The 72,089-nt window shown below is 42.8% G+C and overlaps 1 pseudogene; it reads left to right on the forward strand.

Annotated features, from left to right (window-relative positions):
* The first annotated feature begins 5,699 nt into the window (after positions 1-5,699).
* On the forward strand, positions 5,700-36,298 carry LOC148478191 (uncharacterized; annotated as a pseudogene).
* The last annotated feature ends 35,791 nt before the right edge of the window (positions 36,299-72,089 follow it).

Consider the following 72,089-nt stretch of genomic DNA (forward strand, 5'->3'; position numbering starts at 1 on the left):
TAGTGCACTTTGTGGGTTACACCACCCTTTAATAAATGAGCCAGCCGGCTCTTTACTTATGGGACACAGGCGCACGCTTGGCGCTGCTCCTTTGTTGATGCACGTGCAGCCACAGTGCATGCAATTCACAAACACAGAAAATAATTTTTTTTTTGGTTTGGACTGGAGTGTACTTTGGGGGTTACAGCACCCTTTAACGGTCAAGCCAGCTGGCCCTTTACTTATGACACAGGCGCACGCTTGGCACTACTTTGTTGATGCACGTGTGGCTACTGCACACACAATTCACAAACACAGAAAATTAATTTTTTTTTGGTTTGGACTGGAGTGTATTTTGGGGGTTACAGCACCCTTTAACGGTCAAGCCAGCCGGCCCTTTACTTATGACACAGGCGCACACTTGGCACTACTTTGTTGATGCACGTGCGGCTACTGCGCACACAATTCACAAACATAGAAAATAATTTTTTTTTGGATTGGACTGGAGTGTACTTTGGGGGTTACAGCACCCTTTAACGGTCAAGCCAGCCGGCCCTTTACTTATGACACAGGCGCACGCTTGGCACTACTTTGTTGATGCACGTGCGGCTACTGCGCACACAATTCACAAACACAGAAAATATATATTTTTTTGGTTTGGAGTGTACTTTGGGGGTTACAGCACCCTTTAACGGTCAAGCCAGCCGGCCCTTTACTTATGACACAGGAGCACACTTGGCACTACTTTGTTGATGCATGTGCGGCTACTGCGCACACAATTCACAAACACAGAAAATATTTTTTTTTTTGGTTTGGACTGGAGTGTACTTTGGGGGTTACAGCACCCTTTAATGGTCAAGCCAGCCGGCCCTTTACTTATGACACAGGCGCACGCTTGGCACTACTTTGTTGATGCACGTGCGGCTACTGCGCACACAATTCACAAACACACAAAAAATATTATTTTTTTAGCACTTGGGGGTAGCACCCCTGATGGACAGAGCACCCCCTGGACAACACTACAGCACCCCTTTAGGACTGGGACACTGCACAGGCCTTTGGAGTGGACTGATGGAGAACTGACTGCACAACACAGTCCAGCCAGCCCCTATGGACTTTGAAGTAGTGGACACAGCCCCTATTAACAACAGCAGCACAGCACAACACAGCAAGCCCCTATGGACTTTGAAGTAATGGACAACAGCAGCACAGCACAACACTACTCTGCACTACACTACACTACACTACACAGCCCAGCCAGCTCTAACTCCCACCCTCCCTCTTCACTGTCCACAGCCGAGTGAGAAAATGGCGCTGACGCGGGTACCTTATATAGGATCCAAAACCCGCGAGACTCGGAAGGCGGGATGATGACGTTTTGCCTCGATTTCAGATCCGAGTCAGGCGGGAAAAGTCGAGCCTGACTCGGATCTGCCTCGGATCGGGGGGGCTCGGGGGGGTTCGGATTTCAGAAATCCGAACCCGCTCACCCCTAATAGGTGTGTGTGTATGTGTCCAAAGTCCGCCGACACTCTTCAAAAAACACAAATGGCCCTGGTGCCTGATGACAATTTCTATACAAACTCCAACCACTGTAATAAACGGCTCTCAGGGACTTTAAAATTGCAAAAAAAGTTCTGTGTATTGGCAAATCTTCATTTCAGGGATTACGCCCTTTCTTCAGGATCACAGATAATATGTATACAAAAAGGCCTAAAAACGTACCCCCCATATATATGATCCCAGAATAGCGTGCACATACACGTCACCAATGACGGACTTTGGGTTGCCGCCTACTGGATGTAGCCCGCTATGCAACTTCCAGGCTAAAGTTCCAGCATCACCACAGCAACAGGCAGCTAGCGCTCCATGGAGCTGGGTGGGCTCACAACAGACATCCACAGGGGAATCACCAGCAGCACAGTGTGGATAAAAACACAACTAACATGATGATATGGGAGAATATCAGTAGTATTTGGCCCTGTTTGATGGTCTCTACTTTGCACAATGTTTTACACTTCTGGTGCCTTTGCTAAAATTTTCTTCACACAGATCCCTATCCACTTCTGCCAAAATTCTACCCCATACACCTTCCCTCCTCTCCATTATCTGCACACCCCAGCAACTTGCTTGTCACTTCCAGGAAGGACCATCACCTCCCTCATTTTTATAGAGAGAGGAGTACTCCATAGCTCAGTTCTCCTGTCCAATGTGTGTGACTCCCCTCAACCGCATGTCATTGGAGCTCAGTGTCGGCTGCCACCAATAATATGGCCGCCTGCCCAGTCTCTGTGTCACATTTTAGGTTTGGCTTACTTCAGCACTTTGCAGGAGGACAGCAAAGTTTCACTTCTATTCGCCCACTGTACTAAGCCTTGGAGAGAGATAAAGTACCAACCAATCAGCTCCCATCACTTTACAGGCTGTGTTTGAAAAATATACAGGTTGTGTTTTTGTGTGCTTATGCGTTCAGGATCTTCCACTCTTGCGACAGGAGCAGCTTTGGGTAAGAGAGGTAACCACCTTCAATGCCAACCCTATTTCAACAACAACCCTTGATAAAGGCTGTACAAAGCCTAAACGCGTTGGGATTGAACAACACACTAGTCCAGCTACACCAGCAACTATACCAAAGATTACTTTCAGGACTCCAGGCCATCTTCTGCTAAGTATTTATACGGAGGCATCAGAATCACAGGCAGCTGGGATAAGCTGCACGCCCAGTACAAGCCGGAAGCCGCTGAGGACCTGGGTACAAGAGAATCTACAGGGTAAGTACTGATGGGTCTGCGCAGCCTGTTCTTGCTACCACCGCAGCCATTCTCCTGCTTACCACCATGGGAGTACCGGCACCCAGCAGCATATTAGGAGCTCCTTTAAGTGTTACAGTGACAGCTGCCCATTATACCTTATCACCGGAAGGTTATATAGGACAAGCAGGACAACCAGACTGTAGCAGCGAAGCATCAGCTACTAACATTATGCTCAATAAGTCCCTCTGCAGGATTTCATTTGGACAGTTTCCCCATTCCCATTTACACTTTCCTCCCTCATCACTATACACATTTGTCCATGTACTTTACATATTCCCGACACAAACTCACACCCCCTCCCCTCCCCACTCCCAGTCTGTCCTATGTCTGTGGTGATATAAATTACACATCATGACAGCCGGCGGATTGTTAAGGAATCTACATTGTATTTGATATATATCTTATCACTAAGTCTGACATTGTGATATGTATGTTGAGAACTAGAGCACTTAGTACTGCTACGTTTAAGATTTGAGATAATTAAATAAATCAAATTTTTTACATTAACACCAAGTGTAGTGTTCTCTGTCATTTGATACTTGGTCCTCTGAATAGGACACACACCGACTAGATGTCACAATCACACACTAAGGATGAGAGCTGGGTATTCTTCATTTAGGACACATTGGCCCTCATTCAGAGCCGTTCGCTATTTGCGTTCGTTCGTTCAAAAACAAGGGGTGGCTATGCAAATGATCCGTTCGCACATTGCAGTCTGTTCACACCTCTAAGTCTGAACGAGCGAGCAAAACATACGCTCTTTTATTTCTTAAAAACGCTCCCGGGCCGCTCGCACCATACGTCATGTCCGCTATTTATTAGATTAATCGAGTACATCGTACAGCGTATGAACTGCTCGCTATTCTTGTGGTTGGTTTTTTCAACCGCTATTTTGCGAGCAGTTCTGAGTTAAAAAAAACCAAGTGACGTGGTCATTGACGCTGCTATATTAATTATGCACACCCATAAAATGCCCGTTTTGACCTTTAAGCACGCCTGCGATCGGATCTCCACTCCCCGTTTTCAAGCACCTTCCCCTGTTACCACCCACATACGCCTCATTCTGTCACTCAAAATAGCAGGCACTCGCTATATTGCGTACAAATGATTTTTGGCCGCACTGACTGGTTCGCGCATGCGTACTAAAAACCGTACGCATGCGCAGATGTGCGAACATCGCTAGGAACGAGCGTACTGCCGATAGCGAGTGGCTCTGAATGAGGGCCATTGTGTTTGAAAAATGACATTTGGTAGTTGATTGGTTGGTAATTTATCTCTCCCAACTTTATCTCTCTCCAAGGCTTAGTATATCTATTGTTTTTGTGATTTTTTTTTTTTTCATCAAAATGTGAACAGTTTTATTTCCAATTCTGTAATTTATTGCTGATTGAAGTCTGTCACAAAAGAATCACATTAATATCGTAATTAGTCTTTTCAAAGGGACTAAGAATTATTATATATATATAGGATTAGAAAACTCCTATCAAGACCTTGGTCTGTATTTAAAAGAAAAGACAAGTGCAAATATTTGTTTATAAGTACCTTGCACCAATAAAATTTAAGAGACATGTTTGAACAACCAATAAAATTTAAGAGACATGTTTGAGACATGGTATATACACATATAAATGTAATCATAAAATGTAATTATGTGTGGCCACGGGGATATAAAAAATAAATTATATATCAAGCATAAAGAGTATAAAAAAATTAGATGTAATAAACAGTTGTTGGCCTAGCTTCAATGTTTGTTCAAATTCATCAGGAAATAATTAACCCAATAATTGTTAGAGAGTGGTGTGCTCTGGCACTGCCTTCTCCCTGTACTATATATGTAGGGTACTAGGACCCAGAGTCAGAAGGAAGCAAGACCTCAGTTCTGATTATGTCACAGCTGGACTACTACTCATGTGCAGCTGGCACCACTTTTACTGTGTAGAGTGTCACTTAGCTCTTGAGGTGAGACATCTAAATGCTACGGTTAAACGATACAATACCGCCAATCTGCTTACCGTTGATACCACTGTGTTACCACTGTTCCTTGTTACCCTGTTGATATCAATAAACCCAGCATTCTGGTTAAGGACTATAAAACAATAATAATGGCTCATAAACATTTGAAAAAGATACATAAACCAAGTAGAGATGTGCGCAGACCCATGTGTTTTGGCTCTTAATGTCACAGTGTGCCGGGCCCTGGAGGTCACACACCGGGTCTGGTGGCACTGGTCTCCCCGGGCTGCGGTGCCCCTATTGCGAGCAGGTGTGTGGCACCGCCTGCCATGGTGACATGAGAGTGGCCAGAGCTTCCTTCCTGCTGGTCTGTCACTGCTGTGTATGTGTACAGGCAGCCGCAGCTCCCATAGGGGCGCATGTGAGGACCTTTGAAATTTAAAGGGGAATCTCCTACATATAAAGGGAGTCTCTGAGCACTGACAAGTGCCACAGTATTAGGCTCAAAACCTTGCTCCAGCGTTTGTGTGCTCCCTGTGCTAGTACATTCTATTAACCTGTTCCTGACCACAGCTAATAGTTGTGACCTGATTCTGCTCTATTCCTGGTGCTGCACTTAGTGAATTCTGGTTCGACCTTGGCTATCCCGTGAGCTGTTATTGCCAGACCCCTGGTACCATGTTTGCCCTCCTAGTTTTGACACATTCTGATGACTACACTCCTGCCCGCCCTCCAGTGTCTATTTCTGTTCCCAGCTCCAGTATTTGGGTACCCAGACAGAGGGCCCATACGTGCATGTCAGGCTCAGCGAAGCCCAAACTTCCTTGTGGGGGGCCCTGGTGAAATCCACCAACATGTTAGACTCTGTTCTGGGTGCCAGCCAATCCTATAGTGTGGGTCAGTATCCACATTATTTCTCCATGAATTGTGACAGTATACTCTGGCCATAACGACATGGATGCCACTGGTAAATCTTTGCCTAAAGAACTTCTGGGACATGACCAGACCCAGGTAATACAGTGCCTGCAGACTCTTGTGCAGTGGGTCAATGCATTACAGCCTCTTCTGTCACAGCCTGCACCACTTGCTGCAGCATCTATTCAAGCTGCAGGAGTCTCATTACCACTACAGATTCCTATTCCTGCAGAAATTGATGGAGACTCCAAAATTTCTCGGGTTTCCTAAATCGGTGCTCAATACAGTTCGAGATATCGGCTGTCAATTTCCCCACTGAAAGAACCAACGTCGTTTGTAATCTCCTTGCTAACTGGTAAGCACTTGGCGTGGAAAGCAGAACCTTAAATGTGGGTTCATCAGGGAGTCCAAGTCACAGGCAGGAGCTGGGCTCTTTTTTGTTAAAAAGAAAGCGAGGGTCTAAGACCTTGCAAAGACTTCCGGGGTCTGAACACCATCACCATTAAGGACCGATACCCTTTGCCCATAATCTTTGAACTCTTCAACAGAATTAAGGGAGCATAAATTTTTACTGAACTTGACCTGCGTGGCCTCAACATACTGGTTTACAAGCAATTAAAAGCAATATAGCATTTCCTGGGGTTCTGCAACTTCTATAGACAATTCATTACAAACTACTCATCTATAGCAACCCCATTATCATATTCAATAAGAAAGGGCAATATACCAGGGTTTGGCCTCCTAAAGCTGAACAAGTGTTTCTTCCGGCTACTGCAGTGTTTCACTTCAACTGTGATCAGCCTTTCTTCCGAGAAATAGATAACTCTACGTTCAGGGTCAGGGCAGTGCTTTCATAAAGAGATGCAGCAAGGAAGTGGTACTCTTTCAGCTGGGAAAAAAAATTATGCTGTAGGGGTGAAGAAACTACTATCCATCAAACTGGCCCTGGATGAGTGGTGATACTTGCTGGAGGGGGTGAAGTTTCCATTAACAGTCTTCACAGATCATAAGAATTTATTGTACCTCAAGACAGCTCATTGCTTAAACTACCGACCATTTCAGCCTGGTTATCACTTTCCATCCAGGAATTAGGAACACTAGGGAAGATGTATTGTCCCAGAAAAAAAGGAGGCAGAGTTTCTTGAGGATAAGCCAATCTTAAATCCTTCTTGCTTTGTAGTTGTTACTAGCAAAGTCAAAAATTTTCATTTGGAAAAACATTAGCTACAGTACAGAACAAAGGTAAGCTGGGCGTTGGGACCTCTTAGACACGGTAGGGGGGGCTAGGTTTAGGGACTCCCGGGGGGACTTAGAGTCAGACACCCCCCCAGGAGGGTTAGGGTTAGGCTAGGGGAAGGAGGAATTAGGGTTAGGCACCCCCAGGGGTAGGTTAGGCACTCCTCTAGGAGGGTTAGGTTTATGGTGCAGGGAGGGAGGGTTAGGTTTAGGCACCCATGAGGGGAGGTTAGGGTTAGGCAAGAGGGGGGGAGGTTAGGGTTAGGCACCCCTAAGGGAGGGTTAGAGGGGGGAAAGGGATAGCCTACTTACCTCCGCTGTCGGGATCTTCACCCATCGGGCTGCTGGCGTCGGGATTTCAACCGCTGGCCTCATGTCCGGCGGTCATACATACCGATTCCGTCTGTACCTACGCATGAAGAAACATAACCTAAACATACCCTGCCCATTTTATAACATCACTGATTCTGAATGTGGCCCACAGTAAAAAATATAATGGAATCAGTAAAATAATATTATATGTGAGCTGCTGTATACAGTATACTGTACAAAGCTGTATAATAAACAGAAAGCAGTCTGTCCCCAATTCCTCTACTGTTATTTTACTGCTGTGTTTAGTAGCGTTTTGTACACTATGATGATTATGTAGAGTTGGATGTAAGCGTATTTTGATGCCAATTGTATTTTTTTGTACTGTGTACTGTATGTGCACAAAGAATTCTTAAGCTTCCATTCGTATGTAGACAGTGTAACATTTTGCACTTATACTTGTTTATGATCAGAGATGGAGGAATGGGAAATGAAGTGGTCGTACAAGCATTAGCCAATAAGAGTAAGGGCATTTTCATATCAATTTGTCTAATGCATCCCACATAGACACATACTGTATACACCTATCAGGATGTGTATAAGTTGAGCGTGCTCAACCACTGATGCAAAATATGCATCTATAAGGAAACCAGCAGCGGCATCCCGATCTTCAAAATCCCGACAGAGGCCGGTAAGTACCCTAACCCTCCTCCTCTCCACCCCTAACCCTCCTTCAGTGGTGCCTAACCCTAACCTCCCCCGTTGGTGCCTAACTCTACCTCCTCCCGGGGGTGCCTAACCCTTCCCTCACCCTAACCTAACCCTCCTGGGAGGTGCCTAACCTTAACCTCTCCCCAGTGGTGCCTAACCCTAACCCACTCTCCCAGCAGCCTAAACCTCCCGTAACCCACCCCGGGGGGTCCCTAATCCTTACCCCCAAATCCCCAGGCTAACCTTCAGAATGCCAGCGTTCGGGATCGTGGTGTCGGCTTCCTGTTGGGCATTGGGATTTCGGCGTTGGTATACCCACTTCCAGAATCCTGTCTGCTGGCATCTTAACCACATCCCATCTATAATGATGATGATCAGCAGCAGCTACTTTTGATTAGCTGAGTGCTCCTTGATCCTGCCTGTTACTATTAGTATTATTAGTGTTGCTGCTGCAATCAATTTGCATTATCTATTTAATATGCAAATTCAATCCATGGCAGGAAAGTAAATTCAGATTTGATTTTTATAGGGAAGAAAACAGGAGTTTTATATTGCATTTGTGTTTTGGTTTTGGATCTGGATTTATCTTCGTGTTTTGGTTTCGGCTTTGCAAAACTTTCCTCAAGTGTTTTAGGTTTGGATCTGGATTTTTTTTTTAAAATGATAAAAAGTTTTTAAAAACAGCTAAAATCATGTAATTTTTTAAATCCAGAACCCGAAATTTGGATTTAAAATCTGAATTCCAAACAGATGGAAGATCAGAACCATGACGGATTTATCCAGATCTCCTCAGTATATTATAACCGCGACTTGATCTGTCTGGATTCACGAAATTCGGGTGGATTCGGATTTCTGGAGAACCAAACAGCACATCTCTAATAATAAATGTGTCCAGGCACAGACTGTATATTATATATATGATACTTCATTAAAGCACTATAATATATATACAAACTAAGTCCTGTTACTTTAGTATTTAGTCAGTTTTGGAATATGAAATACAAAACATGGGAAACTTTCTAGAGAATAAAAAATATTTTATTTTTATTTTAGAATGAAAAATCTAGGATTGATCACAACTGAGAATACAATCATTGTTTTCCAAACATAAACTATGTGTATCTTCCGGAAGCTGGGGATATGGAGGCCGCAATACAAACTACTGTACATCGAGATGGAGAGTAACAGATATCGTTATCTAGGCTCCATGTGGGTCTCAGACTACTTATAGTTAATGCCCTGAAATATCCCATGAACTGGTGAAGAGCCAGGGCGATGGCGCCAGGGGTGTGATTTCACAATGTCCCTTCATAGACATGTGGTTGAGAGTGCACAAAGAAACGATGATACAACAGCAATGTCCAGACTTTCACTGCAAAAACCACAAACAGATGTTCCAAGAAAACAGGTCAAGACAGTGTGGAAACCCTTCGTTTGCTGGCTGTTTACTAAAATAGTTGGTTTTCTTTACAACAAGCTGACATCTAACACATGTCTGCAAATGTAAATTAGATTACTAAATCAGATTGGAACCATGTACATAGTCACCTGTGGTTAATGTGGATCTAAACTAAACATGTCTAATTCAGGGCTTATTGTGGAAATGTATTGATAAATACAAAATTAAGAAAGTGTTTCTTAAATATCATTACCTTTCATAAGATCCTGACACAAATACATATTTATTTGTGAAATATTATTAGTAGCTCATGCAAATTATACAGTATAAGAGAACTTGTATTTTAGGAGTACTGGTCCTTTAACCTTTCTTTTACTACTATAGGCATCCAACAATAGCATTACTAAACCTAGATATTGTTAAATAATTACTAGTTGTTCAGATCACATGCACCCGCTCTCCTCAAACCTATTTATTCTTTTTTTCTAATTTAGCTTATTCCGTAGCATTTTGTCTACAGACTATAATCCGTCTCAAACTCAGGGGGAAATTCAATTAGGCCCGATAACTTTTTGCATATGAAAATTGCGACTTGTTTGCAATTTTTTTTTTTTTTTAGCAAATCAATTACAGCCCATTTTTCCATGAGAAAAATTATCTTTCATCGCAAAAAAATACATAGAATCTATGATAAGTTCATGGACCTATGTGTTTTTGTTGCTGCGATTGCGAAAACAAGCTATTTATTGTGTATTTTTATCTGAGCCAGCTGAGGTTCCAAAAAAAAAATCCCTGATAACTGCTGCGTCCAGACTGTCTTTGAGCCTAATTGGTTAGCTCGGGGGATCAATTAGCACACGGTAAATTACCTTGGCTAATTAAATTCCCCCCAAAATCTATGTGTATCAGATGCTGTCTTGGTCACACGGCCAGTCTTCATAACCCTTGTTTAGTTACAGTATGGTTTCCATGTGGCCCAGTTTTTCTCGGAGAATCCCTGCAAATATGTAACATCAAACCTAATTTCCAATATTAAAACTCCTGCTTAACCTAAACTAGCTGCATTCCAAGTTGTTTGGGATGGGATTTTGTAACTGTTTGCATTATTTGGGACCTAAAAGGAAGCATGGGTTGCACTTTGTGGCCTGAGGTGGCCTGGTTTTTAATTTCAAAATTACGGGAGCTCTATAAATGCCAAACCACAGCAACGGATTCCACATTCACCATTTCTCAAAGAAAATGTATACTTTTATATGCCTATCTTCTGTACATATAATATAAACACACAAATATACATAGTAATTTTGTGGTGTATACTCATCTTGCCCTAAAATAAACTACAACTCAATATAAATATCTTTACCAGTTTGATAAAGAGACACCAGAGGTTTTAGCTCTGTATCTCCTCCTGTTAATAATAAATGAAACTGCAGCAGATGTACTATTTTATTTCTTTAACATCCCAAACAGTATTTGCCACTTTAATGTGATTCCAGGCATTTCAAATGCTACCATCCTTGTCCTAACTTCAGTTTGTCATTTTACCTCTCTTTCATCTGCTATCTGCATTAATAATGGCCACACACAGCCGATCATTGGTGTTGACATGTAGTTAAATGGTTAAATGCTACAAGCTGCCTTTTACAGTTAGTGTGTGTTATTGACTGTGTATGACTCATCAGTCACAATCATATCATGTCTATAGTGTATGACTTGTCACTTGTCTGAATCACCAAACTTAAAGGTCGAGCCAATTAGGCTGCAGGTGCAAGATTTTTTTACTTGGCGCTATAAAAGGGTCTGAATGAAACCAAGCCTGTCTCTGTGTTATTGGAGCCTTACAATGCTGTATGGTAGTACAGTACTTTGGGGTTTATGTATCAAGCAGCGAAAAAGTGGAGAAAAGGGCCAGTGGAGAAGTTGCCCATAGCAATAAATTAGCTCCTACCTATTATTTTATAGACTGTACTTGATAAATGCTTCTTAAAAGATGATTGGTTGCTATGGGCAACTTCTCCACTGTTCCACTTCTACATGCTTCTGACTGCTTGATACATAGACCTCTTAGCCCAAGAGAGATTACTACCTTATCATATTGACAGCTGCTTTTCTTCTATCACCTGTATCCTGTTATTTTCAATAAAATCCTACTCTGGTTTGGAATCGACTTGTGGACTAACCTCCTTGTTCAATTCCACTACTCATCTCCTAACGTGTAAGCATTTGTCAATAATTGCACAAACGTGGGTACAGGCAAGTGCCTAAATTGACACACAGGTAGGTGTGGCCATATTTAATGACATCCAGTCTTTCAGCACTGCAGGCAGAGTGGATGGATAATTTTTAGTGTAATGGAGGCAGGAACAAAACTGTGCATTGTCAGGCCACATAGCAAGACTTGGGTAAGAATTTAATGATATCACTCTAGCATCTTGGACTCCTATTCTGCTCTCATAATTCCACCACTAAAAAAAAAATTGCTGGTTATTTTCAAATAATTGGGTGAAACTTACAAATGGATAGGAAAAGCACCGGAAATAAAAGTGTTTGTGAATCTAAATATTGGAAACATTTAACAAGACATTTTAGTAGACCTATTTTTCAGTCTATAATTTTGCAATATTTTCAGACAATATTTTAAAACAGTTTTAAAAATATCCACTTATGTATCAAATTTGCAAAACGCTGCAAAAATGATAAAGGATAGCTTAAAAAATATGTTCACATAAGACCTACGCTGTGAACTAGATAATAAGTTCTTTCACACATTCCAATAAAAATTCCTGTTCACATTCCTTTTACATTATTTTCCAATTTCTCTGAAACTCTTAAATGCAGCCATAAATAATGGTCCTTCTTTCCAATTCAGAACATGAAATAAAAAACAGTTATGTAAGGTGATATATCAATAGGGACTTGTCCTGTACTGTAAGGAAATCTCAAATTTGTTATCTCGAGCTTCACGTGAATTAGATTGATTTGCTCAATAGTACAATTTGGTCTGGTGGGTGCTCATTTGAAGATTAAAGGCCTACTTCTCACTTTACCCTTTAGAATTTGTATCTCCTAATTTGAAATTGTAAAATATTTATAGATTCATCTATCAAATACATTAATCTGGAAAATACTCCTGGCATACAAAAAAAGCATATAATGGCTGTGGCTTTTCACAAACATGGGTGTGGTTTTTGTGCCTTGGGTTACGGTTTGGGTTTACTGTGTTGTGGTTTTAGTGGATTGGGATGGGGGTTGGGTGAATTGGGTGTTGTTTGGTTGGATTGGGGTGTGATTTAGGCAGAATAGGGCATGGTTTGAGGTCCATTTGGGAATATTGGCAAGTATGGTGACTGATAAGACATGAAAACCGAAATTAGCATGTTAGAACAAGTACAGTATGTGTTGGTTTTGTGGAAGTGTTGTGTCCCTGTTTAATACAGAATGTGAGTTTATGTCTTTAATGTGCAAAATTGTACTATAAATTGTAATTATATTTGGTATTATATATGGTAATTAAGAACATATAGTGCCTGTTTTAGTGTTTTAAGTAGCACCAATATAAAATGATGTAGTAATTTTACTTTCAAGCAAGGATATGCAACCTATTGCTGGGCTTTGTAGTCTTTCTATGAAAAATATCTAGCAACTGCATCACAGCCGCATTACGCTTGCATTGTGAATGAACTGCGATCGCGCACGCTGTGAGGATTCACTCGCAATTGATTGACAGGAAAACACCATTTTGTGGATGGTTATGGGGAGTTCTGGCCAAAATGTTGGCGAGTTGGGGAGTTTCCCGGGTGTGTACTAGCCAGTGTCTGCAGTCGCGCACGCAGAAAGCAAAGCTCCAGCGTCTCAATTACCACATCCATTCTGAGTGACCATAGACTCACTCGAGGAGTCGATGTTTTGAGGATCTGCGTCCAATGCTGCATCTGTATACGCAGTTTTGGGCAGCTACAAGGGCTCCAGTTGGCGTCTCAATACAAATTCTGCTGGCTGATGCATTAGCATGTTTTAGCAATTGCTAAGTGGCAAAATTCGCAAATGCTTTTGCATTAGCGTACGAGACTGAATCAAGCCCAATATCAGTTATTTTGAATCTACGAATGTGTTAATATGAGATCATGGACTTAAAGTAATATTAGGGTTAGTATTTATAAGAAATAAATGCTTCAGTAAATTTGCTATCTGAAATTGTATCACTGAACAGAAAAAATGCTGACACTGATTTTTCATGTTTGGAGCCTAATCAGATTGGCAGCAAGATGAAGAGCCTAAAATAAGCATTTCTTTCCTGGAAAAGGTGCTTAACACTTGTGTTTGCCAAGCACCTTCTTTAAAGATCCAGGAAACAGAGACTGTAAACTGGTTATGGGACAATAAAATGCTCAATTTACAGGATATTTTCCTTCAATAAAGTCATTTACTGGGGGACCTCATCTGCATGCATAGCAATTGTACATAAACTGTATATATAATTTAAGTTACAAGTAGGTTTACATGTGGGCATTAAGACTGGTGTTCTGCGGGTGTTAATACTTTACACCTTTGGAGATTATAAAGACTATCGAAAAGCTTGCCGCTCGGATACAGTACGTCCATGTGGCATCAGACATATGTGCCATCATTCAGCATAGAGATGTCATTCCAACTATGGTTTAAAAGTGAGGATTTTTGGTTGTCAGTTAAAAACTGTAGCTAAACAAGAACAAGTGAAAGTTGCGGGGTGAAATGTTATTCCCATAAACCAGAGGTTCCCAAAGTCCGCCATTATTGTTTTAGGGATATCCAAGCTTGAGTCGAGATGGTTAAATCAAATGGATTGAGGTACTAATTAAGTCACCTGTGCTCAAGCATGGATATCCCTAAAACGTGGACTGTAATGGCTGACTTTGGGAACCTCTGCCATAAACTAAAACCTAAATTTTACCCATTTCTTTACTTTTTTAATCTTTAATAAATTCTTCTGTGGTTGTAATAGTAAAGGCTCATACACACTAGACCACAGGTTCTCAAACTCGATCCTCAGGACCCCAAACATTGCATGTTTTCCAGGTCTCCTCACAGAATCACAAGTGAAATAATTAGCTCCACCCGTGAATCTTTTAAAAGGTGTCAGTGAGTAATGAATACACCTGTGCACCTTCTGGGTGACCTGTAAAATGTGACCTATGTGGGGTGCTGAGGACTGAGTTTGAGAACCACTGCACTAGACGATGTGCTGTATGAATGATATTGGTGAAAGATTTCCCTTGATCTTTCTGTAGTGTAGGATAAACAATTTTGGGTGTTCACACTGAAAGATATCTTTAAAGATAACTTTCAGTGAAGTCATCCTGCCACATCTCTGAACAGGCAATTCTTGACAATATCGGCAGATTGGCCTGCATGCAAGGATGACAAAAGACATTGTTAATGACCCGCAGGAGCGTGCATCGTTGGTCATTCACTGCATATACACAGAATGATATATCATTGAACTATATCATTATTGTCCATATCATTCATAAAAATCATCTAGTGTGTATGCGGCTTAACAGTGTCAGCATCTGCAGCGATAGGGGTTGAGTGTATGTAAGGGTGGGTGCTGAGAAGAATGTGGGGAAGTGGAATTCTTTTTAAAATGTGTTTTGTTTTGTGTGTATGGGCATGTGGGATAGGGCTAGTCATTTAACAGTGTCTGTGAGATAATCATTTATTAGTAGGGTGAGGGCAATTTATTTGATGGTAAAGGCTATTTTATGTAATTGGGGGTTCATTATGGTGGTTATTAATATAATGTGTCGTTTGGACTATTTAATGGTAAGGTAGTTTTGGAGTTTATAATTGAATGTAGATCAGAACTTGTGGAGAAGGAGGTCTATTTATTAAATGTGAATACTAAGGGTTCGATTCATGAAAACTAAATTATGCAGTGTTAATTAGGTTTAGAACTCGCATTCAGTTCTACCTAATTAACGGAGCAATTCATCATTCTTCCTGTACATAAGTATCTCTTCCGAAAAACTGTAATTTCTGTGAAAACAGTTTTTTGGAAAAGAGATACATACCTCCTGCAGCCCTGGGCTCCCCGTACAGCTGACCGCTGGCCCCCTCTTCTCTGGGCCCCCTTCACAGCTGACTGCTGCCTATTCCCTGACTCCCCAAACCGCTGGCTGCTGTTCTTTCTCCCATTCCCCGCACAGCTGACTGCACCTCGCGGACCACAACCCCCCTGGCGGGTCTGCACGGCTGTCATAGAGATGCTGCTGTCACTGATCTGCCGGTGGTGGTTCCTGCCCCTCTTGCAGCCTGTGTCCCGGCTCCTCACAGACACCTTCTGGGATGGGTCTGCCCAGCTGTCATAGAGGATGCTGCAGCCGCTGATCTGCCGGCGATGGTTCCTGCCCCCCCTGCATCATGTGTCTCCGCTCTCCTCACAGAAACCTTCCTGGCCACTTCTACCCGGTTGTCATAGAGGATGCTGTCGCCGCTGATCTGCCCAGCTGGAATGTAGCAGCCGTGGGATCTGTCCTCCGGCTCCCCCCGCTGCTCACTCCATCCAATGTGCCACCCGCATCCTCTGTCACAAGCACACCATGGACCCCCCCCACCTCCCTTTGCCCTGTTGTCATATACATGTTGCAAGATGGAGGCTGCTGGCTGGCGGACTGTGGGCAGGAACTGTGTAAAGGGGGCTGCAGACTCTGGCCCCTGTGCTGGGGGCAGCGGAGAGACAGCAAAAAGGGATCTGAAAAGATCCCTTTCCCACACAAGCTGCAGTGTGAAAACCAGCTTGTGATGCTAATCGGTAGCTATACGCCATCTGAGAATGACGTATAGTTACTAGAGATGTGCACAGACACCCGTGTTTTGGTTTTGGATCTGTATCTCCTCTGGTTTGGGATCTGGATTGGTTTTGACAAAACCGCACTTCCGTGTTTTGTTTTTGGTTTTGAATCTGGATTTTTTCTAAAAAAAAATCATAAAAACAGCTAAATCACATAAAATGGGCCTGTTTTTGTTCCTACAGTATTTTTAACCTCAATAACATTTATCATTTCCAGTCAATTTTGACCACCTCACAGCTCACAATATTGATTTTTTTCATCTAGTTAATGGTCAAAAGGTTGCATCCAGCTAGCTGGCTGTCACGATTCGTGGGCAGAATGAAAACTGAGTGATAAATAGAGTTGAGCACTGTGCAAAGATGATGGTTGGGGTTCCCCATGAGGATTGAAGAATTGATAGTTGATAATTGATACAGTCCCTGACTGAAGGAGGAATTGAAAGTTGATAATTGGTGCAGCCACTGGCTGAAGTAAGAATTGATAGTTGGCGCAGCCACTAGCTGAAGTAAGAATTGATAGTTGATAGTTAATTGTTGATGCAGCCTCCGGGCTGAGTAGTAGTGGAACACAGAGCTAGACATCCCCGGCATCAACATCCTCATCATCCTTGTTGTTATCACCAACTACATAAATATCCTCCTCATCCTCTAGGTGCAATATCATAGAAGCATCCTCGATTTCTATGTCAGCATGTTGACTTGTGCTGCTCATCCCCACATTTGCAGAGGGCACACAAATGGTGGAAGGATGATCCTCTTCAAGTACAGTATTAGAAAGGTCAGGCTCAAATATGGCAATCGTAGACACACTTGGACTCTCCTCTGGGATTTGTGACTTTTCGGAGCACACAGTTGGTTTCGGTGTCTTACTCGTCTTAACAATTAAAACTTTTTTAAACCTCTCCTACAAGCAGAAGGGCTTAAATTATCACTACTTGAACCACCAGTCATAAATAAAGGCTAACGTCTTATCCTTTCCTTGCCACTTCGTGTAGTGAATGGCATATTGCCAATTTTTTGTTTCTCTAAAGCTAACTTAGCTTTAGATTTTTTTTTCTTTAACAGGTTAAAAGTTGATTTTACATAGCCTGACTTAAGCCCTGGGGCATCGGCCTTCATACATGACGTTGACGGCATTTCATCGTCATCATGACTGCTGCCAGAAGCTACAAGACTTGTATGTGGATCCTGCTCTCCTGTCATGTGACTGTCCTCAATACTCACTGCGGTCTTGCAGTAGTGTCACCAAGCAATTATAGCGCAGCTAAAGCACACAACCACACAAAAAAATATATGGTGGAAGAGACACAAAGAATAAAAGACACTTTAATTTATTTTATTTTTTTTACACTGGGGGGAGAGCACCCCTGAACGATGCAGCAGCCCCTTGATAAATGACACAGGCAGCACCTCTGCACAGCTACGTTGTTGATAAGTGCGGCTAACGCGCGCACACACACAGAAAAAAAACACTTTTATTATATATTTATTTTTTCACACTGGGAGTGAAGAGCACCCCTGATGGACAGAGCAACCCCTGTACAACACAGCAGCACCCCTTTGTGGACTGCAGTGACACAGGAGCCACTGAAGCCCCCCTATTCCGTCTGCAGCACAGCTCCTATAGAGTATAGACAACAACACAGTCCTTATGGAGAACAGCACAGCACAGCCCAACCAGCCCCTATGGACAACAGCCAGCCCCTATGGACAACAGCCAGCCAGCCCCTATGGACAACAGCCAGCCAGCCACTATGGACAACAGCCAGCCCCTATAGACATTAAGCAGCCAGCCCCTATGCACAGCAACAGCATAACCGCTATGACAACAAGAGCACAGCCCCTTTCTTGCTTCCTCTTCACTCTTCGCAGCTGGAATGAAAATGGCAGCGAGCATGGGGAACCTTTTATACAATCCAAAACCTGCGAGAATCCAAAAGCGGGATGATGATATTTTGCCTCGCTTTGAGTCAGGCAGGAAAACCCGAGCCGGTCTTGGATCCAACTCGGATCTGCAAAATTTGGGTGGGTTCAATTCTCTGAGAACCGAACCCGCTCATCTCTAATAGTTACACAGTCAATTTCTGAAAATATATGATTTTCGAAAGTTGATGAATAGCTTAATTTCTACATCCCCATACTAAAGTATGGGGAGTGTGGAAATTATCGTGTCAGGACTGTAACCAGGACATATCTGTGATATCTCCTGCGTTACAAGATTGATGAATAGGGCTGACTACATATATATTTATAAACTGTGTTAAAACTGTTATTTGTAGGATGAAGAATAGACCCCTAATTGTTTAATGTTGGGGCCATGAGGGGGTACTGTATATTTATTTATTGAATGTGAATACTTTTAATTGAATTTCACTATGGGTTAGTAGAAAATAGGTCTATTTATTTAATGTGATTGTAAATAATGTACTGTTGGAGCTAGTTGCAACTAGTGAGATCTATTAGTTAAACGTATGTGCTATTGATTTAACAACAGTGCCTAGAGCAGTGGCATCACTAGGGTCGGAGACACCAAGTGCGACCAATATAACCCCAGCGTGTGCCAAAAAGCATGCATGGCCTCTGTTTCAACACTCTGGGGGTGTAGCCAGCACTCCCAGAGATTTCACACTGCCCCATAGACTCTACCCGCACTACCGGCTCTTCAGGGACTGAGTGCTTGGTGCTGGACAATAACATCACAGTAAAGAGCTCGGGTTCTGGTCACTGAGGTGGAACCAGCATTTTGGTGTCACCCCTTAAGAGGGTGATACCCCTTGTGGTGCGCACCCCCAGCACTCCCCTAGTGATGCCACTGGCCTAGAGTGTTCTCTCATTGCTGGGCTTTCCATATTTCATGTATCCTTTTTCCAAATAGAGAACCACCATTCCAGTATCCAGACAAGCATCAACTGAGCAGGATGAGCAGCAGCAGGTAGAAAAAGCAGCAAAATCAGTTAGAGGAGAGTGGGACAGACTGATAACTGTATTGATTCTGGTGGTGCAATCACAATTTTAGGTGATGCTCCCACTCAGTACTCACTGCATAGTGTGTCTAAGGTTGATGCCTACCCAAGGCTTCATGTGAATTAACTAATTGCAATGCTGATAATACAGTAGTATGGTACTTAAGCACTTTAGACTTAACCAGAGGCTGCTGACAAGACAGCTTTAAATGGGGCACCCACTACCTTTCACAGGATGATGGATAAAATTCTAAGGCCCCATAGACAGTATGCTGCTGCTTATCTTGATGATGTAATCATCTATAGTCCTGAATGGTAGTCTCACTTACTCAGGGTACAGGCAGTATTGGACTGTATCCATGAGACTGAGGATTGACAGCCAACCCAAAAAAGTGTAGCTTAGGGATGGAATAGGTGAAGTATTTTGGATACAATGTAGACAGAGGTTTGATAAAGCACCAACTTGATAAAATTGAGGCAAAACAAAAGTGGACGCAACCCGTAAATAAGAAGCAGGTGAGAGCTTTCTTAGGATGCACAGGATATTATAGAAGATTTACACCCAATTTTGCCACCATTGCTGTTCATTTGACTGACCTAACAAAAAGTTATGTTTAAGTGGAAGCCTGAGGGTTTTCAGGCATTACAGGTATATGACACAACCGGTTTTGAAGACACCTGACTTTAAAAATTCTGTGTTTATTATCTGTTCTACTACAGATGTTCTGCCATACAGGTTGAAAATGGAGGGTGGATTTGTGATAAAGGCACTGGTGAAGTTATTGATAGGAGATAAATAAGTCCAAGCAGGGCTATTTTTCTGGAAAAATAGGTTCAGGACTTGCGGCTGGAGCTACTGGGAGTATATACAGTACAGTGGGTAAAATAAGTATTGAACACATAAACATTTTTCTCAGTAAATATATTTATAATAGGGCTTGTAATTAAATTTTCACCAAATGTCAGCAACAACTCATGCATTCCACACATGGAAAGAAATCAAACCATAGATGTCCATAAATTAAGTTATGTGTAATAATATGAAATGACACAGGGAAAAAGTATTGAACACATGAAGAAAGAGAGGTGCAAAAAGGCATGGCAAGCCAAGACACCATCTGAAATTTATCAGTAATTAGAAAGCAATCCTGCCCCTTGTCAGTGCAAATTAATATAAGCTTGTTCAGTCCCAACTGATGGCCTATAAAAAGGTGTCTCATTACCAAGGTGTCACACAAGAAACATCTCATCATGGGTAAAGGCAAAGAGCTCTCTCAAGACCTTCGCAACCTTATTGTTGCAAAACATACTGATGACATTGGTTACTGAAGATTTCTAAACTTCTGAATGTTCCAGTGAGCACTGTTGGGGCCATAATCCAGAAGTGGTAAGAACATAATTTCACCATAAACCGGCCATGACCAGGTGCTCCTCACAAGATTTCTGTCAGAGGAGTGAAAATAATTGTCAGAAGAGCTGTCCAAGAGCCAAGGACCACTTGTAGAGAGCTTCAGAAAGACCTGGAATTAGCAGGTAATGCACTCAACCACCATGGCCTGTATGCACGCTCACCATGCAAGACTCCATTGCTGAAGAAAAAGCATGTTGAAGCTATTTTAAAGTTTGCTGCACAACATTTGGACAAGCCTTTGAAATACCGGGAAAATATAGTCTGGTCAGATGAGACCAAAATTGAACTCTTTGGATGCCATAATACACACCATGTTTGGAGGAGAAATGGCACTGCATATCACTCCAAAAACACCATACCTGTACCAACAGTGAAGATTGGAGGTGGGAACATTATGGTGTGGTGATATTTTTCAGCATATGGTACTGGCATACCTCATGTGATTGAAGGAAGGATTGAAGGAAGGATGAATGGAAAAATGCGCAGAGACATTCTTGATAAAAATCTGCTGCCATCTACCAGGATGCTGAAGATGAAATGAGGGTGGACATTTCAGCAAGACAATTATCCCAAACACACAACCAAGAACACTCTCAATTGGATTCAGAGAAAGAAAATAAAGCTGCTAGAATGGCCCAGCCAATCACCTGACTTGAATCCAGTTGAAAATCTATGGAAAGAACTAAAGATCAGAGATCATAGAAGAGGCCCACAGAACCTTCAAGTTTGTGTGGAAGAATGGGCCAAAATCACATCTAAGCAATGTATGCTACTAGTTTCTCCATACAGGAGGCATCTTGAAACTGTCATTACCAACAAAGGCTTTTGTACAAAGTATTAAATAAATGTCAGTACGCGTGTTCAATATGTTTTCCTTGTGTTTCACATTATCACACATAACTTCAATATGAACATCTATGGTTTGATTTCCTTGCATGTGTGGACTGCATGGGTGATGTCATTACAATAACCAAATACAAATATATTTACTGAGAAATATGTTAATGTGGTCAATACTTATTTTACCCAATGTATATACCTATATATATATATATATATATATATATATATTAAGGATACTGAATTTAAACCTCTATACGCTCCTGCCTATACCTTCTAAAATTGACGCTATTTGCGTACGGAGTCATACAGTAAAATTAAGACTTTAGACCTTGAACATGTGTTTCCAAAGCACAAAGTATTATTCTAGCAAAGTACAGATAGTTAAACACGGTGATCTAAGTACAATTTAGTGCAAAGAAATTATACAGACCCAAGATACAGTTATACATACGCGAATGCGCTTCTGAGACCAGATTCTGGCATCAACAAGAAACCTCCATCAACAGCATCAGCATGAAGACTGAAGACTGAGGTCAGAACCCACATATTTATACCCTTACAGAAATAGACTATACAATAGAGAGGTTTGTTGCGATCCCATTGGTTCTCCATCACGGTGCTTCTGTTACAAGACATTTAACAGGTTGATTCAAATGGACACAGACCAGCCTCCGACAGCCTTTGTCTCCGTTTTCCCGCCTCATGCAAACCTAAGCTGTTAATTTTACAAAGTACATTTTGGTGCTTTAACTTTCTACGGTCCATAAGTTGAGAATGCATGTTGCGATCTTCACACCGATGATACCGGGAAGCTGTTGAGAAAGTGCAGATCAGTATAACACCAAACACGGTTTACTTATCATGTATTAAACCTAAGATACCAAATAACCTTTATTTAACAGCGTTAGTACTAAATGGATTAAACTTGAATCTTATAGCTTTAAACTATGGAACCTTTTACGTGAATGTGCAGTGTGTAAGTGTTAGGGGTTTGGGAAACGACGCTAGTTAACTTCGGGCAGATGCATACGCATGAAGCTAATAAACAGCGTTCGCATGCGGGGTATTATGCATTCGCTAATGTGCGACATGTTAACAGTGCAACTGTGCATAATGTGCAGTGTTTATGCATGTGATTCTATTTATGATGGATTTAATATATATATACAGTATGTATATATATATATATATATATATATATATATACACATATATATATATATATATATATATATATACTCCTAACTAACATTTTGAAACTGCATTGCAATGTGTTATTAGTAATGAGATTCACTCTCAAACTGGGTGGAGACCCCCAGCCGATTGCTGGTGCCATATTGTCTGACAGTGAGTTTAAACAGTTCTTTTCATGCAGATTTCTTACCATTGTTCATTCAGTCAAATTCAAGTGTCTGGGCCATATTACAATTGCCACAGCTACACCTGTCCACATGTGGGGTCTCTCCATTTACATGCAAAAACACCCACAGTTCCTGGTGTATTGTCTTTTCTAATTACTTTTCTCAGGAAGCTGTTTTTATAGTTGTTTTGGTATTTTTTTTTCTATGCAAGGTTGTCCCCAGTACCAAAAACATTGCCATCTGTACTTAGCTCATGAGTTGTAACTTAAAATGGCGCTGGGAGATCAGTCGCAAAATGGCATCTTGCAGACTCTTATTTTTAAGATGGAGTCTGGTTGCCATTCACAAGATGGCGTTGCTCCAAGCTAATTTTACACAGATTCTGTCTCAGCCACTAAACCAGCTTTGACAATATATATATATATATATATATATATATATATATATATATATACTTATACCTATATATAGTATGTATAAAAGAAGGCATTAGAAAGGGACTTTAAAATAAGACTTGTCTTATGGCAAATACATTTTGGCCTAGGACATTACATTACATCATAGTTAATGAGAGGCTCAAGAACTAGGGGCTCGATTTAGACCACGGTCGCTAGACGCGAACGCACATTCTCAGAGTATGCAAATATGGCTAAGTGATGGCATGGAAGGTGTGAACACACAGAAAGGCATTAGCACGCCCACTATGTCTTGGTGTGCAATCGCTTTGTGTATGCAGACACCCACCAGCCTGTCTTAAGATGCCCACTTGCGCACATCATCTCCAGGAAGTATATGTATCCATCAGTACATCGGGTACCTTCGGAAGCGAAGGCAGTGCTTGAGGTTGACTATACCCTACCTCAAGCACTGCGATCACTTCAGTGTAAAATCCAGCCAGGTGACGTGTACTATGACACTGCCAGTTAAGTATGCACGCCTCTGAAATGGCATTTAGATGGTCAGGCATGCCTGCGTTCACACCTCCACTCCCCAATTTCCAGTGGCTTGCCCCTGCCCCACAAATGGCTTCTCCTGTCACTCATTCAGCCTGGCTGTCTTTGCTGGCCAAGTGTACACTTCTCGATTGCTCATGTGTAATGCGATGCATACGCATGCACACATTGCAAAACATTGGCAGCTACGAGCGAACGCTTCTTAGCGCCTGGGTCTGAATCGGGCCCTGAGTTCCTACTTGTCGCAGCTTTTTAACTCCTGTGTGGTAATTACCAGGAAATTAGCAACCTTGATTGCCAGACTCCTCTGAGAGGTTGATAAAAGGTGTTCTTTGATCAGTCTCTTGCTGTCACGATCCAGGTTTCGCGGCGTGGAGTTTTGCAGTCCTTACCAGTGAGGGCGCTGTGGTACGGTCCTTCTGGCGGGGGAGCTGGGGTGTGGAGATTGGCATTGCATGTGCACAGAGGTCTGCCAGCGTTGGGCTGTCCTGACAAGGGTAAAACTAGTGGCGTCTCTGTGTCACAGCTGTCTGGGCGCCACTATGTTGTCTTTGGCCATGTGACATAGCAGGCCAATCATCTGTGGGTCACCTGCTCTTTCAGGCCTATCACGTTCTGTTGCTGGGTATTTAAGGGTGTTTGGAGCGCCCTGTAGTTGCCAGTGCAACGTGTTTAACAGCATCAGCTGTGAGAGAGAGTCCCTGCACTCCTGAACCTGAGACTTGTGCTCCGATGCTTGCCCTAGCTCCTTGTCTGCCTTCGGCTCCGTGCAGCCTGCACCGCTCTGCCTTGCTTTGCACTCTTCTGGAGATCAACCTCCTCCTTCCACCAGACCCACTCCTGCCTGAACCTATCTCCACAGTTAACCCATTCCTGTACAGCCATCATCACAGCATTACCTGATTCTCCTTTCAGCCATCTTCACAGCAATACAGAATTTCCCCTTCAGCCATTGTCACAGCATTTCCAGTTCTCCTTTCAGCCTTCATCACAGCATTTCCTGATATCCTTCTCAGCCATTACTCTGCATACCCGGATATCCATTTCACCTTTACAGTCTATCTGGATTCACCTTATTCCTCTCTGTCACCATGCTGGACATTTGTTTATTCCCACTCACTACAGTTCCCTCCTGCTACATTTATTAGTTTGTTATTACTGGACGTTAGTTTATCTTATTGTTCATGTCTACCAACATTCACATTAAACAACCTACTTGTCAGTTTAAACCAGTTTCGGTGTTTACTTCTGTTAACACCCAGGGTCCACAACAAACACACTAACACTTGCTACCTAGGGGAAACAGTTTGAAGGCCTGCTGAAAGACACAGGTAAGTGCTGTGCTAAATGCTGTTTTGTATGTGAGTTAGACATATGTTCCTTCTATCTGGATAGAGGGAACTTTATGTTAGTTAAACTGGACAAGCTAGGATTTATTTTTATGTTTTGTCTATTTACGCTGCCAAATAAAACTAACTGCCCATGCCCAATGCAAAAGGTGTTCAGGAATGGTTTGTAGAATATGACAAATAGTTCAAGATTTTGACTTGGCCTCCAAATTCCTCAGATCTCAGTCGAGTAACTGTGGGATGTGCTGGAAAAATAAGCCTCAACCATCGAGACCCCACCTCACAACTTCCAGGACTTAAAGGACCTGCTGCTAATGTCTTGGTGAAAGAAACCGCAGGTCACATTCAGAGGTCTTGTGGAGTCCATGCCTTGAAAGGCAGAACTATTTTGGATGCATGAGGGGACCTACACAATGTTAGGCAGGTGTTTTATATCTAATGGCTGATGGTTATATATAAAGGTGACATTAGAGATAGGAGGCCACACCCCTGATGAAGCCCTGGTGACAAAACACATTGGTTGGTCTCCCATGTCCTATCGTGTCACGATGATTATGCAGGAATTTTGCTACAGTGAATGGACAGTGTTCAGACAAGCCTTTCTGTGTTTTTCTTTATTGTTAGCTGCTAATTAATAGACTTTATTCTGGAATACATAATTTTCAAAAACACTACAACATGGTGGTCCTCTGTGGCATATTATGGGCCATATTCAATTAGAAGCGAAAAGTCAGTTTCCGCTATACTTTTTCGCCGATGATGTCATTTTCGCTGGTTTCAACTTATCCCCATATTCAATTTGTCCGACTTTTCGCCGGTGCAAAAAGTTTGCGCCTTGTAACCAGCGGAAAAGATTCGCCAATGAATACCCGGCGGAAAATAGTGCAGAATTGGGGTTTTGGGATGCAAACTTGTGGCAACCACCCTGCACCCTTTGGACACCCCCCTTGATGTTACTGTAACTGCGTCAAAAAACGCTGAAAAAAAACACAAAGGACACCACAAAAAAGCACTTTGAAAAAGTGGGTGAAAAAGTTCAAAGTGAGGGTACATATTCAAAAACTAGTGAAATAGCCTTTGGCGGGTGTATGCGGGTATGGGGGAGGGGTTTTTTGGATTGCAGGTGTTTGCTGAAGGTGCGTTTTTGGCGCATTTTAATGCTTAACTTTAGCAACTTTAAAATATGCTTGCACCCATTGTCATGTACCCCAAATTTGATGGGACTACTTATTTTCCCCCAAAAAAGTGGCTAAATGCTATTCTGCACCACTGTCCAAAAGACGCTAAACAGTGCCTATTGAGACCATTCAAAGACCCCAAATACATTCAGCAGGGCTAATTTGGGGCACCCATAGTGAACCCCCATGTCAGAGTATCTCTTGGGGAGTGTCAGGCTGATTTCCCAAAAAATTACAGCACTTTTCCCCATGTTTGAGTTTCGCCGGGTCCCGTTTTCGCTGATTTGGAATTGAATACAGGGATTAGCGGGGACGTGTGCGATACTTTTTCGAACCCAAAACCTCAGATGATGGCAAAAGTCTGGCCTCGGACTTTTCGCTTCTAATTGAATACGGTCCTAAATAGCGCCTATTGAGACCATTCAATGACCCCAAATACCTTCAGCACAGCTAATCGGGGGTACCCATAGTGAACCCTCATGGCAGAGCATCTTTTGTGGGGAGTCAGGCTGATTTCCCCAAAAATTACAGCACTTTTCGCCTGTTTGCATTTTGCGGGGATGCGCGCGATACTTTTTTGCACCCAAAACCTCAGATGACAGCGAAAAGTTCAGCCTCGGACTTTTCGCTTCTAATTGAATATGGCCCCATATCTTTTTATGTTCCGGTTGTTCAAGTGTCAAGTTGTGGGATTGAATAATTGCAGAGACATCCAGAGCTTCCATAAGTATATCGATGAGCTTAATATTATGTACGTGCAAGATTATTGTAATAATATTACACTATGTGTGCCTTCTTGTTCTTTGTTTAATATAAGCAGATGTACTGTATCCTCATACATCTAGCATCAATACGCCCTTGGCAGCATGACTTTCCTGGAGTGAGTGAGCCACCAGGACCCATGAGACTCTGCTAGCGCCTGTCGTCTTTTTTGCCAAAAATGTGTCCAAGTCGCAGTGCAATGTGACAAGGATATACCAGCAGACATAGGTGAAACTAGAGATCTGGTAATGGGTGGTCCCAGTTTTAGCACCATGTCAGATATTGGAAAAAAGCCACCAGTGGCGTCCTTCCCCATGGTGTCTCCAGGTGCAGGGAGCCGCCAAAAAGGGGGCGTGGCCTCATGAACAGGGGGCATGGTCACTTGAGAAGGGGGAATGGCCTCACAGCCCGAACCCCAGTGGTCTGGTGTGTGGAAGAAGTATGGGTTACCACTGTGCAGTGCCTGCTCCCTCACAGTCAGGAGCTGAGTGCTGCATTTAATGCTACAGTGCAGCACGTCTTCAGCCGGTATTCACTATTCATGTAGGTGATCACATTGTCTGGAAGATGCCTGTTTAGATAGAAATATAACCCATGTCATCATCATAACCAGATAATATATACTGTAGTAACAGAAGCTTTTGTGCAGGAAAAATATGAATTTCCCTGATCAAACTTCTGTGTCTCTCCAGGCTCCCCTGTGTTACTCCAGACCCCCCAATGTCTCCATCCCCAGGCCCCTTTGTGGTTCTCCAGGCTCTCTGTGTCTCTTTATCTCCAGGCCTCCATGTCTCTCTATCTCCAGGCCCCAACCCCAGTGTGTGTCTCTCTGCACCAGTGTGTCTCTCTCTGTCCCAGTGTGTCTCTCAGCCCCATTCCCCTGGCCCCAGTGTGTGTATCTCAGCCCCATTCTCCCGGCCCCAGTGTGCGTCTCTCTGCCCCATTCCTCCAGCCACATTGTGCTGCAGCATCATTCCCCAGCCCATGTCACCCCAGCACTGTGTTAACTCCAACCCCCCCAGCCCTTTGCAGTCAGCTCCAACCTCCCCCCAGCCCCCTGTGCAATCAGCTCCAATCCCAGACAGGCCTGTGCAGTCAGCTCCAACCATACCCCCAGCCCACTGTGCATTAAGCTCCAATCCCCCCTCCCCTCCCAGCCCTGTGCAGTCAGCACCAATCCCCCCCAGCCCTGTGCAGTTAGTTCCAACCTTCCTCCCTAGCCCCCTGTGCAGTCAGCTCCAATCCCCCCTTAGCACTGTGCACATCTTCAATCCCCCCACTCAGCACTGTGCACTGCTCCAATCCCACCCTCAGCACTGTGCACATCACCAATCCCCCCTCAGCACTGTGCACAGCTCCAACAATCCCCCCTCAGCACTGTGCACAGCTCCAACAATCCCCCCTTAGCACTGTGCACAGCCCCAACAATCCTCCCTCCCCCCTCAGCACTGTGCACAGCTCCAACAATCCCCCCTTAGCACTGTGCACAGCTCCAACAATCCTCCCTCCCCCCTCAGCACTGTGCACAGCTCAACAATCTCCCCTCCCCCCTCAACAATGTGCACAGCTCCAATTCCCCCCTCCCCCCTTAGCACTGTGCCCAGCTCCAATCTCCCCCACTTCCCTCCCTGCAGTCACCGCCAGCACTTACCTGCTGCTCGTCTGTTTTGCTGCTTGTGTGAAGAGTTGCTGCTGGGCATGTGCAACAGTTCCCCTCAGTGGCCATATTTTTTTTTCTTTTTTTTAAGCAAACTGGGCTAACGGGTGGTCCTGTGCACTCCCGGACCACCCCCCAGTTTTGCCTATGCCAGCAGACTGCGCTGACTAATGTGATATGCGACACATGTATATCTGTGTGAGTCTGTATATGAAGCACAACAGAACTTGAAATTAAAAAAGCTGCGGGTGCAACATTGTAGCACTTCGTATTAGAGATGTGCGCCGGACCATTTTTGCCTGATTTGGATTTGGTTCTAATTCATCGTACGGCTGTGGATTTGGATTCGGATTTGCCAAACTGCAGTGACTGGCTTTGGATTTGGATTTGGATTTTTTACAAAAATTGACAAAAAAAAACAAGGCGCTGCGAACGGGACTCGGCGCCTTGTATAGAAAAAAAGTCTCACGAGAATCCGACGTCATTCACATGACGTTGGGACTTGCCCGGGGATCCGAGCCGGCGGGAACACATGAACTTGCATTCAGGTGGAATCGGATCCCCCATGTTCAGAGAGGTTCGGTTTGCCCAGAATCCGGACCGCTCATCTCTACTTAGTATACAGATTCACAGGCTCACCAAAAAAAGACGCTATCTCACGGGACCTGACATGCCGAGATGGGCCTTTTGGCACGACTGCAGCAAAGACGTGTAAGAACTAGAGATGTGCTGGATTTGGATTTGGCTCTGATTCATCGTACGGATTTGGAATTGGATTTGGATTTGCCAGACCGCCGTGCCTGGTTTTGGATTTGGATTTTTTACAAAAATGTACAAAAAAAACAAAAATCTCAGAATTTGGGCTTTTTTTGTTCCTAGAATATTATTAACCTCAATAGCATTAATTTACAGTAATTTACAGTCAATTTAGACCACCTCACAGCTTATAATATTGTTTTCACCATTATTGGCCAAAGGCTGCAGTGAGCTGGTTGGTTGCTAAGCGACAGAGCAGCGGCACAGACATCGCAGTTTAAAGCACATCTATAAAACATTGCCACACAACAGTGGCAGAAATGAAAGGTAGTGCAAAATGGAAATTTCTTTCGGCCCTCCCACCCAAGTGGGGTACAGCCAGCAGAATCACAGCACTTGTATAAAAAGTGGGGAACGGCCCAAGGAGTGCCAGTGCTTGTATACACAGTGGGCTATCATACCTTCCAACATGACCCTCTCCAGGAGGGATACAATGCTCTGGTCCTGGGCTTCCCTGTAATTTATGATTGATGGCGGCTCCAGAGGTGGGGCAGCAGTACAGTCCAAAATTCAAACTTAAACCAACTGCCAGTGAGTCCCAGCCAGTGATGTTGTGCAGCATGTGAAATGACAGTTGGTGTGGCTCCCCTATTTGAATTTTGAACTGCGCTGCAGCCCCACCTCTTACCAGGGAAGTCCAGGACCAGAGCATTGTGTCCCTCCTAGAGAGGGTCATGTTGGGAGGTAAGGGCTATGGCACAAGGACTCACAGTGCTTGTATACACAGTGGGGTACGGCCAACAGAGTCACAGTAATTGTATACACAGTGGGCTACAGACCAAGGAGTCACGGTGCTTGTATACACAGTGAGGTGCAGCTCCAAAAAAAAAAGTGTTTATTTTTTACTTTTAAACTTTTTAAAATATATTATTTTACTTTTTTTTCTACACTGGAGCAGATGGGCATGAGTTCAGTGCAGCATACATCAGCATGCCTCGGAGTCTGGACAAAGCCACTTTAATAAACAGAGTAATGTGCAGCATACATCAGTGTGCAGTGTGCCCCCTATACACAATCACTTTACCATCACAGCCACTTGTGAGTCTGGACACAGCCACTTTAATCAGGAGAGTATAACATCAGTGTGCAGTTTTCCCACTATACACAGTCACTTTAATAGCACAGCCACTTGTGAGTCTGGACACAGCCACTTTAATCAGCAGAGTATAGCACAGCATACATTAGCATGCAGTGTGCCCCCTACAGACACTTTACTAGCACAGCCAGTTGTGAGTCTGGACACAGCTACATTAATGAGCAGAGCAGTGCACAGCGTGCGAGTGAAATGGCGCAGCGTCCCGGACGCGACGCCCTATATAGACACAAACTCTTGCGAGAATCCGACATCGGGAGGATGACGTCTGGCCTCGAAGTGGGATCCAAGTCAGACGAGAACACTCGGATGGACTCGGATCCCTGGTGTTCGTAGAAGTTTGGATTCCATAGAATCCCAACCGCTCATCTCTCGTAAGGACACATCAGTGTATATATATATATGTGTATATATATATATATATATATATATATATATATTGTGGCTATATCAAGCTAGATGGCCATAGCAAGCCATGGATTCTGTGTGGAACTGGATGGATCCGCCCCCACGGTGAAGTGAAGTGACCACACCTCAAGGGCTGCTGACTGGAGTCAGTCTAAGGAGGTCTGAGGCAGATGAGTCAGGCTGCTAGAGGAGACAGTCTAAGTGGGACTGTGACAGCTATATAGCCAAGTGTGTCTGGAGGCTAGTGGGGGCCAGGAGGCAAGTGTCCAGACTTGCAACGATGCAGGGTGGACCACAAATCTAACTGTGTTTATGTGATGTTGTGGCAGCTAAGCCAGGCCAGGAGACCTTGAAGCTGTAAAGGCCAGGAGGGCAGTTTCTATACTTGCATACAGGCAGGGAGGACCAAAAGAGACTTTGAGTAATTTAAGGCCAGCCATGAGGCCATGTCTATACCTTTAAGAGACAGAACTAAATACTGAGACTGTGTTACCTTTGCAAACTAGCTGCCCGTTATAGTTAGGGTTCAAGCAGTGATGTAGGGCCCTGATTGGGAACTAGGCTTTTGTTATTTTAGTTGCTGTATGCTGGCACCAGTAAAGCTTCATTTATTTCATTTAACCTGGAAAGATGCATGTGGACCAGGTCCGGATTTACTGCCAGGATACCTAGGCGCCCGCCTAGGGCCCGGCAGGTCCCACGGGGCCCGCGGACGGGTCCCCTGAAATCCGGCCCTGATCATTTGGCAGACTTAGTGGCGGACATATCGGCAGTGCCGGTGCATTGCACCGCTGGCCACCATTCCCGTCGTAAATAAAGGGCCCACACAGCAACATTGACCGCAGTGCTAATAGCACTGCGTCGGCCATAACAAAGAAGGAGGAGGTGTCCGGCTCGCCTCCTCTACATCCCTATCGTGTCATCTCCTTCCCTTACTTCATCCTCTGAGACTGCTGTCACGAGGGATCCCACATCACAATCTAGTGACCGGCCCCGGCGTAGAGATGATCGCTACAGTGAGTGAGAGGATGAGTCAGGCAGCAGGCAGGTCTGAATCTCTTCTACCACTCTCCGGGCTCCTGCCATCACTGCTGGCCTCCTGCTGCTGTGTTTTAGAGAACTGTGTGAAACGTGGTCAGTTTCTCTCTCTCTCTCTCTCTTGTTTTTACTACCTTTCTCATCCACTAATACTTTCTCTTCATGTCCCAGTGAATCCCTTTCAAACCTAACATACCCTTTCCCTGTCACTGACTGCTTCTCCTTGTAACCCACTTCCCGTCACACTCTCTCTATCCCCATCTCCCACTGCCCGTTATCCTCTGCCTCTCTCTTTCACCCTCTCTCTTTCATCCAATCTCCATCACCCTCTTTGTCACCGTTACCCTCTCCCTGTCACCCACTACTTCTCCCTACATTGCTGTCTACATACCTGTATTAGAATTTACATAATGTGTTAGTATTAGGGATGTTAGGGACCCATTTTGTGGGTTTAAGCTTGACGTGGTGGATTGACAAACTTTTTTAGACAAACATGTACTGAGAGCTTCACTTATACTCCATGTTAATTGTAGAGTGTACCAGGATTATTTTGACTATCATTGTTCTTAGTACTTAGAGTGTGCACCTGCATTTTTTGGCCACCCCCCTCCTTCGTTGTACTACATAAATAAGGCCGCTCAGGCTAGCTGAAATGCGTTGGTGAGACTGCATAAGCACCAGGAGAAACTTGTTCACTTTAGGACACATCTCAAGAAGAACTGACGAGAGACGGCACTGAATGGCTGGACCTGCTGCGTACACTCACCGCCACCAGCTATCGGAAGCAGCCCACCGGTCTGGGACCCCCTGCAACAGCACGAGAGAGCACGCCGACCAGTGAGGTACCCATTCCAGTGTGTGGCAGCGTGTCAAACTGCCCCCTCCCACACACGGTCGATCACGGAGAAGATCCCTCTGTCCTGGTGGTGCAGTGGGAGACAGCAGACAGTCACCACTGTGCACATAGTAGGATGTTTACATTATATTATTCTTGGATGACCTAATTTTAAAACTAATTTTTTCCTTTTTATCCCCACCTATCCCACCCCCACCCTTCCGTTCTTGTCTTATTGCACATTACAACCACTTAATTGGCTATACTGAAAATTGAGGTCAACAATTGCATGTATTTATTAGAGATGTGCACTGACCCCCGTGTTTTGGTTTTGATTTTGGATCTGGATCTCCCCTGGTTTTGGATCTGGATGGGTTTTGCCAAAACTTCACCTCCATGTTTTGTTTTTCAGTTTTGGTTTTGGATCTGGATTTTTTCCTTAAAAAAATCATAAAAACAGCTAAAATCACATAAAATTTGCCTTTTTTTGTTCCTACAGTATTATTAACCTCAATAACATTTATTTCCAGTCGTTTCCAGGCAATTTTGACCACCTCACAGCTCACTATATTGTTTTCATCCAGTTTAGGCCCAAAAATTTGCACCAAGCTAGCTGGCTAGCTAAGATAAGCAGCAGCAGTGGGCGGCACAAACACATGGTAGTTCAACTTCAAACATGGCACATCAGGAAACACTTTTTTTATTCAAGAGAGGCCTATAGAAGCGGTGGCCATGCTGACACAGCTGGTTTATTACGTGCGACAGCTCCGGAGAAAGCAGTGCAGAGGTTTTATGTGGATCCCGCTAACCCTGCTGTGTCACCACATAGCTGTGAATGTTACAGCCCATTGGGATTATTTGAGAAGTTTGTGGTAGAAACTCAATTTAACACCTTGTCTGATCCTAATCCTGATGTACAGTTTATCTCCATGATGAAATCTTCTCATGTGAAAGGACAGGCAGCATTCTCTGGATAACCATATTTCTAAAAATGTGAATGCACTTACTCTGAACAATACCTCAGTGATGGAGAAGATATGCGCTGGATGATGAACAGAGACTCTACTGTTAAAACTAAGAAAGAAGACCAAACTTGCCAGCTGCTAGGGTACTGGAATGCAGATTCCAAAGAAGTACAGATACTGGATGAGCTGGAGAGTTGTTCTGACCAGATGGGTCAGGGAGAGCACATTCTCATCCATGATGATTATGGTGACATAATACATGAAGAGGATGGAGAACAATCTCAGACACACTTAACCACTATGTTCGATACAAAAAGGACAAGAGACCTGTTGGTGAGTTCAGAATCCTTAAACTTATCACAGCTCATAGGACAGTCAAAAAAGAAAATGTGTAAAAGAATGAATACTCTCTCCTCCCTGATGCTGGCTTCAGGCAAGTCACCTAAAGAGATTTGGACCACCGCAGTACAGACGCTATATGAAGTTCTGCTGAAGAGAGTTCAGGAGACAAAAAATCTGGATGTGCATCTGGAAACATTGAATAAAATTGGCAAAGAATGTAGAGAATGAAATTTACAACAACTTGTATAATACTGGTGTGAGGTACAAAAATAAGTACAGAAGTATCCTCTTCAATCTGAAAGAGCCAAAAATAAGATTTTCTTTCACAGTGTGGTACTAGGGGAGATCACCACACAATGTCTTGTTCAGTTGAGCCCAACAGAAATGGCTGGACTGGAGCTGACAAATTGGAGAAACCAAGAGAGACAGCATACTCTGGAGATCATTGAGAAAGCAGAAAAAGAGCTCCACCACAAGCGGAAGATGACCAAAGTCACACACAAAGGTTTAATAGAAATAGATACAACACCAGATCAGATGTGTACCCTGGAGGATCTGTATGATTCATCATGGTGCCCCCAAGATTGTGCAAATTCTGCCAAAATAGAGACTGACTCCATGGCTAAACATAAGAGTCACCTTCTGGATGTGAATTTTCTCATTTGCATGGGGATAACACAACCCTCACATGAGATGGATCTCAGCCAGTGGACAACATTGAAATCACCATTAAAAAGTCACAATGGAAGACAACAGTGTGGAGATCTTTCTTCATAGTCAGGAGAGGCATCAGAGAACATGAAAAAGATGCTTTAGGTGCTGAACTTCAAGGGATTTCTCCATCATGTTCTGCAGTGTGGAAAGGTTTCATTCACATGTTTTCTACAAAGCAGTTCAAAGTCACAGCCTTCAAAGTGTCTGGCTATAACACCCATCTTTGCCAGGAATTACCAAAGATTATCACAAGCATAGGATTCATCTGTCCAGAATCTGGGAATTCATGGATCATATCTGGCCTGAATGCAGTAAGACATCCAGTGATTCTGTGCTCTGTAGCTGACTATGGGCCTGATTCAGACCCACTCGTGAGCGCAGAGCACTCACAAGCGGGTCGATGGTCCCCCACTGCGCATGCGCACACCGGAGCCGGCTCCGGCATGTGCGAGACCCAGCCAGCAATGGGCACTCCGTCACTATGGGTCTCGCACCAAAGCGGGGAAGCTGTCGATTGTGATTGACAGCTTGCCCCTTTTTGGAGGTGGGCAGGGGGGGTGTCTGGCCAAACGGAGGCATTCCCAAAGGAATGCCTGCCATTTGGGGGCGGCCCCACTGACATCACGAGTGATGTCAGTGGGTGAGCTTCCGGCTCTATTAGAGCCGAAAGCTCACTGGGGCTTGCAGGAACGAGACCCTACCACAAGGGTCTCATCGCAAGCCCCGATGGTCGCAATGGTCGTGACCATTGCGACCATCACCTGGCCGCTCACTAAAGCTGTGGGTGGTCACCCACAGCTTAGCAAGCAGCCAGGAGGCCGTCTTTAAAAAAAAAAGGGATGCCCTGATTCAGAGTGAGTGCTCTCAAAGAGCCCATTATTCCTACCTGAATCGCAAACTGAAATATGGAATAGTGAGCACAGACAACATGGAGGCCTTTGTTATTCCGCTGTCTGCATGCCAACCAATACCTCCCAGACTACACCCACTGGGGGGACCAGGTCTTGATAATGACCATTCCCATTTGTTGCTAGACTTTCTTCTTCGAAACCATCCATTCTGGACTTCCTGTCCAAAAAGGGTGAGCAGGGTACAGAAAGATATAGATAGATGATGTGGAGAGAGAAGAGCTTCAGATGTTGGAACTGGGGCTCCCACCTATTTGGCTTCCCTCCAGAGAGCAGAGCTCTGTTCCTCAGGAAGTGTCTATGCCTGAGCTGATAGGTAGTCTCTGTCTGTTGGTAAACACCCTTCAGGAGATGGCAAACCAAAATAACAACAACTATAATAATAATGTGTCCACTGATAACCAGCCTGAGCCCATAACAGCAACATACCCCATATGGCCAACTCATAACATGACACCCAGTTTGAAGCCTCCTCTTCCTTGTGACACTAATGCAGTCGCCATGGTTGATCAATCAGCCATGTGTGGTCCACCCAATTTTTGGCCTTCTACATTCTAACATCATAATAACACACTATAACACACTAGACTTATAATCTTTGCTTTTGTTTACATTTTTGAATAGGACAGTTTTAGAATTTAGGATGTCCACTCTATAGGTTTGTTAATAAATAAAGGCTGTAGTTTTGTAGAGCAACTTTATAAGCTGTTCGGATAACATTTCTGCTATGTTTAAGATAAAAAAAAAAAACTTTTTGTAACCCAATAACTTGAAAAAAAAAGTTTTCATTGCAATATTCATGCAGCCCATTGACAGACAGCAGCACAGCACCCTTGCGCAGCTACACCAATGACAGGTGTGGCTGACATGCGCACAAAAAAATAGTTTATTTATTTTTTGGGCAGCAGCCCCTCGACAGACAGGAGTACAGCACCCCTGTGCAGCTACGCCGATGACAGTGACAGCCAGGTGTGGCTGACACGCAAACAAAAAAATTGTATTTATTATTTTGGGCAGCAGCCCCTCGACAGACAGCAGCACAGCACCCCTGCACAGCTATACCAGGTGTGTAGCGGTGACAGCCAGGTGTGGCTGACACACACAGAAAAAAAAAAGTTTATTATTTTGGACAGCAGCCCCTCGACAGACAGGAGCACAGCACCCCTGTGCAGCTACACCGATGACAGTGGCAGCCAGGTCTGGATGACACACACAAGAAAAAATTGTTTATTTATTATTTTGGACAGCAGCCCCTTGACAAACAGGAGCATAGCAACCCTTTGCAGCTACGCCAATGACAGTGACAGCCAGGTGTGGCAAACACACACACACAAAAAAAATGTATTTTATTTTTTTTTAACACTGGGGTGAACCCCTGAAAAGAGGCAGCAGCCCCTTGACAGCAGCACAGCACCCCTCGCTGCAGTAATGACAGGTGTGGCTAACACTCTTTTTTCACACTGGGGGGTGAAGAGCACCCCTGAAGGACAGAGCACCCCCAGGACAACACAGCATTACCGCCAACCAGCTCCTTTGGACAGGACAAGTACAACAGCCAGTCCCTATGGACATGACAACGCCAGCCAGCCAGCCCCTCCATAGACAACAGTCAGCCACTAACAAGTATTAAGGATTGGCAATATAACAACAGCACAGCTCCCAGCTCTCTCTCTCTTCACTCTCCAAAGCTGGAATAAAAAATGGCGGTGAATTGCCGTACCTTTATAGAATCCAAAACCTGCGAGAATCCAACAGCAGGATGATGACGTTTTGCTTCGTTTCAGATCCGAGTCAGGCGGGAAAACCCGAGCCGACTCATATCTGCCTCGGATCCCCGAATTTCGGGTGAGTCCAGTTCTCAGGGAACTGGCCCCGCTCATCTCTAGTATTTATTAATTATCAATCATTGTTATTTTTTACAATTATCACATTGTGACTATCTATTTTAATTATGATCTATTAAATTGCACTTTGTTATTCACTTAAGGATGACCGTTTATTACTATATCTTATAATAAATTCATGTTATAATAACCTAGTTAGTCATATGCTTTTTCAGTTACGCAACAATTCTTTAGGCACATTAAATAGGTAGAGCGCTTATTATAAAGCGTCTTTGAATGCTTATTTGCTAACATATATATTTACATATTGAGGAAGACATGCTGTCTTTTGGGTATCACCATCATATTTGCCAGATGAGTGCTTCTAGACTTTTCGCTCTCACCCGGCTCTCTCTAACTTATTTCTCCAATATAGACCTCCTACATCAACTTTGTTTGTTCTTGCTCTCTTTTTATATGAGATTTGTATTATATATGATTTGTAACTTGATGATGAGTTGAAGAAGCAGTATAACCAAGGAAATCACACGAAGCACATGACTCTCATCAGTCAGCTTTTGAAGACATTAGACTTCTTTAGCATGCCATGGCTGAGATCATGGCTGATGCTGAAAAGAAAGAGTAACTTTAGCCACTTGATAAAGGACTGTTGCTCGAGTTTGGATAAGATGTGTTACTGACAAATCAGGAGAGAAGAAACTGGAACCTTTTTCTAAACTAGTAGAAATTAGATTTATGCAGCAATGAGAAGGTTTAGTTGAGTTAGAGTGCAAAGTAGTTGGTACAGTGGTGGAGAAGAGATTACAGGTGATAAAGTGATGGTCTGTGAGAGGTAAAAGAGTGTTAATTAGAGATGTGCGCTGACCCTCATGTTTTGGCTTGGGATCCGGATTCATCTTCGTGTTTTGGTTTTGCAAAACACCCTCATGTGTTTTGGATTTGTTAAAAAAAAAAAAAAATCTGCTAAAATGACATAATTTTGACCTGTTAGCATGCAATCCAAAACCCGAGTTCGGTTTTTAAATCCAAGTTCCGAATCACAGGAAGATCCAAACCGGGACTCGGTTCGACTTGATACCACCAAGTGATTACGTACTCGGAACCCCTGTATTCGGTTGTTGTTGGTTCTCTGAGAACCGGACCTGCACATCTCTAGTGCTAATATTATTTAATTTTATAGATTTATTGCATTTTAAGTAGTAATTGTGCAAATATGTTTGTCCCATTGTATTTGTGTGGCTTATTCTTTATTGTGAAGTATACACATTATTTTTCCTATATGACTGTGTATAACAGAATAGGAGCATGATACCATCAACTGACAGCTAACAACTATGACACCTGTAGGTTGTATAGTCGATTATATGGCTATTAAAACCTTCTAAGTATTTGCTAAATTTAACTTTCCTAATTTTGCTATTTTAGCCAGGGTGTGGTATTCAAAGAATTTTCCCCTGGGTCTCTATATGTATGGATATAGAAAGCAATAAACGCAAGCCGATATTGCTGGTCCTATAACAGTAAGGGGCCTGAACAGGCACGGGGGAAATGTGGTTTGGAATAATCAGTTGTGATCTTGATGGTTCAGCAGTTGTGTCGGGCTCTGTTGTGGTTTTAAATCCCAGTCTGTCTGCAAATAAATTTCTGCAAGGTAGTGATAAAAGGAGGAGGGAAAAAAACAACACAGTTTAACTTCAGACTGAAATAACTCTGAAATTCAAAACTGAGAAGAATTTTCATTTATGTAAAATATGATTGACCTTTGCTTTAAATACAGCCGAGGCTGCAAATACAATCACATAGACCAAGTGTACAGTGTGTTTGTTGTCCTCACTTGGAAGAGAACTTTCCATCTAGAGCTCAGTTGAACTTTTATAAAGAAATCTGTATTGCATTTTGAAAGTGTAAGCTATGAATATTGTTGCAAATCTAATTTTGTGACAGAATAAGTTGTTTGCAGAGGTTCTGGTCAATCTCCATGATCGTTCATTACTTCACTGCTCCCTGCTATGTATTTACATTTTCTTTCAGAAATGATTAGAGCTAGGGTGATAACAGACAATTCATGAGGAGAGTAACGCTAAAAGGAAGTAGCATTAACGTTGACTACACGCATCCTGTCCAATTAATTGACCGATTATCTAGGCACCATGGGTAACAGACAAGTGGGATGTGCAATAAAAACAATATGTTATTAATAAAAATTGCTCATTACCATCATGATATAATTTATAGATTCTGCACGCATCCACCATATTGAGTACTCTACTAATGATGCCCGACTTATTTAATAAAGTATATCAACCACACTGAAACAATGATAATAGAAATAGAAATATTTACTATACTCACCGATATGTTCAAAGTATCCATTGCGATGTGTAGATATTCCACATAGGAACGGGACTTTGTTAGAAGGTTAAGGACCCTATTTATCAATATTATCTATATAAATAAAAGAAGTTTGTTTGTTGGCGAATATCTTCCATGGCACTCAAGGTAAAGGTGTCAAAACTTACATAGTTGTTTAATATCGCAAAAGCTATTAGACCACATAGCGACAATGCAACAAAGCAACAAATCTTATATATAAAATTAATTGGTCTGTTTGTTTGTCTGTCTGTCTGTGTGTCTGACTGGTTATGCATTCGGACACCCCTGAATGGGATGAAACCAATGCAAGGTGGTCCAGTTGGATCCTGGCCAGGTTGTAGGGGGGTTAGGGTCCTGATCGGACCTCTTATTGGTGTACACTGGACAGAATTTTGACCCGTGGAGCCGGTCCTGAGCCTTCCATTGCATGGATTTGGATGAAAACTTCACAGAGTGGTAACATTGGATCCCAGAAGACATTTTAGGTGGTTGAGGCCCGATTGGACCTCTTATTGGTGTACGCTGGGCAGAACTTTGACCTGGGGAGCCTGCTCTGGGCTTTCCGCTAGATGGATTTGGATTAACCTTCACAGAGGAGTGGAAATTGGTCTGGGATGCCTAATGGAGTGGTTAGAATGGAGTGGTTAGAATCCCAGTCGGATCTCTACACATAATACGGACAAAAACTGGATTGGACGAAAGGCCCAGACCAGGCTCCCCACTTCAAATTTCTGCCCAGCGTAAACAAATGGGAGGTCCGACCAAGACCTCAACTCCCTAGTATGTCTTCTGGGATCCAAAGTTAGCACTCTGTGATGTTTTCGTCCAAATTATGTCATTTCATCCAATATATCCAGTGGAAGGTCCAGAACAGGCTCCTTGGATCAAAGTTGTGCCCAGAGCACTCCGCCGTAAGGTCTGACTAGGATCCCAATCACTACATCAGGCATCCCAGACCAATTGCCACCCCGCTGTGAAGTTTTCATCCAAATGCCCAGAATAGGCTCCCTGGGTAAAAGTTCTGCCCAGCGTACACCAACAGAAGGTCTGACCAGGACCCTAACCCCTAGTATGTCTTCTTGGATCCAATATTACCACTCTGTGAAGTTTTCGTCCAAATCCATCCAGTGGAAGGCCGAGAACAGGTTCCTTGGGTCAAAGATCTGCCTAGCGTACACCAACAGGAGGTCCGACCAGGACCTCAACCCCCTTAGTATCTCTTCTGGGATCCAATGTTACCACCCTGTGAAGTTTTTGTCCAAATTATGTGATGTCATCCAAATCCATCCAGTATAAGGCCCAGAAAAGGCTCCCTGGGTCAAAATTGTGCTCGGCGTGTGTCTGTGTGTGTGTCTGGGTCTAGGGGGGCCCACACCACATGCCCTGCACCCATATTTTTTTTTATACTTGCATCTCTGAAGTTCCACGGAGTAGCACTATTCAAAATCCTTGGAAAATGGCCTCTGTTGCCATTTATCCATTGTTCTAAGCATGCGCAGTAGGAAATTACCTGCATGCGCAGTAGACTCTGAGCACAGAGTCTACTGGTGCTGTCAGTTTGCTGACGGCACCTGGGAAGAGATGAGGGTGCCTCAGACAGGGAATGCACACGGGCCCCCTCCTCTCTTAATATGCCCTTGGTGCAGTACAAGAGTTTGTAACAGAAATGTGTTAGAGGCACAGCTTTAAAATATTCACTAAGTTGTGATTCTTCTTTATGTTTATAGAGTGTTTGCTGATTGCTGACTGATGCTCTCCAAGAAGAACTTTCATGTTAGGACATGATTGTCCACATGTGACGTGTGTCACATAATGTACATTTGCTGACTCATGCTCTAAAATAAAACTTTAGGATATTATTGTTAGCACATTGTATGAAACTTAAAAGGAAAATTTATTTTCATTCCATTTGAAGTCTTTAATGTGATGTAATCAGGTTTCCTCATCTCTTCTAGAAGAACACTGTGGGCCTTATTCGGTGGTGGATGCAATACCAATGTTTGCGCAATTCTGAACACCCCAATGGTGCGTGTGATCCACTTATTGTACAAGAAGTTCACTGATGCGTACAGGTATTAGAACCAGCAAGGCAAAACCAAGGGCATTCCTGGGAGGTGTCCTTTAGTGAATGCAAAACTGTCTCATTGGCGTGTTATGGTAGTGTCATGGGTGTGTCAGTAAAGTGAATGCAGCTGCATTCCCAAATGCAGAGACGCAGCCACAGAGGCCATGTTTAGCCATAGTTCAGAGGTTGACACTGCGCCAGCCATAGGCTGGTGCAAGTGTCAATGGTGAACACAGTGGTTCACCGATGGTGGAGTGTTTGGAACCACCAGCAGAGTTGCGACTCCGTAAGAAATTGCAATTGCGGCCACCTCTGGATCTGCTTTGTGCACCCAGGGGGTTTATTTACTAAAGTGCGGGTTTTTAGAAGTGGAGTTGTTGCCCATAGCAGCCAATCAGATTCTAGCTATTATCTTCTAGAAGGTGCTAGATAAATAATAAATAAAATCTGATTGGTTGCTATGGGCAACAATTACACTTCTAAAAACCCCACTTTAGTAAATATATCCCAGATATCTGCTTTAATCATAAAGGCACCTGTGCACAGGACAGCTCCTCTTAAAATGAAAGTATGGCTGGAATATGAAAAGTGAGAATGTCTAGGCTGGAACTCTTCTTATTGTCTCAGACAGGGGCATTGAATGTATTCATTTTCTTTTATTGTAGAGAATTTCTGTAAACAGCAATATATTCCACTGCATTAAATACAAATAAGTACAGTATCTTTGCATGTCAAAATTCATCAGTTAAAAAAATGCAGCTGCAAATTTTCCTTCAAGCAATGATTCCATAAAGGAAAAATATCTCAATCAGTTTGTGATGATTTTGCTTTCTCTTTGAAACAAATAACGTTGATAAATAAGCATATTGGAATGCAGTCTACCTAAATGATAGTGTTTTCAGTATGATAAGAGTAGAAGGATGAATCAGGACTTTACTTTGAACAATACTGCAGATCAACATTATACAATCTTAAATTACGGAATTTTTACTTGTTAAATGTCTGGAAAGAAAATGAATTCACATGGCAATCACTGTGGGTTTGTACAGACGCGACATGCGGTATTTTGATTTATGCAGTGTGGTCTTTCTCAGTAGACTATAAATCCATACCTCAAGGCGATGTATTTTTATATTCACTGTGATAATAAGGGCGATTAAGTAATGAATTATTGCTAATAGCTGTTATGGCCTGAAAGTTCTGCATAAAATGAATTATTGCTACAAATACAGTACAATGAATTTCTTAAACTTAACTTATGATTTTAAGATCAACTTAGTCAAAGTGCCAAATGGTAAAAGATGAGGAAACCTTAACCCATTTTGTAAAGAGCGGCCAGCAGGCAAGTTAACTTGACAAAAAGTATTCCTGCATACGTTGAGTTATTAGCAAAACATTATTATTTGCCTTATGACTGTGCACTCCATGAAAGTCCAGCTAGAGGTCAGTGAAAATCAAAATGTCTCCAGCAGCTGTAATCATCAACTACTGTAGGGGTAGAAAACCCATGACTGCACTTTGTACGTACTTATGTACGTATGTTGTGGCCTAGTAAAATGCAGTTCTATATATACTGTATACGATTATATTTATTTTAGGGGGCAAAAATACATCATCATGGTTGAACACGCTGCAAATGAATTATTTTCCAGTATCTCAACATCAATGAAGCTGCCCCTCAGAAAAACAGATGAGAGAGAGAGAGAGAGAGAAAGAGAGCACAAATTACCAGATCTTTTCAGATGCATGAATGGTTAAGTAGTATGCCACCCACTACAATGGTCTCTGGAACCACCTGGACAACAACCTTACCATTGGAATGCATGATGAGAACGAAGCAAATTATCAAACACTGCCACACCGAGCAGACAAGTAAAGAATTGATACTAAGCTGCACCCAGCCACTTGGAGAGCACACTCAAGTGGTAGATTCTCGTGCGGGGTAATGAGAGAAAGAGAAAAGGGGATAGTTGAGGTTACTATGGAGACAGGTGACACATCAGAAGATGGCAGAATAAATTAGGAAAAATTTAAATACATATTATAATAAAAACAGAGAAATGAGAAGAGCAATCTGGAAAAATTGATTAGGTTACTTACAGATCTAGCAGTGAGAAGAAATCAATAAAGCAATGAGGAAGGAAATGAAGTCCATATGAAACTTTTATTGTGTTTGTGTGTATTATTTGTAAAACCTAAATGAGGTGCATCCTTTCTTATTTAAGAGCTATTTTAGCTATTGGCCGGATTAAGGTTTGTGGGGGCACCTAGGCAACAAGCTTGTGGTGGCCCCTATCAATGTAATTGTATTAGAAGAATATATATATACATATATATGTAATAAGTCACTAGTGGTGGGGTGTTGGTAGGTGAGTCGTACCTGTTTCCCTGCAGAAGTCGTCAATCCCGGCCTTTCAAATAGTCTTTGACCTGCTGCTGCTCTTGGATTCTGTAGTGGTTAGGCAGAGAGATGGGAACCCCCCAAAAACCCCTGACAAGTCACTACATGTGTGGACAGTGACAAAATGTTTTATTTTGCCTGAATGGTAGATCACTGTAATGTTAATTCAATATACAAAGTTTAGCAATATGACTTTGTTAACAGTAAACTCAGTTTCACGCACAGTATAGTTTAACCTTTCATAATAAGTTATAGCAATATTACAAAGAACAATACAATGACGATAAACGCTCTAATATCTCACAAATAATCTAACAATCTGGCATTACCATTAGGAAATAACAGGAAGTTCTGCAACAGATAGTTTTCCCTTAATGTAGTCTCGCTCAAATAACACCTATTGCACCAAAGTCTTAATGGCTACAGGCAGAAAGCAAAAGAGTTCTCTCCACACTTTTTACTGGGAATGTCAATGTATTACTATTATCCACAAGGTGGTGGCACTGAGATAATATCTTAAATGTATCCAGACTAATGGTCACGTTGCTTTCAATGACTTCCGGATGGTAGAATACATATATGTATAACTGTTCTGTCCTTCATAACTGTATGCAAAGGGAGTAACACCCTGTTCTCTTGATTGTCTGCTAACAGAATGTATATATCACAGTTCTGTTCTTGGATTGAGTTAACAGAGGTAAAGTATTTCAATTAGGTTAACTGTGTACTATGCAGGCTGTTATTGTGACCAGTTCATTAAACAGCATGAATCCCAAGTCACATACAATGCACACCACTGGTTACTATAGACTGGTAGCTGGTTGCTTTGCTTTCTTAAGGTAAATATCCCTTGGTAGCAAAGGGAGGGAAAATAAATCTTGGATAAAGTTCAGTTTATAGTGCTGTAAGGGTTGTTACTCACTGTGCCTTACTGAGTCTTTCATAATAGATAATGGGAGCCACAGTACACTTTAGGATATCACTGTGCCTGCGATCACTGCACCTGCTCCTTCTTCATTTGTCTCACTGGGAGTCTCTTACTTCATATTGCTGGCTACTTGCTGCCCACTGCGTCCTTTGACCTGGCAGTGCAGCTTCTTCACTTTCCTGGCTTGGCTTCTGGTCACAGCCCTGCAAACAATCCCAGATGCTGCACTCCTCACAGCCTACTTCTCAGTCCCCTCACACACCAGACATGTGCTTTCTCAGCCAGTTTCAGGGTCCTTCTCTCTCCTCCCCTTTTTGTTACAGTTTTTAGTCTGAGCTCACTAGTGAAGCACACTCTTCCAGATTTCCTGGGTCCTAGTGCACCTTCTCACTTCAGTTCCAGAACATTCTCCAGCTCAGGGCAACATACAAATGTCCACATATATGGGGGTCTTTACAGGGTATCACACACTCCCCCGCTAGAACTATGCGTGTCCTCACGCAACTTTGTATCTACTCAAAAGTCCTGAACAATCTAACTTTGTCATAGGGCAATTATATGTACAGGTTACAATAGTTCACATTCGGTATCTTACAGGCATTATACCTTTGGTGCTTCTAGGTCAGGTACATGACTCTCTAACTGATCAAGGGCAGGAAGGGGGTCAGCTTCGCCTTCCATAGACCTTACTGTTAAAGGTTCTGGGGCTGTACCCCCTACTGTATTCAATGGAACCGGGCCGCACATGAATGTGAGCAACTCTATGGGGTCATTAAGAGGGACGTCCCCAGAAGATCCCCATCTCTCTGCCATAGGGGAGTCCTCCTGCTGTATCAAGGAAGCTTCAGCAGTGCATAACTTTAACTGGTCACGTGGTACTGTGCTGAGTTGGCCATCTTTCTTCCTCTGGATTAGGTAGGCGTACCGGCCATCAACGGGGACACCAACAATGGTATAAGGGACATCCTCCCACATGGCATCCAACTTGCTTGATCTGTGGTTTTTCTTCTTCCAGACTTTGTCTCCCATTTGTAAGGGCAGCGCTCTGGCATCTGAATTGTAATTCCTCTCCTGATGTTGATGCACAGTCTCCATCCTCTTCTCAACTATCTCTCGGGCAGTCACTATCCGGTGCTGATGTTCACGAACCCAATTAGTCTGTGTGGTAACAGGATCCATTAGCTCGGGAGCCAACTCCAGATCCTTGGGCAGCTTGCCATGCCGTCCGAACATGAGGTAGAAGGGCGTGAATCCTGTGGAACAGTGTTCTGTGTTATTATACAGATACACAAGGTCAGGCAGGAGGGTAGGCCACTGAGAGCGCTTCTCGGCTGAAAGACTTCTTAGCATTCCAATCATAGTCTGGTTTGCTCTCTCACACAAGCCATTGCATTGAGGATGATAGGCGGTCGTCCTCATCTTCTTGCATCCATACAAAGAGCAAAGTTCATGAAACAGCTGTGACTCGAATGCGGGTCCTTGATCTGTCAAGATCCGATCAGGGTACCCATAGGGGCGGGCAAAGTTCCTTAGAAAGACCTCCGCTGTAGTCCTGGCTGTCAGATCACGTACTGGGACAACTACTAGGAATTTGCTATAGTGGTCAGTGATGGTCAGTGCGTATTGGAATCCACTTGGGCTGGGCTCAAGTTTGACATGATCCAAGGCAACAATCTCCAATGGACAATGACTCTTTATTGGATGTAGTGGGTCTCTTTGGCTGGTTTCAGGATTCCTTTTAAGGCTGCAGGCTATACAGTCTCGACACCATTCCTCAATGTCAGTCCTCATCCCTATCCAGAAGAATCTTTTCCGTAATACGGCTTCCGTCTTTTGGGTTCCGAAGTGTCCAGATTTGTTGTGATAAGCAGTAAGAAGGAAGCTGGCCTGTTGTCTCGGTACAACTATTTGGGTTACATTTTGGTGAGTTGCTGGATCAAGGCTTATTCGGACCATGAGTCCCTGTTTGAGTTTAATACGGTCTCTGTGTCTTAGCAGTTTGACAAACTCTGGATTGGCATCCACCCTCTGCAGCTTAGTCAGCCGGCGTTCATGTTGGATGAAATCCATCAACTCCTGCAGCACCGGGCTCTCCCTCTGCACTTGTTCCCAATCAGATTCAGATGTGTCAGGCTGAGAACTATTAGATTTTGGGTTGGCAGTGGCAGACACAGGGTCAGAGGTGATGACACTTTGTTTGCTCCTCGGCGTCTTGAATAAGGGAGTCTCAATATCTTCGGCTCAATCTCTATCTTCTTCCGAGACATCCACAGTGGGTAGGCGGGATAAGGCATCGGCATTTCCATTCAACTTCCCACTTCTGTAGGTAACAGTATAATTGAAATTGGCCAGGCGAGACATCCACCTCTGTTCAAGTGCTCCCAGGCGAGTGGTAGAGAGATGTGCCAGGGGATTGTTGTCAGTGACAATTACAAATGGTGTGACAGCCAGATAATTCTTAAATTTCTCTGTGATGGCCCAGACGAGAGCAAGGAGTTCAAGTTTAAAGGTGCTGTAATTCTCATTATTTCTCTCGGTCTTTCGCAGGCCCCGGCTGGCATAAGCTATCACTCTCTCGTGTCCATCTTGTACTTGTGACAATACAGCTCCCAGACCATGGTGACTGGCCTCTGTGTAGACTTGGAAAGGCTTCTCATAATCTGGGTAAGCCAGAAGGGGAGCCTCTATCAGCGATGACTTCAGTTGCTTGAAGGAGATTTGTTGTTCCTCAGCCCATGCAACCAAGGAAGTGCTCCGTCTCTCTTGACCTGACTTGCCTCGCAGGAGCTCATGCAGTGGTGCAGCCACTCTTGCAAAGTTCTCAATGAATCATCTGTAGTAGCCAACGAAACCTAGGAAGCTTCGGACCTCTTTTACTGTTCTAGGTACGGGCCAGTCTCGCACTACCTGAATTTTTCTGGATCCGGCTTTACCCCTTCAGCACTGACGATGTGTCCTAGGTACTGTACCCAGGGCTTTAACAGATGACATTTTGATGGTTTTAACTTCAAGCCGCACTTGGTCAGTTGTACAAATACCTCATCTAGGTGTTTCAAGTGCTCTTCATAGCTTCTGGAATAAATGATGACATCGTCCAAGTACAGGAGAACCATTTCAAAGTTGTGTTGGCCAAGGCAGTGCTCCATTACCCTTTGGAAGGTGGCTGGTGCATTGCAGAGTCCAAACGGCATCCGGTCAAATTCAAAGAGTCCCATCGGGGTAGTGAAGGCCGTCTTCTCCCGATCCTCCAGGGCCATCGGGATTTGCCAGTACCCGCTTGTTAGATCCAGAGTGGAAAAGTAGGTAGCTGTTTTCAGTGCCGTTAACGACTCCTCAATCCTAGGTAGCGGGTAGGCATCTTTATGTGTCACTGCATTCAGCTTCCTGTAATCAACGCAAAACCGGAGGCTGACGTCCTTTTTCCTGACAATCACCAGCGGTGCCGCCCATGGGCTGTGGCTCTCACGAATTCCACCAGCTTCCTTCATCTCACTGATCATATTCCTCACAGGTTGGTACATGGCCGGTGGTAGAGGTCTGTGTCTTTCCTTAATTGGGGGGTTACTCCCAGTGGGGATGTGGTGATGGACACCTTCAGCTTTCCCGAAGTCGGATGGATGTTGACTGAATGCCTCAGCATTCTTCCACACTACCTGGAGCGCTCCTTGGCGTTTCTCCTCAGGGGTGTCTGAGTCTCCAATCTCTATCTCATTCCACCACAGAGCCTCGCCGTTCGTAACCATCAGCTGTCCAGTTACTGTTCTTTGTTGAGCTGCCGGCACACTTTCTCCGAACACATCTTGGAAGTCAATTTGAATAATCTTCGCCACCGGGCAATGTCTGAAAAGTCTGATTGGGTAGTTATGTGGATTCAATACGCGGACTGGTACCTTCCCCTGCTCCACTCTCGCCAGGGTTCTAGCCACCGCGAATGGATGTCGTCCATCAGAGTCACAAGATTCAATTATAGCCTCATAGTCCCGCCCACCGGGTCCAATTCTGGCTTTGCACCAAACTACGTGTTCCGAATTGGGTTGCAAGAGTATAGGCTGGCGATCAGCAATCCTGGCTTTACCCACTTCTCCCCTTGCATTTGTAAATTTCTTTTGCCCCTCAAGCAGCCGCACCGTTTGCTGTAGAGTTCTTCGTTCCTTAGGGGCTGCTATCCGCATTTCCATCCTAAGAGCCTCTACCAATTCGTCAGGACAATTCTTTAAAGACATTCATGCCGAGGATCACCGGAGGTAGATGATCATTCTGCACTGTGGTAACCAGGCACCCTTGTCTTGTGAGATCTGCTTTGCTAATCTTCAAATCAGCCTCCCAATAGCCGCTATACGTAATCTGCTGCCCATTACTGGCCAATAGTTGTAACCAGGTCGTTGGTGGGGTCATGATCTCTTGTTTATCCCAGTGTTTTAAAAACTCGGTCAGCTGTATTGTGGTCACCTGTGAGCCTGTATCCAAGAGAGCCGACAACTCAACACCGTTGACCCGGATCCTCAGATGGGGGCACTCGCCAACATATCGAGGCCACCACTCCTGCGACAATGGACCTATTGACGTAGCTCTTCCCGAGGGTCGGTCCCTCGCCTCGGGATTTCGTCGTTTAAACCTCCATTTGAACAATTTCGTTCCACATGCCCACCTTGTTTGCAGCGTCGACATATAGGCCTTCCTTGAGAGTCGAACTGGTCTGTCAAACGTCGACCTGACTCCCGTGGGATGTCCCAGCGTGGCCGGTTCCTCCTACTATGATCCTGATGTCATTCCTTGCATTTGGTCTCCGTCTGTTCCTGTCGAAGTTCCCTTAACTCCCGTCCCATCTCGGATAGGTTCTGTGCCAATTCTGTTATTTTGTTATTAATGGCCCCGATTGGATCATGAGCAGACTGTCCCTGTGTCTGCTGTGTGACTGTTCCCTTAGGTACCAGAGGTTCCAGGCTCATGTGCTGATTGACACCTCCAAAGTTTCTATTTTCTAACTGCTCCGCAGATGTACTGTACTCCGTGTCAATGATTTGATTAAGTCCAAGAATCTTTAGCATTGTTTCTTTGAACTCAGAGAATGAACACCTTGGGTGATCATATTTCCACATCCTTAGTTGCGTGCGTATTGCCTCTCCTCGTGCCCCCTCGATAAACAAGTTAATAAGGGTTTCGTCTTCTTGTTGTACTTCTTGCGGATCTAGGGTTTGGATTGCCTGCAGCGCCTCTTGCAAACCTAGAGCAAACTCCCTCAGTGACTCATGGGGTTGCTGTTTCCTGGCATAAAGACGGCCTTTCAGTTCTGAAATAGTCCGCGAATCAAAGATGTCTACTAATCTCTTGAAAATGTTTTCGACCGTCTTCCGCTGGTCATCCTTCCATGCCTTAACTTCTCGTAATGCCGGACCTTTTAGCTGTCCAATCAGAATTTCTACCTTCTGCGCGTCATTAAGTGGGTATAGTCGAAACATCGACTGCAGCTTGTCTTTGAATTCTCTAAAGGTACTCGTGCCCGGTGTGTGTGTACCTCCAGAATATGTTGGTAGCCATGGGGCCCCGAAATAGTTTGGCATCGTGATTGGGGAAGCGTTCGCTATGGGCGAAATTCCTTGGTTGGGATCTCCTCCTTCATTTGGAGCTGCTACAGAAGGCTGGGGTTCTGACATCCTGCAAAATCTGCTTCGATCCTGTTTGTAGACGCCAAGTTGTAATAAGTCACTAGTGGTGGGGTGTTGGTAGGTGAGTCGTACCTGTTTCCCTGCAGAAGTCGTAAATCCCGGCCTTTCAAATAGTCTTTGACCTGCTGCTGCTCTTGGATTCTGTAGTGGTTAGGCAGAGAGATGGGAACCCCCCAAAAACCCCTGACAAGTCATTACACGTGTGGACAGTGACAAAATGTTTTATTTTGCCTGAATGGTAGATCAGTTTCACGCACAGTATAGTTTAACCTTTCATAATAAGTTATAGCAATATTACAAAGAACAATACAATGACGATAAACGCTCTAATATCTCACAAATAATCTAACAATCTGGCATTACCATTAGGAAATAACAGGAAGTTCTGCAACAGATAGTTTTCCCTTAATGTAGTCTCGCTCAAATAACACCTATTGCACCAAAGTCTTAATGGCTACAGGCAGAAAGCAAAAGAGTTCTCTCCACACTTTTTACTGGGAATGTCAATGTATTACTATTATCCACAAGGTGGTGGCACTGAGATAATATCTTAAATGTATCCAGACTAATGGTCACGTTGCTTTCAATGACTTCCGGATGGTAGAATATATATATGTATAACTGTTCTGTCCTTCATAACTGTATGCAAAGGGAGTAACACCCTGTTCTCTTGATTGTCTGCTAATAGAATGTATATATCACAGTTCTGTTCTTGGATTGAGTTAACAGAGGTAAAGTTTTTCAATTAGGTTAACTGTGTACTATGCAGGCTGTTATTGTGACCAGTTCATTAAATAGCATGAATCCCAAGTCACATACAATGCACACCACTGGTTACTATAGACTGGTAGCTGGTTGCTTTGCTTTCTTAAGGTAAATATCCCTTGGTAGCAAAGGGAGGGAAAATAAATCTTGGATAAAGTTCAGTTTATAGTGCTGTAAGGGTTGTTACTCACTGTGCCTTACTGAGTCTTTCATAATAGATAATGGGAGCCACAGTACACTTTAGGATATCACTGTGCCTGCGATCACTGCACCTGCTCCTTCTTCATTTGTCTCACTGGGAGTCTCTTACTTCATATTGCTGGCTACTTGCTGCCCACTGCGTCCTCTGACCTGGCAGTGCAGCTTCTTCACTTTCCTGGCTTGGCTTCTGGTCACAGCCCTGCAAACAATCCCAGGTGCTGCACTCCTCACAGCCTACTTCTCAGTCCCCTCACACACCAGACATGTGCTTTCTCAGCCAGTTTCAAGGTCCTTCTCTCTCCTCCCCTTTTTGTTACAGTTTTTAGTCTGAGCTCACTAGTGAAGCACACTCTTCCAGATTTCCTGGGTCCTAGTGCACCTTCTCACTTCAGTTCCAGAACATTCTCCAGCTCAGGGCAACATACAAATGTCCACATATATGGGGGTCTTTACAGGGTATCACACACTCCCCCGCTAGAACTATATATATATATACACCACAATATCTGCAGTACTGTATATTATCTAGATGTGCACAGTCAGGTAGCGCGGCACTGCACATTGCATTTAACTGTATTGTCTGTATTGTCTGATTCAATTCAGTGTGATGAACAACCATGTGTCGCTGAAATACCCGACTGCTCACAAATGAGCCATTTATGAACCAATAGGTGGGAGGGGGACATGGACCTATAGACAGATCACAGGACCTTAATTGGATTAGTCCACTTGTTGTTCAAGCTGTTGTGGGACTACAAGAACCTGCATACTCTGATGTCCTATGTGCAGATCTTAGTCACAGGGATGCAGAAATTTGCCTCAGTGTGGGGGAAGGAGGCCTGCTGCAGGAGAGCTGAATGGTCACTGGCAGGCAGGACAGGGAGTGGGTGTGCCCGGGCAGCCAATAAACAGCCAGGAAGGAGCGCAGGCACTACCCTGACATGCTGGGACAGTACTCACTGGTTAATGGGAGGAGTGCTGAGTAGGATCTCCATCTCCTCTTCCTCATACTTCGGTCTGTCCAGCATGTCCTCTTCCTCCACCTGGGCTAGCACCAGACCAGCAAAGGAGAGCAGCAGCAATGGGGGAAGCAGAGGCAAGGTCTCTGGAGACTGGGACAGCATTAGGGCACTTGTGGCCAACAGAGCTCAGGAGTTGCGGCCATCCAGGAGCACAGAGACAGTTCAGGGAGGGGTGTTTTACTGTGGCCTCCACTCACCAGCTGATACAGATGCTGCTGTGGAAGGGGTGGGGACCACACCAAACTGCTGAGCCACGAAGAATAACTGGAGCACAGGCAACAAAATGCTGTGGTGACTGTGTGGGAGCCCCCTATGCGTGGGGGTCCTGGGGGGCGACCGCCCCTGCCGCCCTCCCCCCCCTATAATCCAGCCCTGGGTCTTCAATGTGCTATAATTTACTGACAGAGTGTCAAAAAAGACAATAAAAACATACATGACCCGCACTTTAGTAAATATACCCCTGAGTCTTTGGTGGTGAATCTGGGCAGTGTTGCAGAGATGGGTGGTAGGGACTGATTACATGGTCCCAGGCTTGTTGGAGGAATTGTTGAAGGATTGCAGTGCTGTAGAAGGGGAAAAAAGGTAGTTGTTTAGGAGGGGGATCCCATTTTATTTTTGGGTGCCACTTTCTGAGGAATTCTAGCCCTATGCTGACCAGTTTGGGGTTGGCTGACAGTATGGCAGGGGAACCCCACGCTGTGTTTCTCCCTGCTATGCCATTTTTCCAGTTTTTTCCCCCTATTTTCCAATACCAGACCAGGTTAAGAGGTCCAGGGCTGGTTATTGATTTGGGAGTGAACACCAGGCATTTTTTCTCAAAATGTAACTATTATTTACAATTAACCATGTACCTGAAACCCAAGGGGTGCATGGAAGAGCTCCTAGCTTTCAGTCTATGGCTAGTAGTTCCTTGGGAGTGGGGACCCATTTTATTTTTGTGGTCCCTACTTTCCAAGGAATTCCACCCCTGAGCTGACCAGTTTGGGGCTGTTTGACAGTATGGCAGGGGAACCCCACGCTGTGTCTCCCTGATATAGCATCAGCCCCCTGGCTGGTTGAGTCTGATTCTGGTTATTGGAGAATAGGGGGGACATAGCACTGTTGTTTCTCCCTACATTCCAAATCCAGCCCAGGCTAAGTGGTCGAAAGGTCCATGGCTGGTTGTTGATTTTGAGGGGGACCCCACACATTTTTGTTTTTTTAAATGTAACTATTTTGCTGCTATGAGCAGCATCTAAACTAGCTGTTTTGGAGAAGTGTGTTGGTAATATATTATATTTTCTACTAGGCTTAAAATCGTAGGTTCTTAGTTCTTGATTAATGAAAAAAACATTCTGTTAGGGTCCTATAGTTTATTAAACTGCCATCCTTTCTGCCAATTCTGTGGACTATGGACCTCATTTAGAGACGGTCGTAAGCGTCCACTCGGTCGTACACCTAACGACCGAGAAACTGAAAAAGGAAGCTATTGCACGGCCGGTCGGTTGCAACCAAAGTGACGCCCATACGTGAACAATGCACCTCCTCTTGCTAGCAAGTGATAGCAGCTAGCGATCGAGTCAATCGTTGTCAGTCGTTGTCAGTCGACTGACGACTGTTAATTTTCTTCTGATGGTTGCGGCCGCTTGTGTTGTTCATGCTGATGTTTTACTGGTAGTGCGTTTGTAAATTAAAAAGATTTTAAACGCGGATTTTGGAATAATAATGTTGTGTTGTTGTTGAATGTATGTTAAAATTAACAAAAAAATGCATAGAATAAGCCATCCCCATGACATTTATTTATTCTTATTATTCGCTAATGCTAACGCAACTGAATCAATTACAAGCCACTTAGCAGTGTTATTTGCTTCAACAAATGATTATTAGCTGCTTGCATTGTGTGGCTCAAAATAGAAACATCAATCCTAACATCAATAACATTCGATAATATCGATTGTACTCTGGGACTTGCGAGAGCACGTACCCAACCTCAAGCTGTATGATCAGCCAGGCCTAGAACCTGCTCGCAGAGTGACGTTTTACTACTTCCTGCCTTCTATGTCGGTCGTAGCAGGTAAAGTATGTACGCCCCTAAAACGCCCTCAAAACGATGAGGCACGCCTGTCAACACCCACAAACAGCCCTTCATGTCAGTCAACTCTCGGAAGCCACTTCCTGCTCGTAAGCCATACGTTCTACAGCATTTTGGATCGCAAAGCCTCGTACGCACATGTGCACAACTAACCGTGCACATGCGTGGTTTGGAAACATCGGATGCGTACGACCGAGCGGCCGCTTACGACCGACTCTGAATGAGGAACTATGGGCCTGATTCAGAGCCGGACGCAAGTGGCCGTTCACTCGTCCGCCGTACGAGCGGAAATATTTAAATTCAAGCGCTCGCTCGTAAGTTCGCTCGTTGCTAATTTTCCACCCCATAGTCTCCCAACCCCTCCTCTAGCTAGCGAACGTTCAAAATAGCGACCATCCATCTCCTCTTTCGTTGTAGGGAATGCTCGCACAATTCAATTCCGGAAGTGGCCCTGTCAGTTTTCGATTGCCTGCTATTTCATTTTTCAAACATACTTTCATCGTTTCATGGCAATCAATATATTAATTACCTTAATTGCTATTCACATGTTTTCAATCCTTTTTTTTTTTTCATTGTCAATAAACTTTATTCTTGTCAGTGTGTGTCATTTGTACCGCAGAATACGTACGGTTTCACCAATGTTTTTTTTTTTCAAAATTAAATGTTGTTAGGAATGATACTATTGTTTTCCTTTGTTTTTTATAGGCATATTTTAGTACATTAATTTGTTTATTTAAATTAGCTTACGCATGTCACTGCATCAAGCCTATCATAACACATTATATTTGTGAGGCTGTAGGTCACATGCAATAACCAATAAAATGCGTTCTGTTATTTTTCCAAGTACATTAGCCAATCAAATTTTTTCTGGGGCCTTTATTAAAATTGCTTTTTGAAAATAAAATCATTGCCATCATGAGAGCCTCCGCGTTTTGTAGGCGTGAGCTCCTGGTCCTCACAGAGGTCATGGACCACAGGATCATGCATCATCCTCCCCCATCACAAACCTACGCAAGCGTATGGCGTACGCGGAGGTGCGCCGCCGCCTGCGCTCCTTCGGCTATTGCCGAAATATCGGCCAACTGGAGCGTAGGTCGTCGGATTTGCGCTGCCAAACCCCATGCCTGCTTGCATGTTTGTGGCTCCAGATTGAGGAAAGTAAGTGTTTCTGTTTTTTTGTTTTAATTTTTTGCGGCCCTACCTGCGTGTGCATGTTTCCAGTATAGCCCTGTTTGTTTATTTAGGATATACCTGCGTGTGCTTGTTTCCAGTATAGCCCTGTTTGTTTATTTAGGACATACCTGCATGTGCATGTTTTCCGTATTGCCCTGTTTGTTTTTTTTGGACATACCTGCATGTGCATGTTTTCCTTTTTTTTTTTACATGTTTGGTGGCTTAATTTTTTAGCAAATTCAAAAATAAAAAAATAAGCTTAAAATTTTTAATCCATCATTTAGGGGCTTAACGCAGACTACTACGTCTAAGACGAGCACGACGTCGGCCTCGTCCCCTATCCCCTACACCTACCCCAACCTCCTCTCCCGAACCTTCACAAAATTCCCCCTCAACCCCAGACCGGCCAGTCCGTGAGGACCCTCCCTCTCCTAATATTACCATCCCTCAAAAATCACCCACCCCTCCACCCCCCCCTCTCTTTTCATTACCTTCCCCTCCACCCCCCCTCTCTTTTCATCACCCTCCCCTCCACCCCCTCTCTCTTTTCATCACCCTCCACACAAAGTGAAATAACCCCTCCTCCATCAGACCAGCACTGGCCCACCTCAGAGGAGGACGATGTCGGGGCTTCTGGACCAGGCATCAATATGACCGGTATGTTTCCCTGTTAAACTATGGTTGCTTTTGTATTTTTTTGGTTTTGGGTGATGTTGTCCTTTTGCCTGTGCATTTCCAATTTGTTAAGTATTTCAAATGTTTTGGATATATATCTTTGCAAAACAATGTCTAGGATGTTTTCCCTTTACACATATCACACATGTCCAATCACTCATACTCGTGTCTTTCTAGTTTACGGTACCAACAAATGTAGTGTTTTTGCGTACTTCGACCTTTTTTTGGTTGTCTTTTTATGTGTTCTTTGTTTAGTTTGTTTTTATACAATCTTTGCGTTTGCTATTAGTTTGTATTTTTGTAAAATTTTTTCTCTTTTTTTAAAGTATAGGCTGATTTTTAAGTTGTTTGGTAACATATAATTTAAGGTGTCATTTTAGTAATCCACACATTTTTTTTCCCCCACAGAGGACCAGAGGCGGCTGCAAGCAATGCAGGCGGGCTTGCACACATTGAGGGGCCATGTCATAGGGATGCTTGTGGTCCTTGATCACATGTTGGCGGTCCTGCGCCACTAATTTTTATGTTTTTTCGCCCCTAAAAATGTTGGTAAAAATAAAAAATATGTTGATTTATTAAAGTCTCATTCCTTGTCTGTAAATATTAGATTGTTTAACCTTACATAAGTCAACTATTGGAGCATGTTTTTTTAAAGTAATGTAAATTTGATTGTAGAAAGCTCAAGTAAGTATGTAAGCTGCCACATTAAACACCTAACAATAGCAATAGGTTTGTAGAATTACCAGCCTTTTTTTATTATTTTTGGTGGGTAATGTAAATTTTAAATCAAACCTGCTTAGGCCTAGATTAGAAAACATACTGATTCACCATACTACCTTTGGTGTTTGTTTTTAGCCACAAAGCATGGTAAAATACTTTACAATTTAACACATTACAGGATTAGCCAGTAAGAAAGTTTGCCTTTTTTGGACCAGGTTACACTTGCTTGTAATTTACCAAGGAAAAGTCTTTTTAACGTAAACCAAAAATGTAATACACACAAATAATAAACAAAAAGTGAATTGTGACAATCAATTCACACAGTGAAAACACACTCCAAAAAACATCCAAACCCAAAATAAACAAAACAACAACAACAATCAAGAACTGTTTGAAGAAGTAGCAGGCCAACATGAATCCACAAATGAGGCGAAGAAATAATTGTTCCAGAAGTTATATCTAATGTGGCCACATGAAGACAATTTTTAGGATCAGGTAGTAGGCATCGTTTTTTCGGGTAATTTTATGGAATAAAAGACACAAAAATAAAAAAAAACATTAAAATTGGCCATTAAAATATTACATGTCTACATTGTGTCAATTAACTAAATTTTTAACATTAATTACCTAAAATATCTGGCCACCACATCATCGCGTATGGCCCCCCCACATACTGACCTCCGACCAAGCTCGGGGGGGCCATCCTCAGGCAAGGCATACTCTGGCTGCAATGGGACACCACTCCTTATGGCGATGTTGTGAAATATCCCACAAAGGACCACAATTTTCGAAACCATATCCGGAAAATACATGAGCTCGCCACCAGAGCGGTGGAGGCATCTGAATCGGCCTTTTAAAAGGCCGATACAGCACTCCACCACCTGCCTGGTGGCTTTAAGTGCGGAATTATACTCACTTTGTGGCTCTGGTGTGGGAGCCAAATAAGGAGTGAGCAGCCAGGGCGTGCAAGGGTAACCGCTGTCTCCTGTCAAAAAACAAAAATAAACATCAGGACCATTGTGTAATAAGCTTTGCATTGGTTGCCATGGAAGGTGTCAACTTACCCAGAGACCATGCATCACCAGCTTGTAGGTTGTCTAATTTCTGCCAAATCCCTGATTGCTGGATGACGAAGGAATCATATGCACTCCCGGGGAATTTGGCATTCAGGGACAGGATCTGGAGGGAGGCATCACATACCACCACTACATTCAGTGAATGAAAGTGTTTGCGGTTCGTAAAAATAGTTTTCTGCCTCGCTGGAGGCTGAAGTGGTATGTGAGTGCCATCCACAACCCCTATGATGTGTGGGAAGCCAGCTATTTGGTAAAAATTGGCCTTTGCCACACTAAGGGAACCCATATTCAATGGCATTTGAATAAATTGATTTAGGTGTTTAAAAATGGCCTCCATCACTGCCCTCAGGATCCTTGAAAAGGAGGATTGGGAGATTCCGGCAACTATTCCCACCGTGGTTTGAAAGGATCCTGAGGCACAGAAATGTAACACCGACATTAATTGCGTAAGTGGTGCTATTGCTGTAGTACTGTCAATTTGCCGTTCAAGATCACTCTCTATTAATGAGAGAGTGTCTATGATGATTTGTGGAGCAAGACGGTATCGTCTTAATACCTCATCATCTGGCATTCCAAAAAGGGTGACACGTGTTCTATATATCTGGGGCCTTGCACGCCTACGAGGCCTACGCCTGGGACGAAGTTGAGGTTGGTCGGGTTCCGGAACCATGGCCAAGATAATACGACCAACATCAACCTGAAATGGTAAGCCAGGTAGTTATTGTTTTAGAAAAATGTGTAAAGAAAAATATACTTATCTTTTTGAAGAAATCCAAAGATGCTTACAGGCCGGGGTCTTGTCATGAGTAGAACAACCTACATTTCAAAAGTAGAAAATATATTTAGTTATTATTGTGAAAACTTGGATTGTGATCACATTTTTTAGGGTTAAAAAAAAGAGAAGGGAGCACACATTAGTTCGGAAAATCGCACGCTACATTAAGTGGTAAAACATGATTTTACACTGAAATACTAAAAAAACACATTAGTGCGCTAAATAGTACGCATTTTTTACAGTTAAAACAAGACACATGAGTTCGCTAATTATTACGCTACTTTTACAGTTCAATAAGGAGACATTAGTGCGCTAAATAGTACGCATTTTTTACAGTTAAAACAAGACACATGAGTTCGCTAATTATTACGCTACTTTTACAGTTCAATAAGGAGACATTAATGCGCTAAATAGTACGCATTTTTTACAGTTAAAACAAGACACATGAGTTCGCTAAATATTACGCTACTTTTACAGTTCAATAAGGAGACATTAGTGCGCTAAATAGTACGTTCATTTTAAAATAAAAACAACTCAAACATTATTTCGCAAAAGAGTATGCTATATTTAGTGGTAAGACATGATTGGTCCTAGAAAAAAAAAAAGATTACTTAGCGAAACATATGCGAAGACCAACACATCGAAATTGTAACTTCATGAAACTAAAAACACTTACCAAAAACAGACAAATAACCCAAAGTCCAAAAACGTCAATGAGGCAAGGCCAAAATAAATGTAAAAATTAAAAAAAAACACATAAGTACTAACATTTTTTAACTATTTACTATAATTGTTTACGGTGGCTTGGAAAAAGACTTACTCATAAACTCCAAAAAAAAAGGAAAACAATAAAAAAAAAGCGAAAGTAAAAAAAATAAGTAGGGAAACAAAAAAATCGATCACAGTAGAAAACTCCAAACTCCAAAAACCGCCAAAAAACAACTCTTACGTCAAACCTCCAAAATTCATCACCCGCCACCTCAACTCGAGTCACACCAAGCCATAAATAGTCTTTATTTTCCCGCTGAAATTACGGACGGACAATAGGAGCGCACAATCAATGATGCGGCCGAATAATGCTGACGCATGTATAAAAACGTCACTGAAAACCCCAATCTGTCTGCTGTAGTGAGAGCTAAAAGACAAAAATGGCTACAGAGCAGCAAAGCACTGGCCAAGAGGCGCCAGGTGAGTATTTGTCTTTTTGGCCCTAAAGGATTACGTGGAACCAACATTTTAGATACATTTTACATTATAAATTTTATTTCCAATTTACAAAAAGGTGTTGAGGATGTAATGGAAGAGGCTGCCGGCCCTAGCAGGCCAAGAAAACAAACCCCCCAAAAAAGACAGCCACAATTCACCTGAAAGGAGATGGAGGTTTTGGTCCAAATGTGCGTTGACAACCTGCCCCTGGCAGCAAGGAATATGGGTGCAAACCAGAAATGGAAAATGTGGGATGACATAGCCAGTGCTGTCAATAGGGTGGGTGAGTTTGAACGAGCAACCCGGGACGTCAAACGCCGGTACGTACAAACTACATTTTAGTAAAAAGTGTTTACAGGTCCAAATACTGCAGGAATAATGCCAACTTTTTAACCCACAGATGGAGCGATTTCAAATATCGGCTGAAGCAAAAACTGGCTGATAGGGCTAGGCATGCAGAGGGGACAGGTGGGTGTCCCACCCCTGTGCCACTGGAGCTCAACGATTTGGAGGTGATGGCACAGGGGTGTGTGCAGGATGAGGAGGTGTTTGGTGTGTCGAACATGGATACCGACATGCCAGACTTTGAGGCTCCTCATGTTGCCTCAGGTAAATGTAGTAATGTTAATAACTCAGAAATGTGTTTTGGACAATATCTAGATTCTAATGTTACTCTTTTCTCTTTTTTTTCACAGAGACACAGGCGGATGAGTCTGCTCCAGAGGGGAGCTTTGGCCGCAGAACTTCTGCTGGCTCTGCAGGGGAGGAACCAGTAGATCCGGCTGGGGACCCTGTGGAAGACAGTCCAGGGCAATCCCCCTCGCAGGCAGTGGCTCTCCTCACTGAGCTCAATCTTAAAACCAATCAGCACACTGAGATTCTGGTGAAGCTGGATGCCAGTCTGCTATGGGTGGCGGAGGCCCTGGAGCAAAGTGTTGTGGCCAACGTGACCATTGCTAAGGCCCTGGCGGAAAATACTGGGGCCAACGTCCGTATTGCAAATGCACTGGAGCAGCTCGTTCACCAGCAGATGTTGGAACCGGCCTCCCTTCTTGCCGGAACATCAGGATCCTCCACCTCTGGCACAACAACAGTCATCCCTCCAAATGTGCCTAGTCCTATGCCTGGTCCAGAGGCCCCAACATCTGCCTCTGGACAGGCCAGCCGAAGGACCTCCTGGACCCGTTCAGGCTCCCTCCCTACCCCGGCCAAAAGGCGATGACAGCACTGGCTAAATTTCCCACATTCCTTCTGTGTTTGCCCCATATTCCTTAATGGCCAAAACCTCCCTCTCCTTTCTTGTGAATTGTTTTTAAATTTTGTTTGTTTGTTTGTGGTTTGAAAATGCCACTTTTTTTGTTTGTGCGTTTCTAAAAACATTTTTTATTTTTTTTATAGTTATCCATATTTTATTTATGAAAAAACAAACTAAAAAAAAAATTGTGTACAAAAATAAAAAAAGGTTGAAAATCTGAACAAATCTATTGTTAATTCATTCAAAAACTGGTTAAAAGGTAATCCCACAAACAAAATTACAAACAATACAACGGAAATGTAAACATTATTTTTTAAAAATAAAAGCAAGGGTTAAAAACCATTTAGGAGTTTTAATTAACACTTATCCAAAAAAAAAAGGACGATTGTATTGTTGGCCCCTAAAATAAAAACAAATTTATGAAAAACACGCAAATTTAAAAGAGATTTGTAAGCTAATTGATTGTATAACCCAGAAATTAGCAGCTGAGTAGTTCACCTGCGTACGGTTTTTGGCTAATAAAAAGAGGCTATTTGCTATACACCTTACAAGCATTTTTGCAATTCAAAAGTGATTGTTTATGAGGCCTCAATTGATAAATCGGGAGACCATCGATGAGCCATGGGAGGAACGAAGAGACCATCGTCATTGTGGTAGAGAATACCAGACCACAAGCTGAGCGAGCAGTTTGAATGGAAAGTTCATCAGACAGTGACGTAACACTTTTTCCGTTCACATTGGCCGCTCGCATCAGATAATTTATGTACGCCCAAAAAACGCCTCACCACGCCTGCGTTTTCCCATCTCCACCCCCGTCACCGCCCCAAAACGGACAGTTCTGTCAATCACATTTGATATGTCACTTCCTGTTCGCTATTTGAAGAACGACTGGAAAAATTATCGCAATCAGCAGTATGCACATGCGCAGTTACACCGACGCATGCATGGTTTTACAACATCGGACCGCTACGAGCGTACAGCCGCTTACGAGCGGCTCTGAATGAGGGCCTATGTTTCAAAGATGTGCTATATTCTTATGCTGTTAGTTTGGCTTGAATCGCCTGGTTTGGGCTGAGGCCTGTGATTTCTGATTTGCTGGTTGGAAAAGTGTGCTGGTAATGTAGATAGTTTCTTATTACTAGGTTTTTACTTTTAGATTATTAGATCTTGATTAATGACATTTTAAACATTCTATAGGGTTGTATAGTTTATTAAATTGCCATCCTGTCTGCCACTGCAATTGTCACTATGTTTCAAAGATGTGCTATATTCTTTTAAACTGTCATGTGTTTGTTCCACTGCTTAGTTTAGCCTGCCAGCTCGTCGCAGTCTTTGGCCAATATGGGTGAAAACAATACTGTGAGCTGGTCAAAATTGACTGGAAATTACTCAAAATGAATTTTATTTATGTTAATAATGTAGGAACAGAAACAGGCCAAATTACATGGTTTAGCTGTTTTTAGCAATTTTTAATGAAATTAAAACCAAAACACTTGAGAGTGGTTTTGCCTAAGCAAAAACCAAAACACGACAAAGATTTAGAACCAAAATCAAAACACGAGGGTCCGTGCACGTGGCTACTTTAAAGGTACTTAACATGATATTCGGTTATGATGTTGGATGGCATCGGCCAGCTAATTAAGCCTCAGCTTATGCAGACTGTCCAGCATGCAGGGCCAGGAATCGGCATCCGTCGACACGGATCCTGGCCTTGCCACTCCCAGAAAACGTTTCCGGGAACACAGGCCATCACTTGCGTGCGCTGCTGAATGAGCTCCAGAATTACTTGTTCAGAAATTAAAACATCTGCAAATTGGATGTTTTAATGCTTTACTTTCTTAAAAGCTGCATTTCTTAAAGGGCAAATTCATTTATTTTGTAAGATGACCTTACCATTGCTCCTGAATGATGTAGCCAAATCTATATATATATATATATATATATATATAAAAAATCAAATGTCTTGATTCACTGACTGACTGAATTACTGACTCATTAATGCCCATCCCAAACCCAAGGATCTAGAAACATGAAAATCTGGTATTATATTCTTTCCATGACGAAGGTGCCCACTAAGAAGGAATTTTTAAAAATTTGACTCCTAAGGGGGTGAAAATGGCTAAAATGTTTCCTCACCCTGTGCAATGACCTGCCTGACTGTCTCGTCGTGGCTGAAGCACAGTTCATATTCAAACACCAACTGTCATCCCTGTCATCCCAAGTGCTGCCAAACATCACTGGCAGTTGGTGTGGCTCCCCTATTTGAATAGTGAGGGAATGGAATGTGTTACTATAGAAGTGAGAAAGGAAAATGTGTTACTACAAAAATGAGGGAGGGGAATGTCAGTAACAAATGTGTTACTACAGAGTGAAGGAAGGGAATGTGTTACAACATGGGCAAGGTAGGGGTATGTGTTACTACAGGGGTGAGTGGGGGGCAATATGGTACTACAGAAGTGAGGGAGGGGAATAAGTTACTCCAGAGGTGAGGGAGGGCAATAAGTTACTACTGGTGTAAGTGAGGGTACTGTCATACCACAGGTGATAGAGGGATTGTATTTCTATTTTCTACACAGGTGTGGGAGGGGAATGTTAAATGTATTTCAACACGGGTGAGGGAGGGAAATGTGTTACTACACAGGTGAGGGAAGGTAATGTCTTAATATAGCAGTGATATATTACTATAGAGTTGAATGATTAATGTGTTATTGGAGTGGTGAGATGGATATGACAATAGTAAATATCTAAGGTCTACCCGGGTGAACCCTGGTACATCAGCTAGTAATTTTAAAAAGTAAAATAAAAAAATATGACACTGAGACAAAGTGATATGCAATACATTACAATATCCCGAATTTTGTAGCGGCCAAACAGCTCATTACTTTTTTGACAGTATTACCAAGTATATCAGGAAATTACTCAAGTGATGCATTGAGAGAGAGAACAGGGCTGCATGTGACAGGAGCAATGTCATTATATGAGGAGGGAATAATGGGAACAGGGAGCAGCAAGAGACTGAGGGGCATATTTAATAATGAGTGATATTCTTGTTATCACTTGTTACGGATCTTAAATGCTGCTCCAACCAATCAACTCCTAATAACAGTTAAATATGCCCCTGAAAGTTATATAGTGGAATGAACAAGGTCCCCTAGCAACACAGTGTATATCAGGAGAGGTGAGTGATATGTTAGTGAGAACAGAGCTGCCATTATGTGAGGAGGGGAAAAGAGGCAGGTGGAAGTCACAGACTGAAAGTTATATAGTTGAAGGGACAGGGTCCCCAGCAGCACAAATTAATGGTATCAGAATCTGTATAGGAATGAAACAAAGTTCATCCAGCTTGTTCATTAGATTCCAAACCAATTTACAATCTCTGAGAATGAACACTAGCTAAGCTGAAAGGGTTCCATTCTGCTTGCCCTAGTTTATGTGGAAAATGAGCTCTTGGTCTATAATTGTCCAGCAGAAAAAATTTCATCCACGAATGTCGGACCCAGTTGTAGGTCTGCTGGCAATAACAGTAATAGCAAGACAATTTTACACTGACAGAACACTTCTCCAAATGTTCTGTGTTCAAATGGAGAGCCCCGGGCCACCCCCACCACTCTGAAAGCAGGAAATTGCAAGCATGAAATCCTTGACTTGATGGACAGATTGGCAGCTCCACATAATCCAAAACATATTTTTTTTCTCATAGTGTTATTTCTTTAGGGAACATTCTGTCTCTTTGGATGGGAAGTAGTATCCACAGATTATCTGAAACATGGCTGCCAGCATCTGCAGAATCCTTAAAGTTTCAAGGAGGCATGTCATTCAGCATTCAAACCATTATACTTAAGCTAGTGGAGACATCATCTTATACTCCAAAGATAGAGAAAACTTGTCGACCAGTAAAATAAGAGCTAGTTGCCCATATGTATGAATAATGTTTTGTTTCAGCTACATGACATAATCCATTACTAAAGAAACACTAAAGCACTTTGCTAACTAACATGATTAATCCATGGCTCCATCAGTCACCGAGAAGCTTAGCTAGAGAGCTAATAAACATTAACACTTTAAACATGTTGTCTAGATGGGAAACAGCAGTGGGGTTTATTTATTCCCAACAATAACTTTCATCAATAACATTTTGTTACTGGTAACAAAATAATAAAGAAAAAAAATCTGTTCTGAAAGGTTGAGCAAAAGTTTCACAGTGTACAAACATGTTCTATGATCATGTCCAAGTCATATTGCTGGGTTACAAGAAGAAGATTGTTTTACAAGTAGACTTTGGAAATATGATTAAATTGTCATGCAATACAATGTAAAAGGTGTTTGCGAGGAATGTGGGATATGAAACATATAATGAGTATTAGCCAAACCAAGGTCCTCCCAGTTTAAGATGTTTCACCTTAAGCATTTAAACAGTAGGGCCATTATCAATCCAACAAACATTTAATTGTACATTTGACAAAGAGGAGCATACATCTATATTTTATTTTATTACATACTGTGGTCTTAGGTTCCTTGAAGCTTGTAACATTTATGCATTTTCTGTTTTTGAGAAAAGGGCATATTATAAAGATATTGTAGAGAAGCAAAAGAAACTTCAAATGCACAGTACAGTGCTCAACATCAAAACTTGGAGCAAAGAGCACAAAGGATCTCTTACCAAAATACAGATCTATCTGCCCACCTTTTGCATATAAATGCACTTTCACATTTTGGTTTTGGGAATTGCAACACAACGTAATGCAAGATTGTGGATGCATAAACATACTTGGAAGAAAGTAAATTTAATTCTCTCCAAAGTCCAATCTACTAATATGCTGTGTGTTGCCGGGCAGCCTCTTTGTGTCATGATGTGAGGAGGAAAATGGTTGCACTAGGAAGAGTTGTATAGTGAGAGGGGTAGAGGCCCAATTCAAACTCAACACAAACAATGGATTGTGTACAAGTCCGATGGCAGTGGGACTGCGCTTGCCCAGGACCCATTCTGCGCATGTGCAGAACGGGTTGCTCGCAGTACCCCCTAAGCTGCAGTCTGATTGACAGGCTGCAGCCATTTGGGGGAGGGGAAAACGGGGCATGTCATCCCCATTTTTTGGGAGTGTCGGGGCCAGGGTATGTGTCTTACCAAGCAGATTTCCCAGCCTCAGCTATGGGTTTGAGCTATGGGTTTGAGATGGCCATCTGAGTAACTGATGGTTTGAGATTTACTGGCCTCAGCTATGGGTTTGAGATGGTCAACTGAGTAAACGATGGTTTGAGATTTCCGGGACACAGCTATGGGTTTGAGATGGCCATCTGAGTAACCTGAGGATTACTTAGATGGCCGATGGTCTTGCAAGTGATCTTTTGGGCTGCGGACGCAGCTGTGGATCACACAGGCATTCAGGAGGCATCTATTCACACAAGACTATATTAGCATAACAGCGTACAACTCCTAATCAGGCCCAGAGTTTCCAGCAGAATATAGTATACCAGGAGGTGAGCAATATGTTAATGACAACAGGGCTGCATGTGACAAGATGTGAGGAGGTTGAATGGAGGCAGCAGGAAGCCACAGACATTTTGTTTCAGAATATTACATATTTTGAATACCATTTCCAAAGACAGTTTGTGTAATATTTCTTTAACATTCAACATTTTTATAATATTTTTGTTTTCATCTTATTTTATATGAAACAAAATTGTATTCTTAGCATATAAACTGCTTGATAATACAATATTGTGATAATTACTATCCGACGCTTGACATGTATATGAACAAATCTTTCAATTCTAAGTATTCCAAGTATTCATTCTCAAAGCTTTGCTACATGGTTAAATGCTAAGATGATTGTAAAACACGTAACCTCACGTATAGACATTACTTCAATCCACAGTGATTGAAGATAATGGATAATGGATGTGTGTAACAAACACATGACCCTGCCTTTTATATTGCATCATTTAAAGAAGTCAGGCTGCTCTTTACCCTTACTAATAACACAACCTGCTAATATAATATAAATATTGTTGGAATACAATATTCCATTCTGCTAGAATTATACAAAGCCAGATGTGTCCTATTTGCACATTTTATGAGAACCAGGATGAATTATTTGTGTTGCATGCAAATAGTGTAGTTAATTATGCATATTTATCCAGAGGGACATCTCTTGGAAGACAAAGAGTAGATAGTGCCTGTATGCTTTGCTATGCTGTGCCTTGGTCAAGATATTTATAAATGGATATACTACATTGGCACATCTGTAAATAATAATTTATAATTACAGCATTCTGACATCAGAGTACACTGATTATACACTAAGATCTTCTTGTCACTACTGGGTGCAGTGGGTGCTGTTGCTATGGGGACTTTAGGCCTGAAATGGCCTACCTCCTGGGCCGCTGGGAGGGGTGTGCAAGCGGTGCCATTGCACAGGGCCCTGGGAACGCCACAGTCACTACCCCACAGCCCCTGCATCTGGCTAGCAAGTTACTAGTAGCCCTGCTGCAGTTCTTCTCAGGGTGTCCAAATAGCGTACCGGGGCTTGCATCCTGCAGCGTGTAGAGCCTTCCAGAACATCGGGAGAGCTCTACGCTTTCTTCTGCCGGTAGCCGGCATTGTCTGCCTCCAAGGCTCAATTCCCCTGCACTAGAATACATTGCTTAACTTTGTTTAAGGAGTGATTTGTGATCAATCCATATAAACTTCATGGTGGTTGGCCCCTCCACTTTTCTGAACAGGAGTGAGATTATACAGACTGCTCTTTTTTATTATCAAAATGTTTCTAATCATACCTTGTAAACAAGATAAAGTAGGTGCCTCAATCCCTTCCACCCCAGTGTGTCATCCATATCCATTATCCAATTCTAATAAGTCCCCCACACACACATCATTGTGTCAACTATGCAATATCTATTATGTATTAAAAAAACGCTAATGCTCATTCTTTAAATACTATGGGACTTACTGTACAACTATTACGGACAGGGTTGGGAAAGTACTATGGAGCGGTGCCTCTCTAGAAGTATTTTTGGGCCCATTTAAAATGTTGCTATAAAAAATGCCGGTGCCCCCAAGCACTACTATCAACATCAAGGGTCGAGGGTAATAATTCAGTCATAGCAAGACCTTATAGAGGATGGGGGTGGGTTGGGGGGGCTAAATTAGTCCCAATGTTTTCAAGATAGAAGGAGATCTAGGGAAGGTGTCAGTCTGTCAGTGTCTTTGAAAGTTCACAGGGAAAGGGCATTTATATTTCCTTAGAACTGGACTATGAAAGGCATCATGTGCCTATGTGGATATTGATCTGATCAATAGTATTGATTTTCTATATGTACTTTTGACTCCAGTCATTACCAATTTGTATTTTTTGCTTATTTTCTTTTGAAATTGTCCAAAAAGTTTCTTATAACTATTGTTTATAAATTAAATATGTATATATATATATATATATATATATATATATAAACATATATATAAAATTTTTATTAAATAAAAAAAATTTAAGTTAAAACTTTGGAATGCCGGGACTGGAGTCCCATTCCTGGATAGAAGGGGGCCCATTTGCAGTGGCACTGTGTGGCTGTGTTCAATCTCTCCTACTGTTTGTAATCTCCGTATGCTAAGCTTTGCCAGGATCAAAGATTGTGGATTGATTTTGCTGTCTTCCACAGTCTTAATGTATCAAGTGATGATCTGCTCATGAGCCTGCCAGGCACTCTGCTAAGGCCCCCGTGCAGCTACTGTAAGATGAGACAGTGAGTGAAATACTAATAATTCACACTGTTGAATGTCAAAGTTATCATGCAAACACAGAGGGCTGACTAACTCTGTATTTCATGTATGCAGCTGTTGCAAAAGTGATATGACATAGCACTTTAAAAGACATGAGAGTGCAACAGTGTGTGTATGAAACCAGGCCCCAGAACCTGTGTAATTTAAGAATGTCCTGGTTTTATGGAATTGTGTGACAATGTGTGGCCCTGATGAAGTTAAAACCTAAGCAAAAACCTAATCCTGGTCAAACTACACCTTCATGCCAAATTTGATGGAGCTACACTAGGAACAAAACGCTGGCTGTGCATAAAGGACAAACAGACAGATAGACACACACACACTTCCTCACACACTTTGTCACTTATTATATAGATATGTATATGTAATATGCACTGTATGTATAGCACATATATGGAACCCCCCACCCCCCTTACAAATCCTGCATTTGCCTCTGTAAATGGCAGGATAGTGCAAATAATTAGAACTCAATTTGATTGAAGTATGTCGAATAATGGAGCGTACACACGGTCAGATTTGTCAGACTTGTCAGATGAACGACTGAACGATTTGAACGATTTTACCAAAGTTTAGAACGATTTGAACGATTGAACGATTTTTGACTGCATTAAAATGAATGGAATCGTCCAAGTCTGACTGCAAACCCATCAGATGTCAGATATCGTTATCTGACATACGGGAACGCGCATCGTTGATCGTCCATCATTCAGGCATGTCAGATATGTCAGATTTTCCTTCAGATATGAACGACTGAACGATTTTTAAATCATTATCGTTCATATCTGAAGGAAAAATCTGACCGTGTGTATGCACCATAAGACTCAAATAATGTTTGTTTGTTTTTTATGTTCCACACTAATGAGCAAAGTAAGTAAACTGTCTGTCTTGTATAGTCTCCTTCAAAGTCATATAGAAGAGCTGGATAAACTTAATTTAAACATTTTTACATTACTAAAGTCTAAATGAGTATCTACAGTCACCAGGGCATTTCCAGCAAGATAGTCATTAGTTTTAAATCTAGTGTCTGTCTCGCTAGAAATGCAAATGAAAGGCTATTACATTTAGACCATGGATGGATTTAGATCATAGGGCTGTATTCAATTAGCGGCGAAAACTTCCATTTTCGCAAAAAACACTGCAAAATTTTCACCAAAAAACAGGCAAAAATGGCAACAGACAAAAAAAAACTGGAGAAATGTTTTCCCCATCCCAGACCAGGTGAAAAAAAATGCAAAATCCCTATTTTTGGCTAAAAATGTGGGGATTTCTTTCAGAACCCTTTGGAAACACCTACTAATGATAAAATACTGGAAAAAAATTAGTAAGTTGCAAACTTTGGCGAAAAACGACCACGCAAATTTTTTTTTTGAAAAAAAAACTTTGAACAAAGATAGAAAGCTATTTTTTTCCAGTAAATTACTGTTCCACATAAATTGGGGGTACATTAAAATTGGTGCAAGTATATTTTCGTGTCGTAAAAACACAATTTTAAAAAACGTTAAAAAAAATGCCTGCTGCAACAATGTGCGGTATTTAAAACAATTGAGGCATCCATACCGCCCATCGAAAAATCAGACCCAATACGTTAAGTCAATTTTCAACAATTTTTTTTTTTTCGCCCCAAAATATGTGCTTTCGTTTTCCGCCAAAGTATGCAACTTAAGATTTTTTTTTCCAGTAATTTATCATTAGGGGGGGTGTCCAAAGGGTTCTGAAAGAAATCCCCAAATTTTTTGCCAAAAATAGGGATTTTGCAATTTTTTTTTGCCTGGTCTGGGATGGAGAAAACTTTTCTCCAGTTTTTTTTCGCTTGTTGTCGTTTTAACAAAAAAGTTGCTTGGTTTTTTTTTTTTTGCGAAAATGCCCGTTTTTGCCAATGGCAAAAAACCCATAAGTTTTCGCCTCTAATTGAATAGTGCCATAAGCCATGGCACTAGCTATTTCTCGGCTTTGGCTGTCTAGGTGGCCCAGCAACATCTTCACGTATTCTATATAGGGGTGGGATTGTCCTAAAAGGGATATCCTCTTTATAGAAAGGTGATAGTGACAACAAACAACTGGAGAGAGAATGAGGGTGCAGTAACTAAAACAGTACTTAGCCATGCCACCAAATTTAACAACAGAGGGTGTTTCAGTTTAGTAGGACTCACTTTGGTGAACCTTTGTTACCATCTAAATTGCTGGGACCACCAGACATAAAATAATTATAATGACCATAGGCAAACACAGGGGGGTTTCCGTCTACCTGGAAACCCCCCTCCCCCGCCCACAATAGAAATAGTAATGTAATAGAATTTTACTAGTGCTGAATGTTCTTCTCAGTATCACAAATTAAATCATTAGTACCACCTGTGGA

Source organism: Taudactylus pleione, unplaced genomic scaffold, assembly GCF_031769625.1.
Source record: "Taudactylus pleione unplaced genomic scaffold, aTauple2 ptg000671l, whole genome shotgun sequence".
NCBI lineage: Eukaryota > Metazoa > Chordata > Amphibia > Anura > Myobatrachidae > Taudactylus > Taudactylus pleione.